Source organism: Aptenodytes forsteri, unplaced genomic scaffold (genome assembly GCF_000699145.1).
Source record: "Aptenodytes forsteri isolate BGI_AS27 unplaced genomic scaffold, ASM69914v1 Scaffold23, whole genome shotgun sequence".
Taxonomy (NCBI): domain Eukaryota; kingdom Metazoa; phylum Chordata; class Aves; order Sphenisciformes; family Spheniscidae; genus Aptenodytes; species Aptenodytes forsteri.
Window position 1 is genome coordinate 5,769,965 of NW_008796043.1, and position 68,948 is coordinate 5,838,912.

At 40.6% G+C, this 68,948-nt stretch overlaps 2 protein-coding genes across 3 annotated transcripts; both read right to left on the reverse strand.

Annotated features, from left to right (window-relative positions):
- Nucleotides 1-23,021: 23,021 nt before the first annotated feature.
- On the reverse strand, nucleotides 23,022-31,463 carry HRH4 (histamine receptor H4). Its single transcript, XM_009285669.2, is given in 6 exon segments — nucleotides 23,022-23,511; nucleotides 23,513-23,640; nucleotides 26,705-26,871; nucleotides 29,741-29,758; nucleotides 29,761-30,010; nucleotides 31,446-31,463. Coding segments are annotated over 6 exon segments (1,071 nt in total).
- A 7,388-nt stretch (nucleotides 31,464-38,851) lies between these two features.
- Nucleotides 38,852-59,235, reverse strand: IMPACT (impact RWD domain protein). 2 transcript variants are annotated; one of them, XM_009285636.2, is made up of 11 exons: nucleotides 59,183-59,235; nucleotides 58,352-58,480; nucleotides 57,524-57,576; nucleotides 56,132-56,194; nucleotides 52,423-52,508; nucleotides 50,699-50,827; nucleotides 50,311-50,405; nucleotides 45,696-45,769; nucleotides 44,056-44,146; nucleotides 40,902-41,036; nucleotides 38,852-39,047 (listed from the first exon to the last, which is right to left on the reverse strand). In XM_009285636.2, exons 1-11 carry the CDS (start codon nucleotides 59,216-59,218, stop codon nucleotides 38,976-38,978), a joined length of 963 nt encoding a protein of 320 aa, XP_009283911.1. In that variant the 5' UTR covers nucleotides 59,219-59,235; the 3' UTR covers nucleotides 38,852-38,975. The 2 variants fall into 2 exon arrangements, with proteins under 2 accessions (XP_009283911.1, XP_009283910.1); XM_009285635.2 differs by having other exon boundaries at nucleotides 50,311-50,408.
- Nucleotides 59,236-68,948: the final 9,713 nt, after the last annotated feature.

Genomic DNA, 68,948 nt, shown 5'->3' on the forward strand with positions numbered 1-68,948 from the left:
GGACTCTCAGATCTAGAAACCAACCCTCATCCGTGAGGGGCTTGTGTTCGGCACAATTATTGGGGATGAGGGAAAAAGAAGCAAAATTACATCTCCAACGTCTCTCTGCTTCTCCTGCCCTACCGCCTGCTGGGGCCTAACCTGTTCCTACAGAAAGCAGGAGTATTCAGAGGTTTGTTTAATGTTGTACCGGCTGCAGTCATCCTCTCTGGACAGCCCCAGTCGTGTTTGTCGACTGTCCTCTGCACTGGGAGCACCCAAAGGCGCTTCCCATCTCCCTAACTGGGCAGCCCAGTTGAACCCCGGCGCGACTGGCCACACGCTGCCTCTTGCAGGCCTTGCTTGCCCCAGAAGCGAGCACAGGCATGCTGGCAGGGGGTGACATGCTCTTCCCGGGCCCCCCTCCTGGCACCCTGCAGCTCAGCCCCCACTCTCAATGGTCCGTGAGCTGCAGCCCGGGCGCCCTGGCCGGAGTCCCACTGCCCTCAGAGCTCTGTGTGCAGTGGGAAAGGGTTAAATGAGCGGCCACAGGACATGTCAGCAGCACCCTAAAGCTGCTCCTGCGGGATCCTGCCAGCTGTCTTGCTTGGACTGGCTGAAAAGAGGCTTCGTTTGAGCCAGAGATTTGTATTGCCTTATTTCTTCACTCTTTGTGTCTATGGCATTTTTGGAGGCTGTGTGCCAGGCAGCTGAGAATCCTCTGAACCGGTCCTCAGCCCAAACCTGTCACTCCAGGGAAACTCTTTCTGTCCTGTAACTCAGCTAATTTCGTCATGGTTTCCTTCCCGTGTCCATAAGGAACAGACTCTATCGCAAACAACGTGCAGCGCCAGCAGGGCACAGCTTCAGAGCTTGGAAAATGTGGCACCCATAGCATCCATACCCCACACCCATAGCATCCATAGGACCCTTTGCGTGAGACTGGACTGCTCAGAGCCACTTCATGCGGCAGACCCCGCAGAGGGTGTGAAAAATCTGGGCTCTGCCACCCAGTTGCCACCGCATCGCCCCCGTCGGTGGCTGCCGGGGGGTTTCCGCGGAACAACAGTGACATCCAGTGGCCGCAGCCACCCGGCCGAGCCGTGTAATTCCTGCTGTAGGCACTACTCGGGAGCGTACAGATGCTTTGCCTTCGTTATGTAAAAAAAAAAAAAAAAAAAAAAAAAAAAAGATGTGCAAAGTACTGCCAGGCTGGTGAGGCAGCAGCCTTACGGGAAATGCAGGTCTCGCTTTTCAGCAGCAAACCTGCGCGCTACTAAAGGCACCTGAAAAGGAAGAGTCGCGGTTCAGCTGGGGAGACTTGGGATCAGAAACTGCGTAAAGAATGCAGATTAAAATAGTTCGGTGAGCGGGGAGAGGGTATTTCTGGAAGGGGGAGGTCACCCCCATGCCAATCCACTACGCCCAAAACCAAAAGAGTGATGGGGTGTAGCCCCACATTAGTGAAATTTGCTTGGCATTATTTTTCCTTCTCATTGTTTCAAGCCTTACGCCTGAGGCTGTAAATTTTCCAGCCACAGTCAAGGGACTTTAAAAAAAAAAAAACAAACAAGTGCTGTGATTCTCCTGATATCTGCCCATTGCTGGAACCTGGCTCCAAAATAGTGAGTGCCGGGAAACAGGCAAAATCAAAGGGACAGTGATGCTGCAACCTCTCTGACTTTTTTCCCCAACAGTCCAGCTTTAGTGTAAACAATGACAAGAGCTACCCTTACAAAACTGACCCGAGGCTAAGTCTACATTGGAAACCTCTATCTGTGGAACCACATTGGTTTAAGCAGTGACATTTTTATTCCTGTTTTTTATTCCTGGTAAATCCCTAGAGCAGGATTAGCTGTACTAGCAAAAGCTCCTGTGAAGGAGTGATGGGGGGCAAGTTAACAGGCAGCAGTCTCCGCTCACTAGCGGTGCCTGGGGCAGCCCTAGCCCAGTCTCAGTGTCCTTTCCTCCTCACCCTCCTCCCTCTGAACCACAGCCCATTGCCTGTGAGCTGTGCCTGTGCTGGAGGGCTCTGTGGCTGCGCCAGCTCAGCTCTCCTGCTACAAAGCAGCCCTTCATCATCACCCTTGCCTGTAAGATCCCTTATACAGCAACATCCCAGTATTTCCAAGAATATTAATTTACTGGCAATAGTACTGATTACAAGCACTTCAAGGCAATTTACCACAACGCCTACACCAATCTTTCCGCTCGTAAGATCTCTAATAGTAAAAATATTCATCAGGTAGAAAAATGCCATCATAAAGGAGGAAGAAGGGCTCCATGCATCTGAGTCATTGTTTGTGCATTAAAGATCAAGGACCACAGTAACTACATGAGAAACCACTTCCCAATGTCATCATTCTTGGCTGCACTGTAGATATCATAGCTCTAACATTTAAATAAGTTACATGGATGCTGAGAGAGGAATCCATGACCCATGAATGTTGAGAAGTGGCTTCTTGGCTCCTGAGAGGAAAGAAAAACAGATAATTAATTAAGGTAACTAGTAGCTTTATTTCTAGCTTTCCCAGCAGTCCCGGGGATGTTCAGGACTGTCAGTGAATTGGAAGAAAATCAATAACTAATTGAGAAGTAAACATTCGCTGTTAGAGGTGATCCCCTGCAACCTCAAGCCACAGAAGGGGAACCCTGGTCTTGTAAGTTCTCCATCCCTGGGGCTGGTTGAAGACTTTGCCAGGACATTAATGTGGCCACCTCCTCCTACCACATGGTAGACCTGAGAAAAGATAGGTCCCCTTGGGGCGTCCTGCTAGAGCAGAAGGTTGCAATCTCACTCCAAATCATTGCCTGCTTCTCCCATTTGTGTGCCACTCACAACAGTGCCTGGGATGTCCCCTTTGTCCCAGTCTTGCTCCAGCCCTGCTCACACCTCCTCAGAATTGCTTTCTTTCTAGAAATCCTGGAGGTGGGTTCCTCACTAGCAGTGAACATTTTGGAGATGCCATGGGCACCTGAGCAGAGCTGGAGCTATCCTGGATGAGATGGCACCAGCAGGTGACTGATGGCACAGGAGAGCCTGCACAGGTGCCAATTCTAGAGGCACGTCTGCGGGTGCACACCCAGGATGTGAAAAACTCCCCTTTCCCAGGATACACCCCACTGATCTCATGACAATAAAATGGCTTTTTACCACTGCCGCTTTCGTAGTTACCGTTGCTGGCTGCCCTGGCAGGCAGGCAGAGGAATATGCTCCCTGTCCTCATCAGGGAGCTACTCCCATCACAGGGCACCTGTGACTGCTCCATGTGTGGAGGCTGAGGAGGAGGAGGATGGACTCTGCTTTCCCACTCCTCCCTCAGCAGCTGCGGCGAAAGATGGACTGACCCAGCCTGTAAGAATAACCTTCTTACCCAAGTCGCTTGTTTAACAGTGTTGGCTACTGCTGCTGTCTTCCCTCCCCAAGCCTAACAGGGAAAAACCCATGAGAAACCAGCTGCTGCTAGGTGCACAGCAGCTCCAGCGAGGGGCCCAGGTCAGCGACAGTGGTGGTAACGTGCCAGGACTCCTGGAGACAGGGTACGGCTGTCAGCGCAATAGGCAGGCGCCAAAATTACGCCAGCACCTCATTAACCCAGAGAAGCAGCTCTGCGCAGCGGAGGAGGCAGGGATGGCAGAGGAGGGGGAGGCCAGGCTGCTGCTCGGGTGTCAAAGCACAGGCGATAATTGACAGCTCCATGCTGGCAGGCAGCAACAAAGGAGAAATCTGTAGACTTGTCCTCCCAACGTGAGGAAAGAGCCGCGTGGTTCTCTAACAACCTCGCTTCGGCATCGCCTTCCTTTTCATGTGCGTAATAGCTACCAGCAGCAGCATCTCCTGTCAGTCGCTGACAAAGGATCCCACCTGGCACTGTGCAGATGCTGCCTCATGAACAACAGGCCACCAGGAGAGAGGTGTTGAGTGTTGGAAGATTTATAAGAATCAAACTCTTTTTTGTAAAAGAGAAAAAATGTGGGTGGCAAGAACAAAAAGGATGGGAATAGAAAAAAGACAGGGAGGAAAACCTGCTGTGAGGAAGTACAATAAGGGAAATAAACTACAGGAAAGAAGACGGTAGCCCAGCCAGGCTGGTGTGGTGAATTGTAATGCTTTGCTGGTTTTGGTCCCCCCTCCTGATTTGGTCCTGCACTGATGCTGCTTATTATCCCTGGGGACCAGAAGTGGGGCTGTGATGGGATGCCACTGAAATGCCAGGAAAGTCCATCGCTTGTTGCTCTTTGCTGTCATGTTCCTACTGACTTCTGGTATATTTAGCCCTGCAGTCCTTCGCAAACTCGTGATATCCCACTAGGGTTTGAGTGGGGAACTTGAAATATTTTTTTTATGTGTGCAATAACATGCGATTCTTACATAAGTGCATATTCAACTTGGTCTGGCACCAAGATGATGTTACAGCAGCTCTGTCCTCTCCCTAAGTCTCTGCAGCCAGCAAAAATCTGCAAATCTGCTGACTTCTACCCTGTTTTGTCTTTCGCTTTTAAACTATGTCAGGATCTTCAGTCATAGATACTGCCTTCTAGACAGAGGTCTGAATTTCCACAGATAGCTCCTACAACTCTTTTTAACTCATAAAACTTCCAAGTAGTTGTCATATCCCTTCCTCCAGGAGGGCCCAGTAAGTGACAGGAAAGACCCAGCATGCAGTGGCATTTTACCTGGATACTTCTCCATCCTTTCTTCTCATCAGCTTAAGTTTCAAAGGTGCTGAGGGCTTTTCCTCCCCTCTGAGTGTCAGTAAGTGTTGTCAGGTACCCACTGCATCTATGCCCACAGACACAGCTCTACAACGTGTCTTCATTTTTCACCTTTTTGTTTTGCAGAGGCACAGCCCCTCTTGCTCACCTGGCAGACTGAGTCATCTGACATTACATTTGCACTTTCCCAGAGGCCAGCAGACTTCAGCTACTAAGCCATCAACATCTAGCCTCCCCCTATGAGCATAATATGCTAATTTATACCCACAATCAAGCATCTGTGACACCATTTGTGTTGCAGATACTGTGGAGGGAATTGATGGTTATTCAGATCTTGTGTTAACTGAGGAAAAGCTGATTTATTTCCCCACTGAGTGGAGCAGTTACTAAAACCAGTGTGGACGAACTCTCCTTTTTCAATGTGCCTTGGCTGCATGCTAATATTTTGGAGTCTAGGTGACTCATTCATTGGAGAAACTTTGCTCTCTGAATTATTCACTTACTCAGCCTACTAAGCCGGATAATAGGAGATGGCAGAACCTTTCCTCATCTCTCAGAGGGTATATTAATATCTTTTAAACATTCATACTCTGCCCAAATATATATATTTCAAGACTTACTTGTGCCTGCGGTTTTTTTTCTTTAGTCGGTTTGATACTCTTCTGTTCTAACTTTGCTTGTATCATGAAAGTTTGGCTGGGGATAGAGCCGTGCTTCCATACAAAGAAAGAAGACTGGCTTCCTTTTTTACACAGACATCTTATGTGTGAGGACGCTCAGCATTTATTCCCCATGATGGGGAAAATCCTAACACCACCGCCCTCTTTCCTGCCCTATAGACGTTGTCTGTATCCAAAGATACAGACACTTCAAATATATTTTAAAACACAAACATCTCCGTCTATATGATTGAATCCTTCATCATCATTTACTTTGATCACAGCAGCTTTTCCGTGAGGTAAAATCCAAGATACACATTACTTCCTGTGTCGATTCAAAACAGATCTCATCTTTGTAGCTGTCTGCCCTTTTCTGTATGCTGATCCCCATTTCGAGTTCACCTCCTGCCTTACAGCCCTTTGCTGTGCCAGGGTCAAACTTCCCGAAGTGCAGACCCCCTCTGCCTGCCCTCCTCTTCCCAAGGGCCCCACTCCTCTGTCTGCTTTGCTTCCCTTTTTGAGCCACAAGCAGCAAAATGAACCTACTGCTCCCTCCTCTCTCCTTTTCACACCTTCTTCTACGCTGATCCCTTTCCTGGAGCACTCTCTCCCCACCACAACGCTGGTCACTCGCTGGGTCCCCAGGCTGTTCCCTGCTTCTCCAACAAAGATGAATCACCAAAACACCACATCAAGGAGATTCAAGCCCCAAAGGAGAGAGAGAGGTACCAGAAGACCCTGTGCACTGGCAGGCACTTCAGCATTGCTATTGCTCTTACGTATGTATCAACACATAGTTATATATTACCATATATTCTGTTAATGAGGAACAATACTGAACCCAGCCACAGACAGAGAGACAAGATAGGTCTGACCCACCATCCTAGATCCCTCTTCAAGATCCAGCTCTTGCAGGATCTCTGAAGGTTAAGAAGGAGTTGCAGATGGCTGAGATGCTCTTCAAGTACTGATTTTATTTTATTTTATTGCATAAGTATCAAGGCTGTTAACATGTCTTCAGGAAAGGACCAGATCATTCTGTGATTATAAAGCACCTAGCACAGCCAAATCTTGGTCCAGCTTGTCTGTCAGCCTCCAGTTATGCAAATCATGATAATATCTGATTGCATGCCTCTCCCTTTGTCCCTCCCTTGGAGCATCAGGTCAGAAAGTCAATCAGGGACCGAGTCACCTTTTGCATTGTCTATTGCAACAGACTCTTGTCCCAAGTTCCTCTACAAAACTAATGAAACATAATAATATACAGAAAGTCTTTACTCGTACTGCTTTTTTTCCATTTACTTTTACTATAGAAACTTAGCAAGATTACATATAATGATAATGATAATGAGACTAAGTGTAATTTTGAACATATATGAGGACAGTTTCTGATCACAGTAAGGTGAAACATACTTTTTTTTTTCCCTGCTGAGGCCTATTTGCTCTGAGTCATTATTTACCTCTGGCTCTTCACAACCCTGCTGCGCTAATACTGTTTCAACAGAGATTTTTAACATTTAATGAAGGCACTATGTTAGCTTTTAACCAACCAATTGTTATATTCTGCATTGCTGAACTTAATTTTTCCCCTTCACTTTTTTCAGCCTAAGCATTAAATTTCATTTCAACCAAGTCAGTCTCTGAATAGCCCAAATGTAAATATCTGCAAACTTTCTTATGTTTTCTCCACTGCAGGATAGTAAAGCAGCACATGAAATGAGTGTTTCTGAAGTTTAGTGCTGAATGACACATTGAGAAATAAATACCACAGACAGTAATGGGTGAGAGAAAGAAATGACATGGTGAGTGCTGTTTTAAGAAGAATTAACACTTTCAAGGAGAAGAGGAGACACACAGGGAGTGTGCCTGGCCTGTGAATATGAGCATAGGAGAGACTCAAAGGAATTCCTTCTTGCACAGCCAGTGTAAACCATAGCAATACACTTTGTGCCTGGTTGCTCCTTGTAAGGTAGAGAAGCAGTGAAAATCCAGTGCACACACACACACACATATATATATAGACACTGGTAGAGCCAAAAAAGAGATCTTCCTTGGAGGTATTCAGAATCCCATGGGTCCATGCTGCTGCACTATCTAGCTCAGAGCAATTGCCATCCCTTTACAGCAGATGAATAAAGGAGAGACAGTGTTAAATTTTCTGGTATCTAGTTTAACACATCTTCCATTCTGGGACCTTAATTATATCCAGGTGGTGTCCAGGTGCAGTTGTCTGGACTATCTCCATTGGGCACATTTGCTTATAGAATAGTCTGGTTGGTGTTTTCTTTGTTTTAGAAAAATGTGTTCTCCTGGCCATTCATTATGGGCTTCCACTCTTCCCAAATTTTCCCTATGTCCCCAAACTGAAAAACAGCTAATCAAAGCCATAAATAAAAGGAGCCCGCTTTGACAACTGAGAACACTTCTAACATAGTTTATACAATATGCCTGGCCTCACTTATTTTTCCTGTGTTCTCCGGCCATTCATTATGGGCTTCCACTCTTCCCAAATTTTCCCTATGTTCCCAAACTGAATAACAGCTAATCAAAGCCATAAATAAAAGGAGCCCGCTTTGACAACTGAGAACACTTCTAACATAGTTTATACAATATGCCTGGCCTCACTTATTTTTCCAAAATCCACAGCAAGGGTATATTTTAAAGCATGTGATATTATTCCTGAGATTAATATGGTTAGGTTTTTTCTTTTTGTTCTTGAGACCACTGAATTTCACCATGAAATTTAAAAAATAACCTGAACTTTATAAGGCAGTTATATAAGAAGGAAGCCATAATAAGAAAGAAAGATGGCACCGATATACAAGATCAGCATGAGGACAAAAAAAAAAATCACTGTTGGGGGACAAAGGCATTTTCCAATGATCAGCCACTAAATTCCACCACCGCATTTGGCCATGCCCAGCAATCTCACTGAGGTTGTTCGAGAGGTAAGTGCTGTCAGAAATGTTATTATGGCAAACTATGACAGCCTAGAAATAGGTTAGCAACCAATTGCTTCTAATGGTAGTATGGTCTGACAATACCATTAGCTGGGATGGCCAACAAGTGTCTTCATCCTCAGCAACCTTCATTCAACAAACATGAGATGATCACAGTCTAGACTTGGTTTGGTTCATATTAAAGGCACTATACAAGACAGCTGATTATAGAAAATATTTTTTACAAAGTCATTGCAAACTCTTTCAGCTTAAGTTAAATGGGAAACGCAGCAAAAATATTTTTTAAGTGAGATCATTGATTTCAAAGAACAAAAGTCCAGGTAAGTCAGCCAAACTGAATATTGAATACAAAGAAAATGTACAGCTTCCCTAAGGCAAAGGTGTCCAGCATGCTCAAATAGGAAGGATGAGGAAATATCCTGCTTTAAGTTAGGAAAGCTCCGTCAGATGATTTTTCAAGTCTGTTAGTAAATCTCTTCGGTAAAGTAATCAAGTTGTGGACAATGCCATAGGACTGGGGAACAGCAAGGGTATGACCTGCAGTTAAGAAGGAGAAAAAATTGACCCGTATTTACAGGTCTATTAGAGCCACTTGAATAGCTTGCTAGGCTTTAAAATAGCATTCTGTGGGGAGTCTAATTAATGATGCAGAGGTAAAAGCAATATGGGATAAAATGCAACATGGGTTTACTAAAGGTAGACCTTGCCAGACTCACTCAATTCCTTTTTTTGAAAAGGTAACTATGAGGGCGGCAGGGGAGGTATTTCCAGTAAAACTAGGGAAGCATTCATGTCTTTGTACGAGGCCCAGGTGATACCATATGGAAAACTGCATACAATCCTGGTCACCCACGTTTCAGGGAGATACTTTCCAGCTGGAAGAGGCGCAGAGAGGTCAGCGGGAAGGTTAGGAAAATGGATGTGAGACGTCTGGCTGTTCAACCGAACGAGGGGTGGCTGACTGGGGATGCGGCTGCGAGAAGCAGCCTGGGGAAAAGGAGACCTATCTAAAACAAAAGACAACACTGGCGCAGAACCTATGCATACAAAGTGGTCAAGAGTAAATTTAGGCTGGAATGAAAATGAGCTGCAAAAGCTTTGCAGCTCAGGCAAAGGTTTCCAAGAAGAGTTGTGAGACCGAAAGCTAATTACATCTCAGGATGAGCAGTGGGTATTTGAGAAGGGGTGGCCCAACTAAGTGACCTGAGAGTAGGGAACTGTCAGACACTCGGGGGTTGTCTTTATTTCCTTAGGTCCCACCTGGTGCTTTTCAAAGATCATTGCTATGGTTTTACATAAAACACATGCTCTGAACTAACTTTCAAATCAAATTATTCAAATTAGATCATTTTAAGAAATACAGCATAAAACTAGCATTACTAATAATTTTGCGAAATAGCAATTAAATGCGAGGTTACTTGAGAACCAATATAAGTGGGTCATTTTAATACTTCACATAATTTGTATTCAAAAATTCCTGTATTTTAATTTCAATGAATATTATCTTGAAAATAATTTATCACGTGAATAAGTTAATAAAATTAGGAATGGAAATGAAGCCCAGCAGCAATACACAGTTATTGGTATAGGTATAGGCTGGATGTTACTAGCCATTAACATGAACTTCCCATGTGAGTAAGAGAAGATGCAAAGAGCCCAATTCTCTTCCCAGTTAAATCAGTTGGACAAGAGTCAAACACTCCCCCACACTTTGATTTGGTTTCCCCATCTGTAGCACTGTAACAGGGCATAGCACTTTCAGTCAAAACTGAAAATTTTAAGGCTGACCAGGTTGTGAAAGAAATTGTGATGGCTCACAGTGCTCTGTAGGTGCACAAAGTCTGGGAGACGTTGGCATAGTAAATGTAGGCAAAGCCCTGGAAAGAAACAGAGAAAAAAGTTGTTTTCGTGTTATGTCCGCTACCACTTTTGATACTTGCCACCTTTAATGTCCAGTTTTCACTAGACACCAACTACGTTATGACATAACTAGTCATCAAAAGAGGACCTGTCAGCAGTGGCAGGCAGGAGGTGAGGTGGCAGGAGGCGTTGCTGGCTGCTCACAGGGTGCCCCTGGACCCGTGACCGCTGTTTCCCCCTGATGGGGCAGCGTGTGGTGGGGAGGTCAGTACCACACTGTGGTGGATCCCATGCATTGCGATTCCCTTTTTGCTGCTTCAGAAGCATTCCCCACCGTTTAAATTTGTCTGTCTTTAGAAGACTCTTAAATAGGAAAACAATTGTGAATTGCAGCAGTGTACTTTCCGTGCTTTCACTTACTATTCATTTCTTCAGAGAATCAAAAGAACTGATACAGAGAAAGAAATGACAAAAAAAAAAAGGTAAAACTTGTTTATACATTTAAAGTGTTTTCTCTTGAACTAGATGACCTTCACAGGTCCCCTCCAACCAAAATTATTCTGCAATTATATGAAGTGGTACAATTATATGAAGGCCCCTTCAGCCTCTTCTCCCAGCTGACCACTCTCACAGAAGCTGGAAACAACAGGGAGGAGGAGAGCTCCATTCAGGGCCAGGTACAGTCTACCTACAAGGGTGACACTGTAAGACCAAGCCGTAAGAAAACTGCTTATAGCATTCCTAAACTCATGAATGTTTGGGGAAAAAAATTAAACCTTGTGTAACAGTCATTTCAGTGGCATAGATCACTTTGAGAAGGACATAATGTATAACCGAGTCAGCTTTGAAACATGCTGGATTTGAAGCGATCTCTGCTGCACGAGGAAGCCTTAAAATGTTTAAAATATCTGAGGGATGGCCTGCAAAGCTGCAGCTAAGCTGCGTTAAAGGTTTAAAGACAATTTATTATTTTCTACTGATCTAAATCCTTAAATCATCTTAAACTCTTAGCTCATCTAAAACCTTAAAATAAAAGAACTTAAACTCCCTGTGTCACTGTATCAAGCATTAATCTGATCAATATTTATTAAACTTAAGTATGTAAATAAAAGTATAAACTTTATATTATTAAAAAGTTGTGAGATTTTAAAAATGTCATGACTGAATGTGGCTCTCGGCTGACTTCACAAAGTCAGACTGCATTCGTGTGAGGGTTCAAACTTCAGAGATAGTTTACTTTCTGCATTGCAGGCATCCCTTAAGTTTGGGGACCCCTCTGTCGTTTATGAGGTTGGGGACCACTATAAAAAGGAATAATAAAATGATACCATAGCATTTTTTTATGACTAAGGAACGCATCCCACGGTATTTGAAGCTTGTACGAATAGCTGCACTCTATCATTTTGTTTTCCTTCAGTGGGGTTTTAGTCACACATTGCACAAAAGTCACCAACGTTGTGAAACATAAATAGGCTTGCAGCTAGTATTCTGCTTTCTTTTTCAAATCTTCCTCATTTTCCAGAGAAACTTTGCTTTCCCTACTCAGTGTTAAGTAGCCTTGTACTTCCTCCTGTCACATCTTTTGTTGTAAATAAAGGGTAGCTTTGCTTCTTCTTTCTGTTCCCTTAACAAAACCACACAGATGGAGAGAGAATTTTGCTTTCCCCAGCACTGAAGAGATGTCCAGAGCAGTTAAGGATGAGAGAAGGAAAAGAAGGAAAGAAAAGAGGTTTTAACAGACTAGCAGCCCCTGCTACTGGAGCCACCCTGAACATTGCAATGGAGGGGGAATTCACAGCTCAGCAGAGAAAAGGGACTGCAGCGCCTTCATACACCCCAACAGTGCAAGGGTGATGGGGCAGCCTAAGGACGCAGCCAAAGTGTGTGCTCAGCCAAAGGTCTTCCATGCCAGCCCTCATGTCTTTGCTTCACCCTTCAAGCGAACACCTCAACCACGCTCACTCTTGACCAGCAAATAAACAGATTATAGGCTAGAAACCTCCTGAGAAAGCATTTGTAGCATTAATTTGATGTATTAAAGAGGAATCAGTACCTTTTGGCTATAAATTGGAGCAGGAATCAGACAAAAGTTTGCAGGCAAAAAAAAAGAAGGTTTTTTTGGTAAAGCCTAAAATTTAGTGCAAAACCAAAAGAATCAGAGGACATTGCCCAGCTTTGAACTCACAAGCCCACGGAAAATTGTAAGTTAGGCAAACCTGCTCTCGATGCTTGTTGTTACACGCAAAGATAATTTAGAATTGGAGGCCCTGCAGGCTGGGCCATCCAGGTCCCCGTGCACAGGGTACCCAGCTCCTGAAAGGTACCTCCTCAGCATGGTGTCACGTTGCCCACCTCACATCTCTGCCCTCCTCTCTCTGGGGCATGGCACGGCTTTCAAAGTCACCTCATAGCTGTGGAGCCCTTTTTGCCTATTAGAAAAGCTAAATTGGACGCTAAGTGCCCTGACTGTCAGCAAAGCACAGCTGACGGCAAGAGCCACCAGGGCAGTCTGAAACGCAGCACTTCTCTTTGCAGGCTGCTGCCCCACCGCAGGCTCACCAGCAGCCCTTCAGGTGGCTGGGCTGTGGTGGCAGCTTTCCTTTCAATTAATAAATCTAAACTGGGAAGAGCCATGGAGAAGCAGGAATTATGCAGGGCAGTCAAAGGGGACAAGGCAAAGGCTAATGGCCTGAAGCGAGAAAGAAAGGCAATCCAAGATGAAAAGATCCTAACAGCAAGGTCCACCAAAAAGCACCCACGGGAGCTCTTACACTGGTGATTTGTGCTTTGGGAGGATCAGGGGGAGGAAGGAGAGGAGGCAATGGCCTATATGAACACTTTGTGGCTTCAAGTGCAAGAAATAAACAGACCTGCTCCAGGAATACTAATCACTACGGAGAGACTTTGAGTTGCTCCACTGTGGGTGAGATAGTCCCCTCTCCTCGACCTGACCATAGAGCTGTGATATTACCAGCAGTGTGAAAGTCCAACACACACTTTTCCCTCTCTGGATATTTCTTTACACAGCTGACATGTCAAAAATTAGATAAACCATTTTTTTAACCCCAGCAATCTAATAAACTTCATGTAGTAACACCCATGTTACTATCATCCTTTTTAAAAGGCACTTAGCTAAAAACCTAGCAAATTTGGGGAGGAAAAAAAAAAAGAAAGACCCTATTTAACCTGTCAGATCTTTTCCAGCCCAGAACTGGACATAGCATAGCACTGAATCACACCTGTTGCTCTGCTAGTTCTCTTTCTCAAGAAAAATACATCCAAAGAAGTCTGCTAGATCTCCCTGTGGTAATTGATTCAGCTGATCTTCAGACAGTCCTTTCTAGTATCTAAGAAGAAGCTATGTGAGAAGAGACATTCAGATACGACTCAAGGTCTTTACCAAAAACAGAGGTTTTTTGCCTGTTGGCTGTTTTAATAGGCAACTAACTACTCCCCCTCACATCCCCCATTTGGTCCAGGCTTCTCCTTTCTACCTTTCAAGATCTGTGTGGTCCAAACAGAAGTATGGCAATTCAACACGTTACATTTGGATATGCCAGCAGTCTGTGTATGCTAGTCTATGTGTCTTTTATTCATCCACAAAAGGGATTATGTATTTTTATCCATTGGAGCACTGGTACATAAAATGTGTCTTATTGCTTGATATTCCAGGTCAAACAGTTAAAAAAAGTAAACGATGTTTTTGCCAAATCAGGAGTAGCAAAACTCCCCTGGAGCTGACCAACGGTACTGGCTCCAGCACCCCAGTGCAACAGGAACAAAACACACAATCACTCCTCAAATGGAGCTTCAGTTTTAGTGTCATTCTCCTCCCACCTCCCATCATCACTGGAAGCCTGAAGTCCCATCAGTATGAGTGTCAGTAAAACCACTGATTTCAGCCTGTGAGCCCAATCAAATTAGACATGAGTTTTTCCCTAATAAGCCCTGCTCTGGTCAGCAAGGGACTAGAAGAAACCTCCGTAGCTCCAGCTGAAAACTCATTGCCCTCTCCAAGTTGGTCAAGGGTTTATTCTATATTTTAAATGACAAAGCAGGCCCTCAGCTCAGCATCATGTTTTTGCAGGTCTAATACCTTGGTGATTTGCTCTCCACACTGGCTCCCCAACGGAGTTCAGGTCTCTCTTTTAAGGCTCAAAAGCTGGAATGAGTTTAATCCTAACCTCCTGCTTTTCCTCCCTGTGCAGATGTGCCCTCCTGGAGCAAGGAGCAACAAATCTAGTGATTTCACAAGAAATAACTTGCACAGAGACCAGGACCTAAGCTCTGGACATGGGAAGAATCTCTGAAGGAAATTAAAGCACCTTTTCGCCTCAGTTTTGGTTTAAACTCTCCTTTCTTCAGTCTCTTATATGCACAGATTCAAGTAGCAAGGAAGACATAAACCTGCATGCTAGATGGGAGGAATATTTAGAGAGATAATATTGCCATTCTTCATCAAGAAAAAAATAACAAGCATTTACACACAGCTCCTCAAAGGACCCAGTTCTTCCAACATGGTAGAGAGCAAGGGTACAACAGTAGGTGTAAGGTTTTAAAAGGAGGTGAGTCAGAGGCCAATACACCTAGCCCGGTGGTCTGCTGCAAAGGGGCAAGTGCCCAGGCAGAACAAGGCAAAGGAAACCTGATGTATAATAATGAAAAAATTAACCAGCGCATTGTGACATTAACCAGTGTGAACAACCCACTGACAGAGAACAGAAAAGAAACAGTGTGCCTGTCAGTATAATACCAGAAAGGCCAGGCAATGAGTTAACCTGAAATAGCAATAGTAGAACAGGTTGAAAACTGATTGATCTGCGTACACCAGAAATTATTACTGAAATATAATACAAATAATGCAAACAGTTAACTTCAGAGGCTATACCCATTAACTTCCATGGCATTATTCCAGAAATTAATTTGGCTCATGTCCTGTAATGCAGGCATTTGCATTGACATACTGTCTTTGTGTATACTTGAGGACTGACTCTACTTTCAGTCAGTTGTCAAAAGCGGCAGAATCAGTTGAATGTAAATGTCTCAGCAGGGAACTCAACTAATTTTAACAGTTACAGACAGTTTCCCCCATACAAAGGGCTCGAGACAGAGCTGAAGTTGCTAAGACCCTTAGCACACCAGGGAAAGCAGTAGCACTGAAATCTGTCCCACTGGGGAAGTCCTCCATCCCCAAAAGCCCAGCTGAGCAGATCCCCTTGAAGTTATCCGCCATACGGATCAGTCAAGGTCCTACTCCATTCTAGTTTGGCACAACTTTGCTAAAGTCACTGGAGGTTTACCAAGACAGCCAAGCGAAAGCTCTGATCTGTAGAAAATGAGAAACATATCCAAGTATTCATATCCAAAGCTGCAGCGTCATCGTTACTTTAAGCTGATGCAAAAGTAAGTTGCTGACAAAGGGAGAGGTCTCGCCGCTTCTGTTACATCAGCAGCTAGTGCTTCTGTGCTTGTGTGATAAGCTAGATAAGGTACTCACCCTAAACTAACCAAGCAAACAGAAAAACGGTTACTTGTCAGCTGGGTCAGCCCCTAGACTGAATTTCCTGTGCAGCTGCACAAGCCCTTACCCAGGATGGCAGCGGGACGGGACCGCGGGGCCAGGAGCAGCAGCAACAGCAGGAAGGGTAGGAGAGACGGACGGCTGTTTTAGCAGCAGTCCACAATTAGAATAGCCTTAACGCAATCATGAGAACAAAGCCTTTTATATCAGAGGCGAGGACACATTTTTTCAATGAGCCAATACTGAGAACCTGCTCTCAGCTCGGTATGACTCTCTCTCCTTTCCCATGGGAGATATAAGGCTCTGTTTTAAATGCAGAGCACAGGATGATTTCTATGCAGGGCAACTTAGGAAGAAGTCCTGCACTGACTTATGATTATCTGTATGACTAAAGTCTCCCTTTCTTTGCCAAGGTAATAAGCCCTACCCCTAATCTTTTCTGCAGCAGAGTAAATATTAGATGTAATGTAACAGATCCGGTGGTATTTCTAGCAGAAAGGTGCTGGTGTCATATCATGCAGGATTGTACATACAAATGGCACCTTTTGAAGAACCCACAGATTTGCAAGGTTTAAAAATACCATGTAGCACTAGTGACATCTGCAGGAGCACGTCGGTTGGAACAGCGAGAGGAAAAATGCCAAAAATCAGGCTTCTGTGAGAATCTCTCATGAGGCAAACCAGCAAATACGTTCACAGCGCCTGCCTTCGCAAGCCTACCAGGGGATGAACGGGCCCTCTCAACTGCTGTCTCAAGGGTTTAAGTCAGACCCCTCCTCTAAATCACGCTCATTTCTCATTTCTCATTTCTTTGGCAATACAGGTGGTGGGGGAAAGCTGGCCTCCTGTTTTACAAGGCACCTACACAGCAGGGTGACTGTCCTCCTTCCTAGGAGTGAGAAATAAAAGCGTGATCTTCAGGGGGAGGTTATGTTGCTTCCTTGGTCAGACCTAGGTAGGGTAACCAAGAGACACCAGTGTGAAGGGGACAAACACAAATCATTGCACCTCGTCCTGCAGAAAATGAGGGAAAGGGAGCAGCTGATTTAAAATGTTTCCACAGCTCGAGAGAGAGCACATCAGTGAAGAGTCACTATTGGTTGTATTGAGTCTTGTTGCAACCGACAGGTCTAATGAATACTCTTCTCTAAAGATATAGTGGTAAGGGAGAGCTCCTACCAAAAAAGAAGCATACTGAAGACAAAAACTTTGGGCAGAGTTGTTTAGCAAGGAGAGAAAATGAGTGAGCAAGTATGCACATGAGCGAAGATCAGAGCACTGTGCGAACACTTAAAGGCAAGAAAGTTTGATCCAACCTGAAGTACAGTAGCCAGATCCTGAAAAAAGAGCTAGAGGGGAAAAGTCTTAGGAGGACAATACCTAGATTTGGTGACGTAAGGAAGGAGACAGTCTGCTTTTTTAATTTCCTCTCTGTTCAAGAAAACAATCCCTTCTGCACAGTAAAAAATTGAACTTCATCTTCTCTCCTTATATGATGCTATTCCAGTTTTGCCATACACAAATCCAGCCACTCCATAACACTTTACACTATTTACACTAGGAAAGCTACTTCTAACTCACTTCATTAACACCACTGTTGAAACATTGTTTTTAAACTAGAGGCACACAAGTAGAAAACCAGAACAAAGAGGAACTGAATTTTTCTGGTCTGGATGCGCATGTTGTGTTTCTTTGCTTAAAATTTATTCATTTCTGATCTTGGTTGGGGTTTTTTATTTTAAATTTTGTCTTAAATAAAAATTTTGCATTTTACATCATGTTTAATCCAAGTTCTCAAACCCCTTACAAAATAGTGTGCCAGAACCTCCACACCATCGAAGGGAATCAGCTATGATTATTTATACTTGTTAGGAACAGAGGTCGTTAAGTTTTGGCAGCCGTGAGATAAGGCAGCACTGTTATTTTAGTGATGATATGCAAGAATCCTGTGTTCTACCCCAAAATTACAGCAGCCTAACAGCAGGTAGGCTATGAATGATAAAGTCTGTATAAGGTAAGGGGAGGTATTTATGGTTGTGTTAGACTGCTAACACATTAACAACAACAGGTTTTACTCAGGGAATATTCAATTTCTGTGTAGATCTCTTAAAAAAACATTTTTACAGTACAGGAAATGAGAAAGAAAATGGTAATGTGAGTGAGAACAGCAATCAGATCTATGATACTCTTAGTGAAAAAGCTGTACCAATATGCCTGGGGAACTGTTGAGCAAGGCACACAGAAATATGTGCCGTAGCAAACCTATAGGCACTGCAACAATATGGAGGAACATGAACTACCTGATGCAAAATGGGAAACCAGGCACTACAGGAATACAAGAAATGTGGTGAGGTGGCAAGGAAAAAAACAGTGTTGAAGGATGCAATAGTAAGGGAAGATTGATATAACAATAAAGTAGTAGGACAGCACTGCACAACACGCCATGGTAACCTGATAAAAATAAATAAAAGGAAAAGGTGGGATCTGGAATTGTTTTGGAGGAAGCAGGGCAAGAGACCCTTGTCAGGCAGAGCTGGGAACCTCCTCGGGAGCCCCTGATCAGACTGGATTTGCTTGGAAATCACTTATGTGATTTCTTTCTGAGTGACAAGCGATATCACAGATAGTCTTCCTCTGTGGAAGACTTCAGTTCCCCAGGTATGGCTGGGGGAGATCATGAGGTGACAAGCTGGGTCCAAGGCCAATCTCAGAAGTCCAGTCAAAACCTCCAAAAAACTGCAAAAGGCAGAGCTGAGAGCAGCCTACAGGCACTCACGTAGCTCAGACCAAGACCCCCCCCGCAAGTCTCATGGTGCTCCAGGGCCCGAGGTTGATGGTGGTGGTGGGGATGCAGGTGAGGTTGGTCATGGCAGTTAAGGCCTATTGGGTGCCCACAGGGCCCTCACACAAATAGCAATAAGACTCAATTTTCCTTGACTAAGATTTGCTCAGCAAGAGATCCTTCCCTTCAACAGTTTGTTTGGTTAGAGCACAAAGAAGATTTTTTTATGAAGGATTATGCTGTTGTTCAGTAATGAAACTAAAAAGCCATGTCTCCAGAATCTGGACAGATTCCTCCTAAAAAGCGAGACACTGTCTTTTATTCAACTCTAGTTTTTGCACTGATACACATCTGAATTTTGTTTATAAAAGCTTTTTCTTCACACATTTTCACAGCAATTTTCAAGTAAATTCCATACTTCAAAGTGAAGTTTTGCTCTGGTATTTTGAAACAGGATTTTTTTTTTTAATGTGTAAGAAAGGAAGGAAGTTGTTTGGTCACTCTCACTTACCAAAAATGCATATGTGAAAAGGCCCATAAGGTTCTGTCAATCCAAGGGAGAAGTGAAATTTGCATTTGGCAGCGGTATCACTTTTCCCTCTAACCAGCACCCTTACTGATGCCTTTCATCAGCGCGGACCCCATGCCATGGCTTGCAGGACCTGCACTGACCATGAGTTCAGAGCAGGTGTAGGGAGAATTTCATGTCATCAGCACTTAGGTCAGTAACACAGCTTACTTGTGCAACTTTCATGGGGACCCACAGTCCACAAGAACCTTCTTGGACTAAACCCTCCCTCTGACAGTTCCCAATATTTCTGCTGCCTGGCTGAAGGATAAGGAGTACAATGTACAGAGATCCTGTGTCTTTCTCTGCTGGAAATAACTTCTACATCAGAAGAATAAAGAGACTAATCTAGCCCCTCACCTAAACCACTCCATTTTTCTTGCCCATCAGCTTCTTTCTTACTCCTCTATCCTACAAACAATAGCTCACAAAAAGTGAGGAAGACGAGAGCAACTAGATTCCCAACTTATTTGCCAGTACAGTTGCAAAGGATGCCAGAAATAAGCCAGCTGTATTAGTGAAATGTCTGCCCGTGTCCCTAAAACCAAGTTTGCATCAAGAAGCACTGTCCAGTTAGAGTAATTATTCTGGCAACTTCTAACATGTCAAGTAAGCCCAAATGAAGGCAGCGTTAGGTACTCCACTGCCCCTCAGAGGAGCTAGGCTTGTGCTCAGTATCTTCTATCAGCTAACTACAACTTGCTTTTCCTAGGCCTTGCACAGTGCATTGCTGCAGACTTCACGAGGCCTCAGGCTGCTTAAAAATAAGTCCCTGTTGATACCAGCATTCCGCTGTTGTTCTGGCCTGTACCAACCAGTTGTGGCAGAGGCCAGGCTGGTATGAGAAGCAAGCAAAAGATGGGAGCAAGGAAGAGGAAGAACAAAAAAAATATAACATGTCATAGATATGACTATGTGTCCTTATCTACACACGGCAACAGCTTCATTTCATAGATAGCCTTTTGATAAGCCAACCAGAATGAGATCTTTAGCTCTCTATTGCTAACACTATCAAAAGCATGTCTTATAAAGCATTAAGGAGCCATTTGCTCTTAAGGCTGACACAAAAGGATTTATTTGCACCTGTTCAACATTACTGAATTTACAAGTTACATTTTAAAAGAATGACAAAAGCTTTGCAGGCTAAAAAAACTGGTACACACTGCACTTAAAGAAAACAGATGGGTGTAGTGGGCACTTGTGTTTTGTGTTCTGACCTGCTTTGGATATATCTGTTGACTTTTAGCAGTAATCACAAGCCCAATTCATTGGCCAAGATCCTATAATGCCTGGTGCTGTTTAGACATCAACTAAAAAGATTACATCTAGTCTAAAGAACAAATAAGAAGTGTATTCAGAGAATGCTGGAAAGGAGGTAGAAAAGCCAATATGCTTTTGTAAACCTCTCAGTTACACCATAAACTTCCTAAGTTTACATTTTAGCCTATGTTAATCCAAAAATAAATGTCACAGAAAAAAAAAATAATCAAAGGAAATTACAATGGGCCAGAGTCTGTAGAAGGAAAGAACTTTTCACCTTAACAGCTGAGTGTGACAGTGGAACAAGACCAGGCTAGGCTAGGTAATCACCTGGTTTGCCTGGAGACGATGTCAACAGAAGTACATCTTCTTGCTGTATTTGTCATAATGCAGCTTTTTATTAGTTATTAGACAGTCAAATAAGGGCTGTGTCCCTGGCCATAATTCTCCTGACACTGAATTCATGTTCATGTTTCCACCTGCAGGTGTAAGAACGACCTTCCTTCCTCAGCGCTTCACACCCGAATCTTAGGCAAGTGTATTCCCAAAAGGTTGGCTACACATCAGTGTTTCCTAGCATTTAAAAAACTTTAAAAATATAAAAATTGAGATTCTTCCCTTTAAGTTTAAAAAAAAAAAAAAAAGAAAGAAAAATTATGTATTTCTTTCACGCATTCTTTGCATTATGTTATTTTTGGTTCATATGTTGTATCCCATGTTTAACAACTTCAGCAAAGCTCTATTTAAAAACCAGGTCTTTGAAGTAGTTTCTATCAAGTCCCCTTTAAGTAAAAAAAAAAAAAAAAGAAAGAAAAATTATGTATTTCTTTCACGCATTCTTTGCATTATGTTATTTTTGGTTCATATGTTGTATCCCATGTTTAACAACTTCAGCAAAGCTCTATTTAAAAACCAGGTCTTTGAAGTAGTTTCTATCAAGTCTTACAGTTCTCAGCTCATGTTTGAGAGACACTTCCTACACTAGTGAATACATGGGTAATTTGTGTAAGCAGATGAGTTTAGATTATCATGCAGTATAGCAAGACAAATAACTGTGATTAAGTGGTAGTTCAGCTGAAAAGGAGAACATTCAGAAGAGCGTTAAGTAAAATATTCTAATATACTATATGAATATACACTAAATAAAACTGGAAGATAAAAGGGACATCCACTACCTCTCACATATCTTTAGTATTTATTCTTCCATTTATTTGCTGGCCTTATACTTCCTGACAGTATGATGAAAAGAAACTATTTGTATTTTAAGGAGTTACACTGTTTATTTAGTAAGGAATCTAGTACCTGGTAATTCCAGAATTGTGCAACTAAATAACCCTTAACAGCTTGGAAACTGCCTATTGAAAGAAGATTACCTCCATGCTGTCTCAGCTAAGTCACCACACATACTACAGGGAGTCATCAAGGTCAGTCATTTTCGGGGCTCATGCAGCAAACCAAACACAGCCTTACACTGCATGTAAGAGATTTACCCATTTATCATAACCTCCAACAAATGGCTTGTAACAGACAAAGTACAGAAGAGGACAAATGAGATACAATATTCACGTTTAGCCTGTTTCTCAATTATTCGAATTGCTTGCCCGTTGGCACACTGAACCGAATGGGGATTTGCTCAGGTGTGGAGCTGAGCTGGTCCCTGTGCATTATGTCATATTTGGAAGTGAGCAGGGCTCGTAAGACAAGCATTTTTCACAGTATGGGTTAGAGCTTCACTGGGAGTCACAAAACGATCCAGAGGGGACTACGCAGTGTTAGAGCTGCTCGGACTGCTGCACGCATCCTCCCCTGGGCCAGCAGCAGCAGATTTTCTCCCTCAAGGACTAAGAACAAGTACTACTCTTTTCCACGATCTCTCAAAACTATAGCTGTAGAAGGCTTGTTTCTTGAAGAATAGCTGGAGATGCACAGAAATGCTTTATGTGCCCAAACTCTCTACTGCTGCATCTGAGCAAGCACGCAGATTAATGCCCTTCTGCAGAGAACACCTTCACTCCAGTTTTTAAAAGTAGTCCCTGTATTCCCCTGATGTCCAAACATCCTTAGTGAAAGGAAATAATCTTGCTATGTGCCCGACAACAAAAGTCATAACTTAACTGGATGTTTTATGATAAGGAAACAAATGCTTCTGAATGCAGTACAAACTGTTCAAAAGAAATAGAATAGAGAAGATATTAACTTTAGAATACTATTGACCTCATGGCAAATACCCACCTTCATTGTCTTTTTAATTAATATCACCTGTGAACATAAGCTGTACTTCAGTTGAAGATAGTATCTTCAACAACCAGAATGAAGATAATGTGGATAGACTACTAGGGAAAGTCAGACAGAGGCAACATCCTTTAACCAGCCAATAGAAATAGCTGGGGAAAGTACACAAACTTTGGGCATGCGTGTTTGTCTGAAGGAGGACATATTTCACGGAAGGCTTATGTAGGCTTTCTAACTAGACTAATTTCCTGGAAGAGACTAACTCTGATTTCAAACTGTGGCTACTTATATCCCTCATCCAGCTCCTCTTGAGCCTTTTTTTTCTTTTTCCTTCTAAAAAGAGCCTGATCTCAATGTTGCAAACTTTTTGGGACATAATATTTTCATGAAAGCCATTTGAAACCTCATAAGACAGAGAGGGTAAAGAAATGGATTCAGAGGGGAATTGAGCCACAAAAGCCAAAAGGTTATTTCATACAAGGAGTTATGGATGCAGTTTCCTTGACAGGCCCCACGAATAATCATTAGTAAAGCGTATGGGGCCCAGCAAATGGCAAAGACACATACAATTATGGCAAGCTATTTTCTTGTCCCGCTGCAGTTTTGACCCAGTCCTTGAACGGAAAGAGACAGAAGAGTCCTTTTTGAGGGCCAGGGGACTGGTTTGTGTTGGAGATGGACAGTTAGCCATCACTGCTGGTCTCCATGACCTCGCTAATGATGAAACACTGTCTTCTGCTTCCGATGGAGGAGAAGATGCTCCTGGCCTTGGCAAGAGGCAAAATCTCCAGGACAGGCTGCTGCTCCTTGGAGGCTCGCAGTCCTGCGTGCTGCCATGCCGCTGGCGCCTCTGGACGTTGTGGAAGATGTGCACATTGAAGTAGGTCACCGCGAGCAGCGGCACAAAGAACTCCAGGGTGGACACAGAGAGGAGGAAGTACCAATTGTTGAAGAACTTGGCGTAGTGCTGATCTGCTGCTACCACACTGTGTCTGGTCCCAGAAGAGGATTGCTGGGCAGTAGAGGAGGAAAGCAAAGACCCAGATGGCCACCATCTTGATGTCAGGGTTGGATGTTATTTCCTGCTGGGGTCTGTAGGATACCTGTGAAGAAAAAGGGCATGTCACGTATTCAGATAACATTTTGGAACAACTATCTCAAAAAAACATAAGCAAGCAAGTCAAATATAATATTTGTTCTGTAATTCCCCAGACACCTAGAACATCTTCACTTGTGTAAGGTCCTGAAAAACTCTGTTAGTCTTGCTCATCAAATACTGTAGCTCTATGATTGATTTTAATACTTGGGATTGCAGAGGAGCAGAAACTATGATGGCTAAACTACCGTTTGGCTTCCAGGTGTGAAAGGACATGGCTTGTTTTCATCACCACCACAGTAAGGTAGCAATAAGGAATCAGTTTATGATTCATGAAATGCCCAGGCTCAGAGGAGAGTGAAAGCAGCTGTGGGACTTCCTTGCTGCACAGGCAAAAGTAGAAGCCTTCTATATTAGACAGGTTGCCATGTGAGACTGCAAACATTAGACAACATCATTTTTAATACTATTTCCTCTTGCCATAGCAGAAAAATCTATCCCACACTTATGCTTCAACATCCCTTACTTTATTGAAACATTCTAACACTCACTTTACCTTGTAAACAGCTCATTGTATTACTGCAAATCTTGATGGTTTTGTGTCTACCCAGACTGCATTAATTTATTTTACTCTCTAGCCATAAATATCTATCTTTGAAAAAAAACCCTAAGAATTAAAATCCATGTCATCTAAAGTTAGGAAATACAAGAGTTAAAACCGTCCTTGTAATAGCCCGGTCAGTATGTACAATACATACTTCCAGCTCTTGGTCCCCCGCATCTTTCAGAGCACAAGACGATCAGTTAATGAGAAGCTGGACAATTTTATTTCCTCCATACTGTTCAACATTTGTCATCCCAGGCTTTACTCAGACCCAGAATTACCACCTTCCTCATCAGCTTCCTATGCTGTTCATTAGCATAGCAACCTGCACGCTATACAAATATAAATGAATGGTATCTTCACAAACGCATACGACACGAGGGGCATTGTCCCTATTTTACCAGTGAGTAACAGAGCAGTGATGCAGTGTTACACACATTATTTTAGATTCTGTTTTAAATACCTGTAGCCTGAAGATTCAGACTCCTTTACCTCTTAAAGCAACATACCGGCTCAGAGCACAGCTCCAGTTCTGCAGTAATGAATTTGCAGCCCTTTGCAAGACCACAAGCATCTCAATTTAGTAGGCAGAAAACAGGAAGCTCAGCACAGCTTCACAAAAAGTTAAGTCTGAAATGACTGGCCCCTGGCCACAAGCTAGGTTCGCAGCAGAGGCAGAGGTGGATCCCAAGTCCATGAGGAAGCATGATAACTTTTTCTTTTGGATATCAGCCCTATGTTACACATTCCTGGGCTCACTCCATCCTAATTACGTAGAGGATAAAAACAGAATGTGATCACGTAAACGAAGACCATCAACAGTGCGTAAGAACATGGAGCTCAGTTGGGTTGCGGAGGCCTTTTTAATTTACATTTCTCACATTGTGAGCTCTGCAACTTTATCAATATTTTTCAATATTATGTCGTGGTTTAACCTCAGCCGGCAACTAAGCACCACGCAGCCGCTCGCTCACTCCCCCCCGGCGGGATGCAACTTCATCAATATTTTTCAATATTATTATTTCTTAAATACAGGGGTTTTCATACTTCATTGTTCAGCTTTAAAAAGCAAGCAGCAACGACCAACCCTAAAACCACAATACTGGGGAAGAAGAGAAAGAGATTAGGCATTGTATCAGCACTTCCCAAATGAGAACCTCCCAATCTAACACAGCCCACGTCACTCGAGCTAGCAGACTCATCAAAAGCAAACGATGTTGATCATTTCCCATCTGGACCAAACACCAGGTAGAGCTTAGATATGGTGAATGATAATATTTACCACTGGATTCCCCAGACATCTTCTGAAGCAGAAGAATGATAATACTCAAGAAACACCTCTTACCTCTCCACATATTTTGATTCATTCTTCTTTTTGCTTCAAGGGATTAGTTTCCCCACCCAACTGCTTATGGCAGCACATGTCAGTCACCCCCTGCAGTAATGCAGATCCTCATCTGATCTTCCGTCAGTCCATCCCACATCTCTCTCCATACCCTCTTCTCCTTTTAAAATTTATCCCAAGCCTAAGCACGTCCTTGACTCAACCTAGTTTCGTTACCACTCTTCTAATGACCAAAGCCCGAGTTCTCCACACTCCTGCTGCCCTTTTCTTCCTTGACCTTCTGTCCTGGTTTCAACAGGGATAGAGTTAATTTCCTTCTTAGTAGCTGGTACAGTGCTGTGTTTTGGATTTAGGGTGAGAACAATGTTGATAACACACCGATGTTTTAGTTGTTGCTAAGTAGTGCTTACACTAGTCAAGGACTTTTCAGCTTCCCATGCTCTACCGACTGAGAAGGCTGCGGGTGCACAGGGGGCTAGGAGGGGGGCACAGCCAGGACAGCTGACCCAAACTGGCTAAAGGGATATTCCATACCATATGACGTCATGCTCAGCATATAAAGCTGGGGGAAGAAGAAGGAAGGGGGGGATGTTCGGAGTGATGGCGTTTGTCTTCCCAAGTAACCGTTATGCGTGATGGAGCCCGGCTTTCCTGGAGATGGCTGAACACCTGCCTGCTGATGGGAAGCAGTGAATGAATTCCTTGTTTTGCTTTGCTTGCATGCGCAGCTTTTGCTTTACCTATTAAACTGTCTTTATCTCAACCCATGACTTTTCTCACTTTTACCCTCCTGATTCTCTCCCCCATCCCACTGGGGGGGAGTGAGCGAGCAGCTGTGTGGTGCTTAGTTGCCGGCTGAGGTTAAACCACGACACCTTCCCACCTCCTCTGTAGTGTAATTAAATAGTTTCTAATCCAGGCAGCAGGAGGAAAACATTTAAATCGTAGGCAAGGCGTTGTCCTATCTCCAAGTCCCAGTGCAACACTGACGCATCAAAGTTTCTGCAGAAAAAAATGGTACAATAATGAAGGACTATTTAGCTTCTAGTGTTATTGTGAACACTCTGAACTTTATAGAAAACTCAAGATATATAAAGAAATAATTAGAAAGGTTCTTCTTACAGCTTTTGTAACTGACAGGAAAGAGTTGTAGCTGATAAGGACGATGCTAAACACTGAAGCTGTGCACAAGAGATAGTCCGTAACTAGCCAGAGCTTGCACAGGCCTCTTCCCAAGTGCCATGTCCCTGTCAGGGCATAAGGGATGTACAGAGGCATACAGAACGCACCTATGGAAATAAACCAAATGCGCATGTCAGTCAGCACTGCAGACAGTGCTCATGAAAGCAAAGAAACATTTCTGCGGTATCAGATAAAAGCGCAATACTGACTGGAATTGCCATGTGGAAGGCTTTGTATTCTCATGCAACCAACGAACACTTGACCACAAACTAGGCACCAGTAACATTCTTATAATTAATACTTTACTGAAAGGTGTATCATGTTTATTGTGTATCATTATTACTTCTCCTGTTTATATCATCTGCTAAAGGAAGGAGCAGCTGACTTTTTTTACCTGCTGAAGTAAACACTATTTTGTATTAAGCTACTGAAATTAAAACAAACAAATGAAAAATCTTTTTTCCCCCCTAATGTAATTTACTAACTGTTTTCTAGAACAAACAATCTAATTGCCATGTTTCTATCCTCTTAGAAGCATGATATGGTGTCCAAAAGTGCTCCAGACGTAACTTTTATAGAAATACAACATGAATGTCAGACTAATCTTTAAAACTATCTAATCCGAAGGCTGACAAAAACTGCACACTTAATTAAGTATAACCAGTCTAACATTTCTTCTCATCGCAATTCTTGATCATAACCACTTTTCAGTGGTGAGCTGATAGGGTATTATCTATGGGAACACACCAAGTGGTGGGAACATACGTGAGTAACCTGCACCCATGGCTATCTAAATTTAGGCTGTTAAATCCAACTGTTGTGAAAGTGCCAATATGATCTCATTTTAATGGATTTCTAGGTGATTACACTACACACACAATCACAATGCAGCCCTGCAAGGCTGAAGAGCTAACGGTGTAATTTGCTGTGACACAGAAATGCAGTGAACAGCAACAACGCTCCAATGAAATGGGATCACTGCATCTACGGAGCAACTAACACTTGCTCTTTTGAGCAAAAGGTCATATTATACATTTTATCATTCACGGGGGGGGGGTGGGGGTGGGAAGGGAGGGTATTATTCAACTTTAGACTTACTTCATGATAGTGTGTACTCCTGCAACAGGTACCAAAGAGTATCTTGAGAGTTTCCATTTCCCTAAAAATCTTACAATTCCTGTTATTCTCCCTCTCTACTAAGAATCAAGAGATCTCTATTCAAATCCAGCTATGGGCTGTAAGTCCAAAGCACAGAAATAAAGCAAAAGTTGTTGAAGATCAAAATCAAATAAATTAAATATATTAAAAGAATAAGCAAAGGGCTCTGCAAGCATGGAAGTGTGTGCTTTTAGCAATTAGGATCAAGTACAAATTAAGGCTAATCTAGGTATAGCCTCAATCTAAATTATGTAGCTACAGAACTACAAACCAGTTTGACTCTGAAGTATGCAAAGCTTTTAACCAAATTTAGAATGAAAAACTAGACATTCAGGTAAACATAATATCATGAAACACAAATTTATGGAAGTTAGGTAATGCCAAGTAACCTCTAATTCGTTCTTTGGTAGAGGACATTATTTACTTCATACTTCTCAGCTAGATGCCGGTATTTGTTCAATATGGTGCTAGATTGTGAGCAAGATGACAGAACACCATTCTGTCCACTGGTTTTCTGTTCACTGCTGTGGTTTTTTCCCCATGCACCATAGCCAGACAGCAGACAGCAAGAGCTCTGTGGCACAAGGCGCTCTAATTCGTTCTTTGATAGAGGACATTATTTACTTCATACTTCTCAGCTAGATGCCGGTATTTGTTCAATATGGTGCTAGATTGTGAGCAAGATGACAGAACACCATTCTGTCCACTGGTTTTCTGTTCACTGCTGTGGTTTTTTCCCCATGCACCATAGCCAGACAGCAGACAGCAAGAGCTCTGTGGCACAAGGCAGTTACAAGCTGGAAGAAGACATCATCCATACGGGGGAAGGGATCAAAACATTATACAAGGAGATCTGGACATCACGAGGACTGGACTATTAGAAGCCGTGCCCTGTAACAGAATTTCTGACACTGGCAATAAATTTTAAGAACAAAGCCAGTTTCTTCAGTTCTTTCAGTATCCTTTTTAAATGCATAGGTAAAAGAAGCAGAATAAAAACAGTTTCAAAGATTTTGTTGTGATGTGATGAGTCAGAATATAGATTTCATGAAATAGCCACACCTGTTTAAAACCACCCTTCTGCCTACTCAATAATTTAACCAAGACTTTTACCAGAGACATTCAACACTTCACAGAATATTGCAATACATCAATCTCCAATTGCACATCACACTAGCATTTTAATTGTATTTTTTCTCAGTACAAGTTTGAAAATAAAATGTGTCCCTATGTATAAATATATATGAATAACATCAAACTTCTCAGAAACTGTTTGATTTGTTATTTTTATTTACCTATACAAACACATATTCCTAAGGTATGACTCTAGATAGAGCATGTACAGCAAGATGTTGAAAAATACTATTCATTAGTATTTAGTTGCAAACTTCAGGCGGTTATCTGTATTGTGCGAGAGTAGATTGAAATAGAAGGTATCAAGCACATATGCAAGATCTGCCAGATAATATATGCTGTATTCAATTTGACTATCTAGACTTCAGTCAAGACTCTCCACAAACAACTCCTATTCTTTGTTATTCCACATCGACTCACACACAGTAGTATTGTTTCCTGAAGCAATAACATTAAACATTACCTGTTTACCTGGCAAAGGGTCCATTTCTTATGATAATGTATTTCTGAAAAATAGTAGGCTGCTAAGACACTTAATGCAGCTTCCACCATTCCTTACCCTTCCCCTAGACACACAGCTGGGAAATAGTTCTCTTAGAAGAAACCACACAGAAAAGAAGCCCCCTTGCTTCTCCTAAGATTCCTAGGAAACAAATAGTACGTGCCTCCACAGTTACGGCTTACCTACTGCAAAGTCAGAAAAGCAAGATTGAGAAAGTAATAGTTACTCCAGTACCTGAGGTTTCTGTCCGTGACGAAAGCAAGGATCACCAGGACGTTTCCAAAGATGGTGACCAGAGCTAGCAACACCATGAGGAAAGCCAGCAGCACCAACACGCCCAGTGAAAACTCGGAGCTTGGTGACTGTGTGGACAAAGTCTCATTACACGTTCCAGCCGTATGTGGAGTTTCGGCAGTGCTGTTGTGCACGTTGCGTATCCAGGTCAGTTCAGTCTGGGAAGAAATTCACACCTGGCAGAGTTATCCAAAAGGTTGAGATTCATAAGGAGTATAAACAGGATGGGCCAAAAATCCAATAAACGTGCAAAAAAATTGACTCAGGAGGGCAAAAATTAAAAGGCTCTGATGCTAGATAAATTTAGTTTTCCTAAGATTTTGTAATTTTAATAAATACCAATGCATCTGAAAGCATGCATATCTCTAGAAGTTACCAGTAAGAAATACGCAGTTTTTTCCAAGCTCGTATTTTAAAATGCAAGTTCTTTTTTATGCAACCTGATCCTTATCTGTGGAGGTCAAGAGGGCTGATCTGAGAATATCTCTTGCTTTCTTCCCTTCCTCATTGCCTCCCTTGCAGAAGCATTTTGCTTATTAGCATTATGGACATCAACTTTTTCTGGAAATTGTTCCTTAATCTTGGGTTCCTATCCTTACGAGAATGTAAACTACTTTCTGATTTCATCCTTGTCTATCTAGCGTCATTGTATTTCAGCAAGTCTGTGGTCCCTCTCTATTGTATTATATATTTTTGTTGACCAAAGGCATGGTCAACTTTGTTGTTGCCGTTGTTGTTCCTCTTTCTGTAGACCCTAGGGCTGAAAACTGATATGCTGTAAGTAAGCATATATACGATTACTTACCAGGAGCAGTTAACCAGTGATGGTCTAACCCTCAGAGATCAGCTGCGAAACTTCCACTGAAATCAGTTTCCAAACTCTTAGCAGCCTCAGTGACACAGCATCAGCTGCTGCCGTCCCAGAACCAAAGAACGAAATACCGACTCCCTGAACGTGAATGAGAGCTTGGCAATTAACTTTAATAGGACGAGGCTTTTCTTTCCACACTGGTGGGAGAAATCGTGTGTCTTCCACAAGCGCTTATATTTTGTGTGAGTAATGAAGCCACTTGCAGAGAGCCGTGAGTATTCCACAGCTGTAAAAATTCAATCATTTTTATTATGGGTTCTAAAAACACTTTGGTGTCTAATTTTAGATACTTAAATTTGAAAAATGTTGGCTGTCATGGCTGTGCTTCTGTTGTGGGAACAAATAAATTAGCATTTGCCAAGTGCTTTTACTAAATGTTTGAATGGCAGCAGTACAAAAAAGCAAAACTTTATTAGCCATACAAATATCTTCACAGCACGCGCATCCATTACTGCTTTAAGCTTTATTTTGTTTGCAGGTAATGCTGGAAATGTAGAAAACACACTTTGGCAACAACTACTAATACCACTAGCCTTTCTTCTGCTAGCAATACTGAAGCTGATCTACGTGACATTTTTGAGGTCCAAGCTATTACATAGTTGAAAAGAAAATAAAGCAGTGAACAAATGTGAGGTCACATTAAGGGTTTGGCCAAGTCTGTATCCTGTCTGTCTCAGCTGCCTGCAGCCTAAGGAAGAGTGTAAGAACATGGCAAAATATACTGCCGGTGTGCTCCACATGCCTCCAGTGATTTGTGGCTCAAGGTGCCAATATGGTACCAGAAGTGACATTCGATCATTTTATTTTCACTTCATCTTCTAAACAGTTACCTTCTTAGCCCAAGAATTTCTGCTTCTGCATTTTATTGATAATAAAAGACATCACAGGGCTTCTATAGACCTCTAAGGAGGGTAACAGTCCTTCTGTGATTGCTTCCCTGCATTCAAATCCAGAGAACAGCAGGAAAATTGCCATGCATACTGCCAAATCATGGATCCTATATAAACTGTTACCATGTCCCAATTATACTTTTTCTTTCCTCATACCTAATGCAGCTAGTCCTTTTTGACTGGTCTCACCTTACCATGGGATCAACAGCTCATTCCTGCGCATTCAAAGTGACAATCCCTTGGTAAGAATCACTGAACCTAGGGCAGCTCATATGCGCACGATATACCTGCTGCAAACCTTCATCAGTGGGTGCTCAGAAACTGCACTGAGTCACATATCCTAGAGGAAAGTACATAAAAGGTTTTCTTCTTTTAGACATGGGGCTGCTCGCCCTCAGTCAGGAAGGGGTCCTGGAAAGGGCTTCCCCATTCCAGTAACACTCCCCCCTTTTCAACCGCAGAAGAGGGGAGAAGACCCAAGCTCTTAAGTATTCTTTTCTACTGGAAACTTTCAGATATATTTTTGATTCCTAACTTGTCCCTGAATGGCCAGAAATGCCAGCTTGAGCTGGCAGGCTTTCTACAGGCTGGCGTCTACGATGAATCAATGCACAGCCACCAGTCTCAGAAGAAAAGAATTTGTTACAATCTCCTGAAAGCCCCACAAGGACCAAAAGGTTGCAAAAATCTTCAAAAGCAGAAAAATCATAGATCCAAACTGTGCTCCAAGAGAATATAGTTTTGTAAAAAAAACACAACTAGACAAGCCACAAGGCTGAAAGACAGCACTTGTAGCAATTCCAGTTAAAACTGGATCTTTTAATAGCAAACCCCTTACTCGAGTTTTATGCATTTTTTCTTCCGTGAGAATCTATGCTAAAATAATTAAAGCTACAGTGGCAGGTAAAATACTGATGTAATTTGCAACTACTCTGCCTTAGAATGGTGCAATTACAGCTCTTTGCAAAAGTGAGTATAAAGTTTTGGGCCTTTTTCTTCTCTCTCAAGCTGCTTTCCAAAGTGTAAATAGAAAGGTTCTCACTGTATCTTAACCCAGAATCTTCCGTGCTGAGGAACTGAATTACAAGGTTATTATGAGTATTAAATAAGTAAGCTGCCCACATAATGGCTTCCAAGATACAACAACCACATCCTCACTTTTGTAGCATGCAACAGGTTATCATAGTTTATATATAACACATATATAATAGCTGTGCTATACCTTGTTAAGGTAAGATATGGAGAAGAATCTAAATAATTAAGCTAAGAAATACGGTATCAATTTGAATTCCCCGCTTTTCTTTGACTTCCCCCCCCCGCAAGAATTAAGACAACAGCTTAAGTGTAATAAAGTTTAGCAGTCCTGGAGTCCCCTGGGAACCTGGAAATTCTGATCTCCACTTCTGGTCCAAGTGGAGACCACTTGTAACTTTTCAGTCTGTTACTTGATCTCTTTCCTTCAGTTTCCTCAACCCTAAGAGGAAGGTAATGCTTAGCGAGCTTCTCAAAATCTGAGGGAAATTCTGCATTAATTAATAAAGTATGTCAGTGGAAGAGAATGAAAGATACACTCTCCGAAGTACCTTCAGTCTATTAGTTAAGATAACTCATTTGGGAAGCAAGGAAGACAGATTTCACAGCCTCCAAAATCAAGCTGAAGACAGGATTCATCCTAGCTGAGCGGTCTACCCATATACTCTTCAGTCTTAGGAAGAAACTCAGGAGCTTCACTGTTTTTCATGAGAAACAGCTGACCTTTCCAAATGGCTTAAATCCTAGGGTGCTTTCTAGAAGTATATAGCTACCTAATTCCTTTCCATCTCCCTCCCTCAACATTCCTTCTTGCAGCTAACTTAGATCTGACTTGGTTTCTCAAAATCTTAGATATCTAACTCTTCCACACCATGCTTGGAAAGTCTGTGTGCAGCAGGGCACCTAAAATTATGGATGCTACACTCATGTGCCTTGTGAATGTACCTCCAGCATCACAGACCTATTTTGCACAAGTCATGATGCCATGTAACTAATCTGCTCACATCCAGAAAATAATCTACACCAGCCAGCAAGTTTTTTTAAAACATCAGCAGTATAAGTGAAGTTTAATAGAAGATCCACTACATAAGCTTTCAGCAGAATTTTTCTGTGTGGCCGTAACTATGATTAAACCAGTCTGAACACGTCTAGCTAGAAAAATATCTGAAGTAGATAATAAACTGCTGATTTTCTACTGGCATCAGGGCAGCATATGAACTGTTCAATGATAACCCTGTAAAAAGATACGGAATTTTTATTCAAATAGACATGCTAGACAATAAACGCATAGCACAGATTAATACACCCAAAGGATCCACAAGTAAATGTTTCAGCTTTCTCTTCCCTTCCTTCTTCCCCAGGCGTTCAACAAGAACACATACTAAACAGTAAAAGAACCACGCTGAATTAGCTGCTTATTAAAGTGTTCAGACTGCAATATCAAGAAATTACAAACAGTCCATTGCTATGCTGCAATTAGAGAGACAATTATCTTCACTTTTAAAAGTTAAGGGCAGTAGATTTTAAAAACAAGTGACCTTTCCATATTTCAGCATGGAAGATTTCCAGATATATGGTAGGACATTTAGATGAAATGTTCTGCCTCATCACCACTTCTTGAAGAGAAGCTTGTAAGAATGACATTAGGTTTTTTCCATTGCTCAACTGTCTTGAACTCATTAAGGCTCTTCTATCTGAAGTCTCTGTTTTACAGAGAAACCACCTGGCAGCTCTTCAGAGGGTACTTTGCTAACAAAATACCCCGATCAGAGACCAGATATAAACTCCAGCTCTTGGTCCAGTCACTTAAGTTTGAGCAACAAAGAAAAATAAATCATTCAGATACTACCTTGTAGGAGATTGGGGTCCTGTAATGGCTAATCTGATTTCAGCCATACTCCTGATTCATTTCCAGAAGAGCAAAGCGGAAACAGTAAAAGAAAGAGATAAGACAGAACAGAGCGGCAAAAAAAGATTAAATAGTAGTCACAATCCACCTTTTCTGCTAGTGTTTGATTCTTCATGAACATACTTTTATGACAGGCTACAGTACTTCAGGTATGGATTAATGCTATAATCCTTTTCTTCTTATTTTTTTCCAGATAATTAAATTTATAATCCTTCCGCAAGTAGCGGATATGTATACAGCCTATATTGTCTTAAACAAATTTGCAATATTTGACAACAAAAACTTATAGTTAAAACTGTTGCTTCAGTTTAGCATTATACATTCCATTAGGACAGTATTTTTAAAGTTAAAGTTGTTGCAAGCCATTTTTGTAATCTCTTTCCCTTGCTGGATCCCGCTTGCTAGTTCACATACACATAATTTATTTAATGCAATCTGATTTCTCATCAGGTTGCATCACCAAGCTCTGGACTGAAGAACACTGGTGCTCCATTCTGATTTAGTTGCTTTTCAATACATTCCTCTAGATCCTTATTTATAAACCTTTAACTTGCAGGAAAATATTAAACCATCACAGTTTACATTGATAAACAAGATTATTACACTGTTTAGCAGCAGGAGTTTAGAATATCAGTAGTTATAATGATGCACTTAGCAGGAGTATGGAGATTGTGTCCCCGACTTACTCAAAAGCAAAGGCTGATCCCACCCGTGTTACCTGGTAGGGGAGGAATCCGTGCCAAATCTAAAGCAGTTCTCCTGTCAGCACGCTTCAGACAACGGAGTGCAAAAATTCATTCCTCTCCCACCGTCAGGGGTGCTTTTACTGATTCTGCTTAACTTCGTTTCACCACAGAAACCTGCAAAAATGGTGACACATACCTAACTGAAAAGGCAAACCTTTCTCTGTTCTGCATAGACACATACTGAAGGCTACAACTTGTCTCTTGTCTGTAAACCTTACCCCAAAATAAAAAAAGACTACTGATGTCAGCAACATAAAAACTTCAGGTTGTTAGTTATCAAAATGACAGGGTTATTATGATTACAAGTAGTTGTCTATTTTGTTCTCTTCACATTTTTTAATTAATAAAGGAATACTATAGTTCAGAGACAAAAGATGTCAGTACTTCCAGTCTGTTCAAGAGCAGTACACTGGCTTCAGAGTAACATACTTCACAAGCAGGTACTTCAGCACTCTCAAACTTCGTCAGAGATACCAGTCTATCCAAGGTTAGACTACAGGAACCTGCAACTTCCACAAATATTATGAAGTATAATTTCAGTTTTTCTTTCTTTCTTTTTTTAAGATATCTGCATATTGCCTGCAGCAGGGGGGTTGGACTAGATGACCTTTAGAGGTCCCTTCTAACCCAAACTGTTCTATGATTCTGCGGTATTTTTTTTGAGCAACGGCTTATGGCCTCGGAGCACGAGTGACTTAGGAAGCAAGCCAGCTGCTTGTAAGAGTAGGCTGACTTGTTTTCTTTCTCAGATTCTGGGGGACCTCTGTTCCCCACTAAGTAAGAGAAACAAAATGTTTTATAGCCCAGTTTCTAAAGAAGTTAGGTTCTTGATTTCTTTGTTAGCAACCCAAATGCATTATAGGCAATGATGAAAACGTGAGGATCAAAATATATTCCGTGTGTCTGCTGCTGCTCTGCTCTACACGGGGAATAGGCTATTTGTGTCCCTTGGTTACCAGTCCCAGTGTGAAAACACGCTTGACACATCCCAAGGACTTCAACTGCTGCATCAATGCTAAATTTTTGATCCTGACACATAACAATCACTGCTGCTCTAACATTCTCTGAATGACAAAGCAGAAACAATTGTATTCAATTAAGTGATGGGATACAGCCTCCTTAAAGCACAGGTTCTTTAGGCCATGAGGTACGCCAAGGCATCGCTCTCAAAGGAAAGGACAAATTCCTGCGTTGCAAAACTCTTCTGGAAAGCCACATGAAAACTTACAATGCTTAGAATAAAGGAAGTTTAAACTTAGGAAATGCTTACAAACAAAAATAGGAAGAGAATGCAACTTCTCTAACCAAAAGTGTCCACAGTACAGCTAGCCAGCACTTCACGTTCTCTCTGAGAGAAATAGCACGAAAATACACATTTCCACTTTGATGGTCTGTTTCCAGCCATTTTAAGGAATAGGGATGCATTTTGCTCACTGATTGGATGACCTATATGGTCTATTTCATTTATGCAGCAAGTGGTTATCAAAAACTTGTTTCTTCCGTTTTGGAGTTTTAGTTTTTGCTAACACACAACACTGAAACATGAGATTCTTAGGGACAAGGATCTGTACTTTCTGAAAAAAAAGTAATTAAAAAAAAAAAATCAGACACCTAGCTTTCACGTACCTCAGACTGAACACCCAAAAGTTCAGACCTTCAGAATCACTTGTTGATTCTGAGTGTTCAAGCTTAAAGGATGCTCTTTGGTAAAAGAACATGCATCACCATGAGTGGGACTGAATCTTGGGCAGCTATAGCAGAACATCTCACAATTCACCTGCTTCCCATGTTAAGTAATTGCTACAATTTCAAACTTTCATAAAAGCAACAGAAACTTTGGAATACTTACGTTAATAAGGTACTGGAAGTGACTGGCAAAATAAAAGAGTCTACCAATAAGACAGACAAACTATGAACAAAAAATACTTGCATGACCCAAAAAGTGCAAGACTACTATATACTGTAATATGTAGATCTCCTTCCCTGGGACAAATGTCATTTTATTACTACAAGTACAGATGCTAAGGCTAAACCCAAAAGAGCTTTACTATGCAGACAAGGTAACGCATAAGATTTATTGAAACAATCAATGCAGGATCTATCTGCCACAGAATTAGTGGTAACTTTTTTTTTTTTAATCACGTATTTTAGTGGTACTTTTCAAGTTACTGAAATTCTTAAGGAATATCTCTGTTGCTATATCAAACTCTGGAGTAGTTACTTTGATTAGATGAAGTTTGCCTTGGGAAAGGTTTTCTGGGGTACCCCTACTGGAGAACTATCATGAACAGTTCAGTGTAAGAACATAGAGGCAAAAAGACGTATACCAAACTGGTGGTCCAATAAGCTAGTCTTACAAATACATCTTTAAACTATGCAAGTGCCACTAGAGAAATGTCATTGAAAATAGTCACAACCCTGACATTACTATATGAGGAAACTATGTAAGGTGTACTTGACCTAAGAAAGCACCTGTGACTCAGCTAGTAATTAATGGATCACAAAGTTCAGAAATTAACTTGAGGGGAAAAAAAAAAAAAACCAACAGATCACTAAAGTCCATCCTCCCCAAGTGAAAGATATCAAGGGAATGTTAAAAAAATTATTTAAATCTCATCTAAATAGCAATATGACAATTAATTGACAAAAAGTCCTGTTAATTCTTTTGTAATGCATTAGAGAAAAGTCTGGAAGGTATTAATAAAAGAGTAGAAAATTCAAGTGTTTGTGACCATACCATTAACACTTGCTTTTTCCCCCACTCTACACCAACGGAAGTCGCTTCTGAATGTTTACTGATGTTCACTACTAGCACTAACAGTCTGATTTCAAAATCCCCATATTCTTTGTTGAAATCACTGGTTCCTTTAATTATACAACACTAAACCCTCAGCTTTTCAACAGGCTCCTAGAGCCCCGACACTCACAGCACAATCCTCACAGAAATTTTGAAGTAATTTCTTTACATTTCTTAGTTCATCACCCATGTTCAGTCTTTCTTATGTCACCAGGCAGGCCCTATCTAGGATGACCAAGAACTGCACGGGCAGGACCAGGCTCCCCAAGGCCATACAGCACCAGGCCACAGACTTTCCTTTTCGGTGGTATGTGCTGGTTTTGGCTGGGATAGAGTTAATTTTCTTCATAGTAGCTAGGATGGGGCTATGTTTTGGATTTGTGCTGAAAACAGTGTCGATGACACAGGGATGTTTTCGTTACTGCTGAGCAGTGCCTACACAGAGTCAGAAGTTGGGAGGGGACACAGCTGGGACAGCTGACCCAAACTGACCGAAGGGATATTCCACATCATATGACGTCATGCTCAGCATATAAAGCTGGGGGAAGAAGAAGGAAGGGGGGGACGTTTGGAGTGATGGCATTTCTCTTCCCAAGTAACCGTTACGCATGATGGAGCCCTGCTTTCCTGGAGATGGTTCCAGATGTTACAATGCCCTCAAAGCAAAGAGCTGAAATGTGTAAGAATACAGAAAACTTGTGTTTAAGCTCTACTTCACAACAGCCGAAGAAATCACAGAACAAGATGAAAATATATCTATAGCTTTACTGAATTCTCTTCTGAATACAAAATGTCTGCTGTATTGTATAAGGCAATAGTGTCCATGTTTTCTTTGTATAAATATGTGCAAAATAATCTTTTATAGTTTAAAAAATAAATTAGTGTTCTATTCTCTTCTTGTTGTCCTTCCTTATCTTTTTGCTCTTTCCTGCTTGTTTAGATGATTCTTCCTGAAATGAAAAACAAGCATTTCAAAATTTAATCAACATTCTTATATACTGTGAGCATTCTCTCAAGGTCACCCATGAGAATTATTTTCAATATGAACAGCGTTCATAGTTCACTGGGATTTAGGAAAGTTTTGAGTTGTATAATATTTAACCATTGTATAATAAACCACTCAAGTTCAATAATTTGTCTGCTCATCTTGCTATTTAGAAACTTCTGCCTTCAGCAATCATAAAATTTTAGCCATAGCTATGCCAACAGAAGTATATAATGTAAAAATAATCTAAGCCATTTCCACTCGAGGAAGAGGTTACCAGTATAGGAATACATCTACACTATACTGCAAAACTACTTCTAGAGTGTATGTGGCCTTATCAAGGGATACACTGTACGCCAGTACCTTAAAACTGCTTCTCTAAGTGAAACAAACCTACACTGGGAAAAACAAAATTTTGTCAGTCTTGCTGGATCAACATTGTAACATACAGCTTACTCTGACTGCCAATTCTGACAAAACAAGATTTTTCTTCAGTAGGCATTCATCGCAAGCACTCCCCAAAATGGTGAAGGAATCTGCCACTATATCTGACAGAACCTGGGACATTTTAATCTTCTCCTTTCTATCTCTTGCACGTGGGAGGGAAACGGACCCTAACAGGATGTTTGAATTCTGCTATTCTGAAGAGAGTTAGCTATAAGAATACTTCTTCCAAGAGCCACATCTATGGTACTAGAATAGTAATTACCCTAAGTTCCATCTGTTATTTTTCTGATGGACACTGGTAAATACATTTGTTAATACACAATAAAGAAATACAGTCTGATTTAAGTTGTTAAAAATAGAAAAAAAAAGAAGTCATGTTTGGTACTAAACCTTCTCTTGAGGGATAATGCTTAAGAGTCTTGTTAGTTTCTTTTTATCTTATAAGCAACGCTTTCAAGTAAGAGAACATTGATAAACTGCCAAGAAGGTAAATCAGTAAGTATATACAAGCACCTCTAAAATGCAAAAAGCAAATAACTGAAAAGTGCAGGGGCAGGAATGGGGAAGAATGCTCAGCTTTCAGCCACAGCAATCTTAGATACTTTCATATAAAAAGGAAAACTGACAGTTGCATACTTTTTCAAGTATCCATTAGTAATTATTTCCTACTGTCTTAAACTTTCTATTGTTACCAATTACATACTATAATGTACATAGACATATCTAATACGCTGTTCTGAGGATGAAGAAAAGAAATGTTTAAAAAATCAAGAATATTAGTAAAACGCCATTTAAAGACATTTGGAACTTTGTCTCCCGAGTTATTTAAGTTCCCTTGAAACATTTTCCCTTAATCTTTTCTGTAACAGTTAATGTTACTTTGTTTGAATTCTTCTAGTCTTGTTTTTTAAATGGTGTCTATCATCTATAATTCTGAAAAGTTCTTTGGGTCTAATAAAGTTTTCAATTTTTAAAATGCCTACTAGTTACAGTGATTCCCAAGCTCAGTCTGCCTACACACTAGAACTGGTGGCACAGGTAAGCATGAGAAGGAGCAGCTTCCAGTTTTCTGAACACACAGAAAGAGGCATTTCCCCTTCCCATCCTCCCCCAACCCTTAAATTTGTGTTCTGGATCAATGCCCTCAATGGCTGCCACCCTTCTATTGCACACCTCACACTTACAAACCAAGTCACTAACTTCTCTGAAAGTTCTTCAGGAGCCTTTGCACTGAGCCTACGCATACTATCAGTGCATCAAAGCAACCAGGGAATGACACAGGTAATATTACTTTTCTTCTGGCTTCATCCAACAGTGACAATTTACACAAGTTCACATACAAACACCTTCATTCTAAGTGGCAGGAACTTACCACTGAATGTACATAGTTGTATTCCACAAGTACATTTCTTGCACAATTGTTTATATGTTTAAAACGATCTGGTCCTAAGAGAATACCTCCATACCAGCGGGATACCACGACTAACACATTGTGGACGTTCAAAATCTGCTTAAAAAAAGAAAAAAGAAAGAAAGAAAAGTTGTTATTTTTTACTTGAACTAGTTTTACTGTTGACACCTATTTTAAACATAGAAAAAGTCTACTGTCTTGCATTTTTAAGAAGAACTTACAGTCAGGTCTGTGTCACACATATGTTGTTATCAGAGGGTAACAAATAATTAAAAGCCAGCAGTTGTTGCAAGTTTCCCTCTCCAAGCTCCTACCCAAAGGTAAATTCAAAGTAAAATGAGTCAATATATCCCTCAGAAAGGGCACAAAGCTATTTCATGTGCACTACAGTTGCTCATTCATGTGTCAAAGGCTTCAGGCATTACTTAAAGGGAAAATTACTGAGTTACATTTATTATTCTTTGATATGATGAATTCTTATTTTCAGAGAACCTCTGTCACTAAGCAGACTGTCTATCCACATTTTTGGCAGTGGTGCTGGATGAGGCTAGTAACAGCCAGGAGACAGGCATACATATGGATACCTAAAATGCCATAAGCTAGCACTGTTGCCATGTGCAGACCTTAGCAACAGCACCTGGATAATACATAAAAACCTCTGCATTTTCCAGGTTTGAGTCTTAGTACCTCACAACCAAGCAGTTGCTTTCTGAATTCAAAAAGGCATATATAAAGTTCACACAACATGAAATAATTGTATTAGCAATTAGGATTGAAAGGAACTAAACAACCTTTATATAGCTTTTTTAAGACTGTAAGTAACAAAATCAAGTAGAGAGTTAAACAGAAGTGATGATTTCTCTTACTGCAATTAAAGGCGAGAAACGTGGAAGGCCTTCGACAGCTTTACTTCTCACAAAATCTAAATGTGACTTGACTAGACTTGAAAACTGGCATTTATCCCGCCTTACAGCAATTCTGTGCTCAAGATCTCCCCACCATCAGCAAACACTAGTAACACAGGGAATGCCAATTGACTAAGTATCAGAGAGAAACACACATCTTGTCAAAATAAAAGATAGACATTACTGCACGGAATGTAGTAACACACGGATTGTAGTGACAATCACCAGTTAGCATTTTTGCTCAAATTAGTCTTGCATGATGAGTGACCACGATCCTGAATTTGTCGCTCTAAGGCATCTGAAATCTCTTTGGAAGGTCTTCACTTATGAACAGCTTTCTCTCAAGTCCTGCGCAGTACTACGCTAATGCATACAGATGGCTCAGAGCCAGACAGAGCACACACAGCTTTAATTGCACAAGGCTGAGCAAAAACACTGCGGTTTGCAAGGCATCAGGGTGGTTTGGTGGAGGTGAAAAAAATCCCTTAAGAGCTAGCTATCAATAAAGCATGTTAACAACCATTCATCGTCTCCTTTAAGGAGAAAAAAAAATATATTTGACTAATTTGAACAATACTATTAGAAGATTCTATCATCATTTGTGAAAACAGAAATATTCTTAGAATTTTAAAATGAAAAGGATAACATAAAAAACGAAAAAAAGAAAGAAGGATTGGGGCAGGATTTGTGACAGGCATTTTCTACTCTACATTTACACATCAGCCATAAAGTCTATGTATAGACTTTAAAGCAACTGTTCACAGTAAACGATGCCAAACGTAGTTGGGAAGTTTTTTTTAACTGTAACTTTAATTTCGAAAGAATTAATCTAAAATACAGTTTCTTGTAACTGGAAAGTGCTATCTTGACTGAAGCGCTAGGTTTATCTGAAACAAGGTACTCTTCCAGAACAAAAATATTCCTAATAACTAGGACTACAGATGGAGAGATGATCCATATGATTTAAGACACATTCACATTTGAAAGGGGAAACTTCATGTCACTTTCTAAACTGGATTTTTATGAAAAGTTAAGTGCCTAGACACAGTAAATCTGACAACTTTCAAAAGTATACATTAACATGCTGAGAAAAAGCTGATAAGCTCAGAACGAATTGAGGTACAGTAACTGCAGAGTTGTTTCTTTACATTTTTTTTATTACAATGATATTTTCACACTTACCACATATAGTTGCATACATTACATAAAGTAAGTTTTCGCTCCCAAGTCAGGTTTGAGTTACTTAGGAAGTTTCAAAAAGTTCTAAATGAAAAATGTCAAAATATTTCCATCAATTATATTTTTTTCAGAAAAAAAAGAAAGCTTTGAAATAAAAAAAAGAAAGCTTTAAAACAGTCTCCAGGAATAAGAGTATAACACATTAAGCAACAGAATATACAAGCAAGCAAGCAAAGGACAGGAAAGAAAACCCTTGTTGTGAAGGGGACATCAATCTAAAAATCAAAATTAAAACCAGTAATTAGTGTGCTGATATAGCTAAGTGACTTGAGACACTGCATAAGATGTGTCCAGCTGTTCCTTGTAGTTATGGTATTTTATTTATGGTTTTACTAGGGTTTGCATCATGCCAGTCAATCAAAATTTATCAATCTCGATTCACATTAAGTAGCAACTTGGCCGAGGGAATATTATTTCAACACTTGAAAACTAAATTATATGTGAGTATGAGGGCTAAGGACCCAGAACTGGAAACAGCACAAAGAAACAAATTAAATGGTAAAAAAACTTAACTCCTTCACTCCCACTACCTTTTGCATTTGAAGCTCTACTCTGCAAGTTCATATATAAGTGTCTTTTTTTATTACGAATATTTGAGGAAACGGAATGAAAGGTTGTGCATAGGTCAGCTGTTACATTCTGTCAATCAGCTTCTTCCAGTCTTCCATTTTCTATACACTTTGCACCACATAGTAAGCAGAGGAATCAAAACTTATTTCTCTTTCAAACTGTTCAAACTATTACTACCACCTATGAAACACTACTTGTTTCTATGATCCAAGACTTGGAAATCCCAATTTACTACAGGCATGCAACAGTCTGGTTTTTTTCTTTCACCTTTAAGAAAACAATCATCTATTTGGCTAAGAGCAGAGCAAGAATTAAAATAATCTTCTACAAGTTTATTTACATTGTAGTGATTTTTAAAATCTCTTCAAGACTTCCAGAAGTCAAAGATTAATTTCTATAACCTGCATAAGATGAAGAAGACGTCCACCTGCTGCTGTCTCCCCATCATCTTCACAATCCTGTAAGAATGTCTGCTTATCTTCACAGTATATTCTTAAAAAGAAAAAAAAGTAAAAAAAGTAAAAAATGAACATAAAAGAGATTCAAAAAATGTAAATCAACTAGCATTTTGACATGATTAATGAAGTCTCAGGGATCTTTCATCTTTCATACACGTCTATCAATTCTACTTCTCTACTAAGGACATTTACATGAAAACAGGATGAGGCTTAGGGTAAACCACAAATATTTATCTGTACAGTGGAACAAGTTTTGAGAAGCTTTTACATAGACTTTAGCTACTTCAGGTTAAACTCCAGTCTCATTACCAGTATAAAGTCCCTAATAAGAAAAACCCCTAGGTTTTTAGCCTAAGAATTACACCTAGCTCAAATCAACTTCAGGTACAGGTTCAAATTATGGTACGCACCCACAAGTCGGAAGAACTTGGACAAAAATATTATGAATAATTAGGTCTATATTTCAGCAGTAGTGTGAAACTATTACTGAAATCTACCTTCAGATTCTCCATGTCATGTCCTTCCTCAGAGGGCACCCCGGGAAACTTTGGGGTGTATTGTTTCATATAAAGGACAGCTGCCCAGGTCTAATTTTCTGGAAGTAATGTTCAGAGGTCTAATGTTTGTTACCAATTGATTTCATAATTTCCGAACTTTGTTAATACACACGTGACACAATGACAAAGAGGCTTGTGGCACTAGATAACAAATACGAAGCAATAAGTATGTTTCTGTTGCTTTTTTGAAGTGTATTTAGATAGTATGAGTGAAAGAAGCCAGATCATCATCAGCAACAACAGAAATCCCCTCTTTACAGAAACGTTTTACTTAGGTAGACTTTTTGGTAAAGTAAGCTTTCACTTGCTCTCATTTCACGTTTCATTAGGATCACGCCAGGACGTGCATGAATGGATCAGTGTCTATACATGCTTTTTCAGACGACTGGTTCCTCCAGTAATGAAAGGGGCTCCTTTTACTGTCACTTACATTGCTCAGAAAACCTACGTCACTATCTGGACTGAGACCAACTCATTTCACGTAAGCTGTGTTCACAAAAGTTGCCAGAAACAGACCATTGCGAAACTCATTTTTATCTGTTTCTCATTTTCCCTGAAGTTTCTCGTATTTCAGCTGTAATTTCATACGCCAGATGTCTGCATCAGGCTTTCTGTTTCAGCTCTTATTTCAACTAAAAATTTTCAGCTATTTCTAAATATAAGGTTGGGGGGAAAAAAGTTACTTGCCCAAGTAAAAACACATCTAGTTCAGGATGATGTAGCATTTCCATGCTCATACATACTACACAAAGTATAACAACACATGTTCACATCGACTTCCAGTCTTTTTTTATTTCCAATGCTGCTTTACTACCTTAACACATTTCCTACTATATGTTCTACTTTCTTGACCTCAAATTCAAAATACAGCCTAAAACCTTTACCATACAAATAAGAAACCCACTCCCATAAAGATTTAATAGCAAGGAATTTCTTTGACGGATTTTACTTTTCTCATGTCCTGCACTCATTTGTCAAAGAACACTGGGGAGGAAAACAAAAAAAAAGTCAGTACTCATCTCTCACCTGTATGCATATATGTTGTGGGTAGCACTTGCAATTTTCTTGTTCTCATACAATTTTTCAAGAACTCTCTTTACCTTTAAAAAAACAGAAGTAAGCTTTCTTTTATAATGGGGATTTCATACACACCATCTCAGTATCACTGCTAAACAAACATCTCCTTCTTAATACTATAATGAAACAGTTTTACACTTTGACATAAAATGAATTAAATATTCAGTGTGATAACTCAAGAAGCAGCTTCTCAGTACCCTCATGCTAGTTTCAAATCATTTTTCTGGGATACTGAAAACAGCTGTTCCTTGAATTTGTACACTGTGTACATTCATGTTATTGCTGAAGATGTAGAAGTGTCAAATCACTTTACTAAACAAGAGAGACAGTAAGATCTAGAAAACATTTTTAATTGGTATTACATATCAATTACACCTGCTTACTTTTTTGAACTGTAACATTAAGCTGGAATATAACACAACTTGACATACGTTTTCCCGTTACACGCTGCTTTTACCTATTTCACAAAAACGTGTGATGTTTAGTAAGCTCTACTACATTTCAAGTTTTTCCTTTTTCCTCAAGCATACTTTTTTCCCCAGTTTCCATTTCACAGAAAGAATAATAATAAAAAAAAACAAAAAACATTCTATTATGGGACTGAAAGTGTCAGTATTTCCCAGAAAACATATTCCCATCATTTCCATCTCTCTGCTCTTAAGTACCACCAAATTCAAAACATTTATCAAATATCAGTTCATCTTCCGTTTCTAATTAAACAAGCTAGCAATTGGTCAACGCTTTCCAATTTGGTCTAGCAAAAAGGAGAGCTTTGATCAAGACATTGTTTTAGTACATAATACAAAATTAATATTACTTTGAGCAAAACCTTACTGAAGCTGAGAAAGCTTGAGAAAACATGCTTGGCAAGTGAATTGCCTTCCACTCCAAAGAAAAATGTCTCTGAGGAGTAATCAATATACATATTTAATATCTGTCTTAGCTATACTGTGCTATTTCCAATTCTTCTGGAAGAAATTCAGCTTACAAAAATCACCTCAAATATAAGATACCTCAATGAAAAAACTCCTATTATTAATGGAGAACATTGCTTCAGACACCTGTTTTCTCCCTTTTTCCCCCTAAAGTGGAATACTGAAGAAAGACAACTTGTATTACTTAATACACTTCCATAAATACATTTCAGTACATGGACTTAGGGTACAAAGCATATGAAATTATCACCACCTTTGACATTAGTTATTTGTCAGCTACCAGGCTCCTAAAAACATACCTTAAAGATTCATTATGTTTCTGTATTAGCAATGAACCTCCAAGACAGACATCTTACAGCTAAGCAATAGTTTATCCTTTTTCCTGTTGTAGCTCCTGAGCCTTTTTTTTTTCCTCCTGTTCCCCCTTCTATTATTCCTGCTTTAGGGAATTAAGGGATGTAATTCTCTACATGTCAACGAGGCACCTGCTCATAAAAGACACAGGATGCTTAAACAACAGATCAGTTCTTAGCCCCACCTTACTAAATCAGTGTCAAGTCCAAGAACCACATACATTCTAAATGTCAGAATAAGCCAAATTAAGACAAGGAAAAGCAATGGTACTAAATATAGCCTGCTACCTGAAATATGCCTATCACTTTCTTTGCCCCATAAGGTCTATGCTAACATATTCTGTTACGTAAGTAACTACAGTATTACTCTGGCTATCATTATTGAAAACTACATTAGAAGTCAAGTTCCACTATTAAAAATACTCAATAAAGGAGCAATCTGTGTACTGTCTTAAAATATCGATGAATATCATTGCAGCATATAGATTATGCAGATAAAGTATTATGGGCACACACTAATCACTTCAGCTGGTAAAGAAGCCAGCTTTCATTACAGGTGCAGTGTTTACCCCATTCCCCACCTCTTGGCTTTCTTTCAGAAAAAAAGAGTTCCATACCACAGTAAAGCTTCCCTGCAGTCTGAAGACCAATCACCTCACAAGCAAGGCTCTGTGAAACAAGATGGATTTGACACTTGGGGAATTGCTCTATCTTTACACTAACCACATACCAATAAGTCTTGACTGGAAATTCCTGGGTTTATTGAGTATATGTTGTCTTTAAAAAAAAAAATCATAAAAGAAGAAATTAAAAATGTCTTTGCATGCGAAAGGGAAACAACCTGCTTTAAGTGAGTAGTATTTCTTGACACAGATCCGCCCTTTTGGAAACCCGTGTCTGTAGGTACAGACTTCCTCATAAGTAGGAACAATCATGATCAAAGACTGAGAGGTTTTTAAAATGAGAAAAGGACATTAAGCCAATGATTCCAATTTCTTTCCTTTCTAAAGCAACACAGTTCATAGGGACTCACAGTTCATAGGGACTTCGCACAGCTAAGAAAGCCCCTGAAGTGCAGTGCTACTTTAATGAAAATGGTAATGTACTGAGTAGTTTAAAACACGGGGTTATTCCACATTAACCTAATGAATAAAATTACTTTCACTTTGCAAGCAGTAAAAGAACTGCTCAAAAAAGCTGAAAGTGTGTTCAAAAAAGCTGAAAGTGTGTTCAAAAAAGCTCAAGTTGTATCCAGATAAGAGAAAAATAAGATAGATGACAAGATAGATGTGAAAAGCACAGCACATTTTTGAAGGTGTAAAAATAAAATTAATAATAATTTTTTCCTCAAACACATTAAGACGCTGAAGCTTACCAGAGAGCTGTACTTCCAGCACATAAATATATATAATATATATAAAAGAATCACTTGAAGAAGACCAAGCTGTAGCACAAAAACCTAAATGGTAGCACAAAAACCTAAATGAATGTGCAGTATTTATGAACTTAAAAGGTCAGGCAAGGATGATATAGTGGAGCCTAACCACAGAATAAGGTTGAGCAAGCTAATAAAACAAATAGAAACAAATCAGCAAAACCAGATCATATTTATTTAAAAGTTTAAAGGGAATTGGAGTATGAAGCTGTTGAACTATAGCTAAGATATCTAACCTACCAGTTAAAACTATTTCTGCAGCATAAGGTGACTGATGTGATACCAGCATCTCAAAAGTACTCCAGGAAGGATGTAGGGAACTAAAGACCAATAGGTCTTATGTCCATACTAGGCAAACTAATGGAGATGAAGTTAAAAAAAAACAAAAAACAAAAAAGTCACAGACAGCTTAAAATGTTACAGCTTTTATTAAGAGAAATATGCCTCAAAACTCTGTCAATCTGTCAACATTCTTTCAGAGTCACTGAGCATGTAGCTGATCCAGCTTACCTGGAATTTCAAAAAGCATTTGACAAGATCCCTTACCAAAAAATTCTTAAAATAAAAGCTAGAATTGGATAAAAGGAAAGAGGAAAATCCTCTCAAGGTTCAACTCTCAGTTAATGACAAGAAAAGATGAGTACGTCAGTAGTTTCCACACTAAACAGGGATCATCAAAGGAGACTGATGTTAACAGACACAAAGTGACATACAAAGTGACTCCAAACTAGTTATCAGCATTTGCAAAGAGACCTTGGGGTTGTAACAGACATTTCTATGAAAACACCACTCTGCTCAGTAGAGGTCAAAAAAGTAAACTAAAAGGTATTACTAGGAAAAGAACATGGAAAACAGAAAAACTCTTTACACCACTCTATAAATCCTTGGAGTGATTGCATCTTCAGTGTTGTGTATAGTTCTAGTCTGCATCATAAAAAGGTTGGAGCATATGTAGGCTGTGCAGAACAGCCTACATCTACAAAGCACCAAAATGGACTGGGGGTCTTCAGCCTGGAAAACAGAAAACTAAGGTCTACAAAATATGATAGATGTCTATAAAAATCCAAACTGCATAGAGAAATCGGAGAGGTGCACCAAAATTATGAGTGGCTGATTCACAGCAAACACAGAAAGGCATACAATGTTGTTGATTCTCAAAGTTAATTCTGGTGCAAGAAGCAACTGGACAAATTCCACAGAGGATAAAAAAAAATAAATCAGTAATATTAAACACAAGGATACTTTCTTTACCTTGTGTTAAACTGCTGAAAGAGGGGAAGCATGATAGGAAACAAAACATAGCTGCCCTTTCCTAGCGCTCTGTCTAGGTCTACACTCACCACTGATTCCAGTAAGAGACAGGAACTAGTGCAGAATTTTTTTCTAGTTGTAGGCAAATACAACTCTAGAAGCATGCTTACCCCTCTCACTTAGGTCTAGAAAAAATTTACTCATGCATTATCCAAGTGTATTTCTCAACAGAAGTCCTTTCCGAAGGAGGGAAAACATTTATAAACCCATTTTAGTTAATTTTCCAAGTAACATATGGCAGGCTCGGTAGCTTCCAAATATCATCTGATAAATCTGCCAATATCCAACAAATTTTGATATTCCTATTCTCTTACATCTAATGCACTTAATGGTAAAGAATAGCAGGAAGCACTGCAGAGCTGATATTTAGAGCTACTTAGCTGACAGTGAAAGCGAGAAACTGACGACTACTCAGACAGCATTATCACACAAAGATGCAGACAGATACATTTGGCTAACCCCAAGGATTTCAGCAATATTTTGTCAAGCTCAAACTGCAGACAAAAAGAGTAGAACTGATCTCTACTAACTTGTCTGGGTGTCACCACAGGAGCCAGATGTGCCTGGAAAGTACTCCTTCGATCCGTGATTGGGTTTCCATGATGTATGGATGGCAGTTCTTCATCTACTGATCACAAACAAGGAAGCGGTTGTTTTCTTTTAAGGGTAGTGAAACAATGTATATGGCTACATAAGTAAAGAATGTCTCAACTTTAAAAAAGGGATTTGTTAAAGTTAAGTACACAAGATGACATACAGAACCACCAAAATATGTTGCATTTTTTTTACGATTCTTATTAATCTTTATTATAATTTTAATGTTATTTATTTTACTCAAAAGCCAAGTAGAAAAACAGAATCTTAAGGCCTCTCTCTTCTAAATTATTTCATCAGAATTAACAAGGGAGTATTTTTTACCTTCTTGACTTTCAGATGTAATGTAATTTAACATTTTAACTGGATCTTCCTGAATGGGCTGATAGTCTAGAATAAAATCATCTCCATCATCTTCATCAACTTCTTCACTGGTTTTCTTAATATCTGGTTCTATTAAGATACAAGTAGTAGAATTTATTACACATTTTTTTGTAAGACAAGTTAAATGATTACAACAAAACCCAGAAATTCTTAGTCCAGCATTAACTAAAATCTTGCTTAGAATTAGGAATACAATACTCATGCTATGGGATCCTTGCATAATATCTTCTGTTTCAGTACTACCTAACTACTATTTCTAAGAAGAAAAGAACAATAATGTTTACCATTTCCATTAAACATTTACAATGCTACCATATCTGAATTGAAAGACCAAAATAATCTGATGTTTCACAAGAACTCCAGTCATTTATTGGTCATTTTGGGAAAAACATAAACCTGTTGTTAATGCTACTTCATGAGGTTATAAAATCATCATACTTGAAACATCTCTCTGGACATGTTTCAAGCACTCCGGGATTCCAAAAATCCTATTTTCCCTCATGCATAGGACATACAAAAAATAATAGTCAATAGCAAAAGAGTAAATATCACACACAGCTAGTGCTCTGGCAACTGGATTTAGAAGGACTCTACCATACAGACAAGTTAATATATCACAATCTAATTTCCTATTTAGAGGGCTTATGATGTGGTGATGATGCAGCTTTTATAACATAGGTATTTTCAATAAAAAAGCAGAGGGGTGATATAGCATGTTCAAAAGGCCTAGAAAAATCATTAGATGTATTAAGTAGAAGCCACAGGGTTGATGTCGAAACACCCAATAAACTTCCAATATTGTCAGTAAAATTTCCACTTCTCAGTATCCACTCCTTTAGTCGTGTCAATGAAAAATGACTTTTTAAATGTCTGTGATGTAGCAACAAAATGCACAGTTTATTGAAAGACTAAAACTAGACCTTATCATGAAGAAGCACTGAAAATACACTTTTTTTTCCTCTTCAGTCTTTTATTCCTCACAGGACTAAGCTAACATCCATGACAGAAAAATATTTCTATTTCCTTTTGCCACAAGTGCATGCATGCATGTCACTCATGCATTTCATAGCAGTTTAGCATTTTAATGCACAAAAAACCCCACAAAAACCCCTACTTTTTGAAAGAACAACTGTGAATTTACACAAACACTATCACTATAAGAGTACCAGCAGAAGAATCACTGCAACTCTAGTGATGATGTACTTCTTATCCCAATATAGTAAAATGCAATTAAGACAGACTACTTGGTCATTTGTCTGTATATTCCACTGAAGTTTATCTTCTCTTGAGGCTAATTCCAATCCTCCAAGAGTGCCCTCAGCACCAGAAATTAATTACTGATATGAATGATTCCTTTGCAGAACAGAGGACAATGCATAATGTATCTGTGTGCAGCACTCTGCTTTCATGAAAGTAATTTAATTCCTGAGAGAATTGAGGACCTTGTTCTAGTTCACTGAGGCCACCCCCTTCCTTTTTTGCTCTACTGCTTTTTAGAAAGGGAAGCTATCACTGTAAAACAGTAAGCCATGACACTGGAGACTGTTGTTTTCTGTTATTTAGATCCAATACAAAACTGGGCATAAAGCTTTAACTTGTAATGAAATCTTTCTTTGCAGTTGAACAAGAAGGAAACTGAAAAACCCGTGTATTTTCTGAAGTACCTGGATCTGATGACTGTGCCTTTTCTATCAGAACTTCTCGTATCTTCTCCACCCATAAATAAAGTATACTTTCACCAAGGTTCTGTCTGGAAGTGAAAACTCAGAGTGAACAAAGAATCATTTTTGTGGATTTCGCTTGGAAAGTACACCAAATAACATACAGATTTCAGACATGCAGAAATAGAACATTATAATCTAGTGAGATAAGGAGCTTAGACAGGCTTGTGGAAAGTTCTGTCTTAGTAGTTCACTGGGTGAAACACATGATATCTGCATCATTACATACTCTCTTTGTGGCTTGCTTTTTTTTTTTTTAAACATTAAAAGCACCAATGCTGGAGGAAAACAGGCAACTGACGGAAACTTTCTGGCCACTAAAGAAAGGGAAAGCAACTGTGAGCAGAGTAAGTTGGACAGTCCTCAGTATTTTCAAAAGAATACCAAGACAGGATGTCTAGCCTTAGAGCTTGCCCTGGATCAGTTTTCTCTACAAAAAGTACCGCACTGCCAGTGGTGAGCTCCTTCAGCCGCTCTGTGGCTATAGGGGACTCTTCTTTCCCTTTGTTCGGGAGGGGGGCTCTTCCTTGGAACAGTGCCACTTCTCTTCCCCCTCAAGCAGTCAGTGCACACACACCAGAGGCTGATCTTGGTGGACTGTGATAGTAGGTCAGTGGCAGTAGACACAGTGGAGCATGGGACTGATATGCTAGAGTTAGGGTAACAAGCAGTCCTATAGGACACGGAGGTAAGGATTTAGGTCTAGGAGTCCTTAGTCAGGGGGCACAGGTGTGTATTAAGCTACTGGGGGAGGATGAGATGAACATGTTTTTTATGTGCATATTCAGAGTTAAGAAACACTGCCTTAATGTGCAGGAGGACCCAAACAACCCAAAATATATTTAAAATGGTGTCCCGAAAAGTTGCCTTTGTAATTATATTTTAATATGTTTATGAACTGTGCATGTTTGTCTCAAAAACAGAACTAAAGGTTTAGAGCTGTAGATAACTCATGGTTTCTCATTAATTTTATTCTTACTGCCACCATCCGGGGCACCACATAAGTACATGTCAGTGATGGAATTACATTTTTAAACTCTTACTTTGCTTAATGTATACAGCACTACTCCTGAATGCAATCAGAAATTCAAACAAATATACATACTTTAAGAAAAACATTCAAGCAAAAATAAGGAATTTATAACCTTGTAGCTCTGTCTTCAAAATCTGGACAAACTCCAGAACAATTCAATGTCCTGATTTCATGCTGCTTCTTATCATACAGAAGCACTACTTGTTGTGGTTTAACCCGGCAGGCAGCTAAACCCCACCCAGCCGTTCGCTCACTCCCCCCGCCCCCCAGTGGGATGGGGGAGAGAATCAGGGAGAAAAAAAAAAGTAAAATTCATGGGTTGAGATAAAGACAAAAGAAGAAAAGGAAGGGAAAAATAGTAGTAATAATGATAAAAGAATATATAAGTGATGCACAATGCAATTGCTTGCCGACCGATGCCCCGCCAGTTCCCGAGCAGCCCGGGCCAACTCCCCCCAGTTTATATGCTGAGCATGATGACACATGGTATGGAATACCCCTTTGGCCAGTTTGGGTCAGCTGTCCTGGCTGTGCCCCCTCCCAGCTTCTCGCTGGCAGGGCATGAGAAGCTGAAAAGCCCTTGACTAGTGTAAGCACTACTTAGCAACAACTAAAACATCAGTGTGTTATCAACATTATTCTCATAGTAAATCCAAAACACAGCACTGTACCAGCTACTAGGAAGGAAATTAACTCTATCCCAGCTGAAACCAGGACACTACTTTAATACATGAAGAACTATATTTGTTTTAATGATGGAATCAGAGAGATTAGACAATGAATAAGATTTCTCTGTTTTGCACAAGTAAATAGCAATTTCTTCAGCTATAACCCAATTTCAGTTTCTGCTTATTCACAAATTACACTTAGTCTCAAAGGTTACCTTTCTATGTTTCTATTTTTCTTGTTACTTGTGTCTAAGTCATGAAACAGAATTGAATAAAAGTCTTACCAGAAAAATATCTGGAGAAAAAGAAAAAGAAATTCAAATATTTGCTACATTTTTAACTTCTAAGAACTTTGGGTCTCCCAAAACAGATTTGTGATCTCTAATTATCTGCTTTTTCCACCTCCTTGAGAAGACAGTGATGGACAGTATAGTTCATATTGGTTTAGATTGCAGAACTAAGTAATTTAGATCACTAGGGACTTGAAACCTGGTAAAAACACATTGTAAACAATGCGGAGTACCTCTGTTTACTTGACAACTATTTAGACATTGGATAGATAAAAGGCTTTCACAAACACTGTGCACATCAGTGACTACCCTGGAAGGTTTCTGAACAGACTAAAATGACATATATGGCCTAAAGTACAAACACATTCACTTCCTGCTGAAGAAACAAAAATGAGAGGAGACCAGGGAGGACTCTGAACAGCAACTGATATAGACAGAATGGAGCTGCAAGGGACTGATCTAACCACCACAATTTAACAGTCTACAAGACTGCAGGGGGGGAAGAAAAAAAGAAAAAAAAAAAAAAAAGAAAAAAGTGCTTCACAACCCTGCTACTTCTCCTCACAGTCCTCATACGGCAACTTGCGCCAGATGCTCAGGACATTTGAAGAACCACTTACAGCAGCTCTACCTCCGGTTCCAGCAAACCCTATGAATCTGGACAGAGTTAAGGACAATCTCTGTCCTTTTTGCTCCACTGAACAACTGAGGTTAATATGATCCCATAGAACTTTTCACTTGAAATCCTTGTGCATTTTTAACACTTCAAATTCAATTTTACTTGCTTAAATTATCTGTTGCTTAAGTAGATAAGAAATCCAGTTAATCAAAGTAACTGAGTAATTAGATAAAAAACCCTCATGCAAGCTAAGTGCTCTCTTCTGTATTTTATGGCATTAAAAAACATTTCTTATGCAAGATGTTCAGATTTCAGTATTTTGGGCGTGACTGTGCTTCCTTATGACATATTTTCATTTCATTTAGTTTATATTATCTTTGGGATCTGAAAAAATTAAATAAACCATATAAAATTACTACATTTACTACCCCAATTTCACAGCAATTCAAAAACACGTAATTTGAGTATTTCTAAATGTTCCGTTTATTCTCATGCATTATGTGTTGTTGTTAGCTGCACACTGTGATAATAAACAGTCTGCCACGTTACAGATTCTAGTTAATAGATTCTGCACGTGTTTAATCTGTTTTAAAACCTACTTATCCCTTAGCTATCTTTTAAGAAAAACTGTTTTGCCACTTACGCTCTAAGACACGAACAAATGTTTCCACATCCTGCAGTTTAACATTCAAATGCAGAATAGATGCAGAAATCTCATACTTCATAGCACCAATTCATAAGCAATCTCATAGATTCTAAAGGGAGTCAAAATGAAGACTTCTATCCTTATAGAACACCAGGTCTAAACAATATAAAAGAAATTTGTCAGAGTTTAACACAATTTGTTCTTGCAAAATGCTTAGTAAATACACGGCATCTTTAATTGTTAGATTTATAAAAGATGCCTGCTGTTTTATGGCTATTGTAGCAATCACTTCACAACTACTAGTTCATGCAGGTACTTCAAAAGCATACATTGAGCAGGGCATGAAACTGAAAATACATTGTCCCCCTTTACTATATTCCACAGTCTCTAACTTACACATATATTTCTTCCAAGCTATTTGCTAGTTCCATATAATCTTGTCCTTGAAGCCAAGGGGCACTAGAATGAAAAGAAATACAATGAAAATTGTGCCCATACACTGATTCCAACACCTCAGCAAACATTCATTTTAAAATCAATGTGACAAACACCTTGAAAATAAAACATTGTCAGTCATTCCCACTTAACAAGATTCCAGCTGTAAACATCTTGGTAAAAACATGATCACCCAGTTCTCCTTCAAGACTCCGAACTTGGGCTGCCTTTTCTTACCTCAGGTAAGAAAGCTGGACCTGTTTTTCATGGTAGGCCATTGTCATTCCAGAGTCACCTTACGTATTAGTAAGCCCATCAGTACTTAAAGGGGGCTTGTAAGAAAGATGGCGGCAAACTTTTTAGCAGGGCCTGTTGCGACAGGACAAGGGGGAATGGCTTTAAACTAAAGGGGGGTAGATTGAGACTAGGTATAAGGAAGAAATTTTTTACGCTGAGGGTGGTGAACCACTGGCACAGGTTGCCCAGAGAGGTGGTGGATGCCCCATCCCTGGAAACATTCAACGTCAGGTTGGACGGGGCTCTGAGCAACTTGATCTAGTTGAAGATGTCCCTGCCCATGGCAGGGAGGTGGGACTAGATGACCTTTAAAGGTCCCTTCCAACCCAAACTATTCTATGATTCTATGATTATTAGTTTACTTTTCCAACTCAGTCAGCACCATAGTACCTATTATACTTAGAATGACCCTTCAGCTCTGTACCTGTATTCTCCTGGTCTCATATTAAACTATACACTTTGCCTCAAGTTTACCAGTGCTATTTTGTATTGCCTTGTAAATACTGCTGACCAAAACTCAGTAGATATGTTGTGTGTCATGCCCTGCAAGTCCCTCTATCATCCAAATCAGGGACCTGGCTTACACATCTCCATTCCCATCTTGTTTACATGTCAGGAGACGAGGGGAGAGCAGGGAAGGAAAATAGGAAGATGGCACATGCCACGGCTCCATCCCAAGAAGAGCCAGGGCTCAGATGAAAAGCATGCCTTACAATCTGAAACAAGGATCCAGACAAGAGAGGGACACCCAAGGAAGCGATGAGACATCACTGTCCAACACAACAGGCAGCAGCCACCATACCTCCACAGTCTAATTGCTGCCTTGCCACAAAATAATGCTGCAAGAATTAGAGTTGAGGGAAGACAGCAAACTGTCATAGGGAGTTCCAGCAGGCTAACTCAGGAGAAAGAATAGAATATTCTTGCTGGAAACATCCCCCATCCCCCAGTATAGTTTAATTCAAGGAGTTAACTAAACTTCAACTTACACTGTAAACAATTAACAGTGGTAATTCAAAAAAGAAATACAAATGTTTGAAAGAAAATTTCACTTACTTTAGTTGATAAATAGGTGGCTCTGCAGTTGGATATCCTGGCGGCAAAATCACCTGAAAGATATTTCAGGATAAGTATTCACTGGACTACTCCTCTCAGCTAGCTGACCTTTACTGATGGCCTCTGATGTCGAGCACTAGGACTACAATCAGTGTTACAAATGAAGAAAATAGTTGGCTATGTTGTTACAGAATGACAAGAAAACCTGAATATCTGTATTTAGTATTCCAATAATGGTAATGCATACAAATATTACATTTCATGGTGCATTTTTTGTAGATGAAGTGTTATGCAAAATAAAGTGCAGAAGAAATTTGAAAGGAGCTGCGTACATGGTTACTGGACTTATTTAAGTGGCACTGCACTTCCATAAGTAGACACTACAGTGTTTCTTCCACTAAGTAAACTTACTGTTTTCAGTTCTGTAAACATAAAGCAGCAAGTTATTCAGTTAAGTTGATCTGAATTTCATTTTGTATCCACACGTTCCAGAAAGTAAATCTCGAAGCAATTGCAGCAGATTCACTGAGGCATCCTACACAAAGTCATTGTAAAAAGTATTTTAAAAATTAGTCTTTGAAGAATAACATTGAAATTAGTTTTTGCAGGTATGGAATTAGGATATGTAACTACTGAAGATGTCACAAGCACATTGATGTGTTACAGGAACAATCACTCTAAAGTCTATCACAGATTCCAATCCAAAAGCTCCTTAATCCATCAGAGTAGATAATGCATTGTATTTAAAAGGGCTTCATGCAGGCACAAGATTTTGCCTGCATCAGTCCAACTGCAAATTCTGTGCCAAACTCCTTAACGCCACTATACCTGCAGACAGAGGGTCCATTTTGGTTGATCCAGACAATCATTAATCTTAATGCAATAGATTTTTTCATCTTCATCAACAACACACCAATCTTCACCATATATGGATGAAAGGGCTTCAATTTCATCAATCTAGAAAAACCATTATGCAAAAATAAGTAAACGCCCCCAAAGCCCACAACCTTACATGCCAATCACAGTTTTAAGTCTTGCTCTTCTACAGCTTATTTACAAACATGACAAGACTCAGTACGCTGGAAGGCCATAAATATTGGGGATCCAGTCCTGATTCACAGCATAAGCAAACTTCGCTCAGTTCTTCCGTACACACACCAGCTTTTGCATTTCTGTGGATAATCCTGTATATCTCAGCAGTGACAAGGTGAGTAAAGTGACACGGGGCAGCTACAACACATCCCTGCAGTTCCCAAACAGTGCCCCTCCTAGCTGGGTCATCCCCCAGCAGGAGAAAAACCCCAAGGCCCTGGCACTAGTTCTTGCTAAGACTGAATAAATTTATCCAGCAAGCTCCCGTAAAAACCGGACAGCCACCTTCCACCTACAAACTGGACACCTGAAATGGCTCTTCAGTGCAAATATGCAGCCACCCGTTGGTGCCTGAACAAAGACAATCGCGCTGCCACTTGGGCCGCACCGCGGCCCGTGGGCACGGAGCCCCTCGCAAGGCCGGGGTTCACCAGAAGCCACCAGAAGCCACCGCTTTCGAGGCGGCGCTCATGCTGCCTGACCGAGGACGCCGCGGGGCGGGACCGTGACACCCCGAGCGCACACGCGCTGCTCCTCGCAGCCCCCCTCACCCCCACCGCCGCTCACTTGTTGCTGGGCCGTTTCCCCGTCACTCGCTGCCATCGCTACCTGAGGGGGGGGGCAGGGAGGAGGGAAAGGGCAGGCGGCTGCGCGGCGCAGGGCCGTGCGCGCATGCGCCGACGGGGGAGTTTGCGCAGTAGTGGCGGTGAAGCTGCCTGCCCGTCCCTCCGTCAGCACGCCCTGCCCGCCGACGGGCGGCGCATGCGCAGTGCTTCTCAGCGGGGCGCTGGTGCTAAGCCGCTGCTAGCGCACGGGTCGGTAACCGTGAGGGTGGCGGCGGGGCTCGTCCCGTCCGTCTTTGGCCGGTGTGCCCCTGCGGTTGCTGTTACGCCCTGCAGCCTGGAGCCCGGATCCCAGCTGGCGAGAGGGTCGAAAGGGCGGAGACGGGGAACCCGGGGGACTCACAGACTCCTAAGGGGAGAGCCGGGTTCTACTCGCCAGCCCTCAGGGCAGGGCCGGGACCCCTCCTGCCGGGCGGGCCCGGCCCGGTAACGCCCGGCCCAAGCCGAGTTGGCGAAGCGTCCACGTATCGGCTACTTCTTCTATGTGCGGCGCTCCCATAGGCCTCCCTGCCCTGCCCCTTGGCTCCGCTTCTCTCAGGACCGGCTGTGCTTACCCTGCTCGCCTCAGCACCCGGTACCTTCCTGTCCTGTGGCCCGTGTTTCGCATGTACAAACTGCACCTCAGAGCAGGGCTATCCCACGGCCCAAACGGGCCTTCAGACACCAAAGCGTAGCTACATCCGAGCTTCGCTCGCAATTAACTATTTGAGCAGTCCCTCTTTCTGCCCTTTTCATCCCTGGTGCGCTGGAATGCTGTTCCCCCGAACCATTCTTGCGTGTTTCTGAAAGAATGAGTCATCTTGAGGGATCTCTTTGTTTCCAGGTTGGGTTTAACTGCTGCCCCGAGTAAAGGAAACTTAACATATTCATACAGTAAGTACCCCAAATAACTAGGTCAAGATGTAGCATTAATAAATTGTTACAAAACCTACTTCTGTCACGTGTTGCCACAGAATCAAGATTACACTTGTCGGGTGGTATTTTCGCCTCATCCATGACATCCTATTTTAAAAATAAAGTGGATAAGCAGTTATATTTCAGTGATAATTTTACAGATACAGTCATTTTTACCTTGCATTTATGTCACTCAAAATGAGCGACTGGCATTCTTGTAACTACATAATTTCCTCTAAAAGTATTGAAGAAAAATCCTTGTGTTCCATGCAGTTTTCATTACAGTTATAGAAATGCAGTTCATTTATTTAACATTGACAAGTTTTATGCACCTCTCTCAGAGACAGCATTGATTAGTAAAGATCTCTTTTTGCTTGAGTGCAAAGTATGGGTGTCACCATTTTTGCAGTTTGCAGTTCGTATGTTTTCTTCCAATGTGTTTTTATACTGACTTAGTTGTGAAGAATTCAAGGCAAGCTTTGTTTTCCCCTTTCCCAAAAGCTGGGAGAATCTGCACCTGCTGTGGAGAACAGGCTTAGAGTTCAGAATGATTTTGACAAACAGGGGACACATTCTAAAAACAAAAAACAGCAACAAAAAAACCCAGGATGCAACTGAGTAGAGACAAACCCAGCACTGTATTATTAACTGCATACATTCAGGGCGGAGAACTACCAGTTACACGGCAGTTCCACAGAAATTATTTTGGAGTTACAGTGAATCCCAAGCTAAGCAGTCGCCAACGGTGCCGTGCTTTTGCTTAAAGGAGAACCATCATGCGGAGATGTCCAAACACATGAGGTGATGTAAGACACGTGAGGTAATCCTGCTTTGTACGGAACCACGAAAGCCCCAGCTGGAATTCTGTGTCCAATTTTAGACACTTCAAGAAGGATGTGCACTAATTAAAGTCTGGATTAAAGCAATGAAATCAATCACAAATCTAGAAAGCCTGACATCTGAAAAGACTGGAGAGAAGGAGTTTGTTAGTTTAAGGAGAAGTCTGAGAGAGGTAGGCATCCTTAATATGCTACAGATTGCTGCAGAGAAGAGACTACATTTTTCTCCTTCTCAGATGTAGAGAAGATGTGAAATACAAAGATTTAATTTTGACGTTTGAGAGATGCAAATCAGATGCTACAGAGAATTCATCAACAATAAAGTAAGTCATCCTGAGTGAAAAGGGGTGTGTGTGTGATCATCATCCTTATTTATACGCTGGCTGTTGCAAAGATGGGCACAATATTATGTGCTGATGAAGCAACATGTTAACATTACATTGCAGGAAAGGAGATTCAGATAATTATGAGGAAAAGCTAAGTACTGAGGAGTTTATTGAGCTATCATCACTGGAAGCTCTAAGAGAGGTTAGGCCTGGACAAAGTTAATCTTGTCTTGGGGCAGGATAATGGGATAGATTGCTGTGAAAGCAGTAATTCCTAGGATGCTTATGTGAACATATTCTTGGGCTTGTAGTTCTATTGAAAATTAGACTGCTGCTATTAACTATGACCCTAACTTGAGGGCAAAAAGATGACAGAGATAGTAAAGGCGGCAAGATTTGGTTCCACATTTAGACCTAGATTCAATAAAACACTTAGTTTTCATACTCCTATTTTGGTTCCTAAGTTTTAATTAATTGGAATTTGCAAGTATTTAAGAACATGCATTTTTTTATATGCATATCAAAACTTAATGAACGATACTGTTGATGCTATCTGAGCCCAAAATCTTAAATCTCATGTTCAGATTACAGGGATGGAAGTTTGAAAAAACCTTTTTTCTTAGTTTAGCCAATCTATAGTAACTGAAAAAATAAAATAGAGCTCTATCCTGATGTTGTTTGAATACCAATATAGCTAAATATATAACTTTCCAGTTGGGAGATTATAAATACTAAAGATCGTTCCATATTTGATAAATGGAAAGGTAATTTTTTCCAAGATCAGTGAGGCTTCTTTGTCTTCAGTGTCATGGACAGAGTTGGTTTAATTATTTTTGAAAAAAACAATAAAAAAAATATACCCAGTCTCAGAACATGACAAAAATTCACATTTTATCAGGCAAAGTCACATACTCCACTTAATTTTAAAAGAGAGAGAAAGGGTTTTTTTAAACAATTGCCTTCTGACCAAAACATAACAGAAAGCTTTAGGCTACAGGGACCTAGAAAAGATGGTGCTGCATCTGTTCGTCCTAATACTAAATTGCCCTATAAATTTAAAGAGAGGACTATGACACTGCAAGACATTTTTTAACTTCCTGATAGCGATGTCTGTATAGTGCTTGTGCTTTATAAGTTGCTAGTTTTGACTTAGCTGAACAAATGAGTTTACATGACTATAAACATTATTTGTTATTAAACAACTTAAAGTTGTTATTGACGTTTTTTATGACTGTTTGTCCTGGTTTCAGCTGGGATAGAGTTAATTTCCTTCCTAGTAGGTGGTACAGTGCTGTGTTTTGGATTTACGGGACATTCCACACCATGTGACGTCATGCTCAGTACATAAACTGGGGGAAAGCTGGCCGGGGGGGCCGCTGCTCGGGGACTGGCTGGGCATCGGCCAGCGGGTGGTGAGAAATTGCATCGTGCATCACTTGCTTTGTATATTCTTTTATTATTGTTGTTATTATTATTACTATTTTATTTTACTCCAATTATTAAACTGTTCTTATGTCAACCCACGAGTTTTCTTATTTTTACTCTTCCAATTCTCTCCCCCATCCCACCGAGGGGTAGTGAGCAAGCGGCTGTGTGGGGCTTAGTTGCTGGCTGAGGTTATGCCACGACACTGTTGTTGTCTATAATCCATATAAAAGCGTTGCTATGAAGAAGTTTAGCAACCTACCATTGGGCCAGGAAGAAACTGTACCGGATAAAAAGGCAGAAAGAATAAATCACAAAAACCGTATGGACTGTAGACATCTCTGACAGATTTCTAAGGACTCTGTCATTTCCTGTCATTGTCAGTTATATTTGTGATAAGCCTTATTATATTGAAATGGAGACAAATGTGGTTAATGAATCTCCAACATGTTTATGTATACTAAATTAATAACAGAGTAGCTGAATTGATATGGTACACAGGAGTATTTAACAGCTAATTACTTTCTTTGTCTGTCTGAAATAAACATTCTGTTAAAGCAGGATATGAAATACATAGCCACAGCTTTCAAACTAGGGACAACAGCATAGTAGAGTTTACTGAAATATTTGGGGTCTTCTTTTAGTACATAACTGAACCTCACTGTCCTTTATGGTGAGGCATCTCCCAAACTGACACTCTTCACAGCAATGCATGAACTTTGATATTTAAAACAGTTACTAAATCTAACCTTTGGTCCATCAGTTCTGTCTTTGTGAACTATAGATAGCAAATGAAAACATTTAAAGCTCAAATCAAATCAGTTAAGCAAAAGAAGTACCTGAAGTTCAGGAAGTGGCCCAAATTACTACAGGGAATTCAAATTCTTTGTTCTGTCTTGTCAGGGCAAGATAATACACTGGGTAATTACTGATGCCTTTCTGGAATCAGAATCTAATCCTAGAGCGCAAAAAGCTTAAACCAGATACAAATAATATTCACATAGTTAAGGAAGCAATATTTACACAGAAAGCGTAAATAAGAAGAATGTTATTTAAATGTATTGCATGCAAAAGCTGTCAACAATTTTGAAACAAAAAATTATAAAAAATTCAGAAATGCTTTTTCAGTTAATGAAATCCTGCTTACATTCTACTACCAAATCTATCCAGAGGGGGGAGGTAAATAGCCACGTTTTTATGTTACTATAAAGAAAAGGGAACTAGCTGAAAACTAGTCATTCTCCCTGTGTATATAACTTCAGTTCACGTGAGCTTTATTTGTTGCAAAGTCTTTTATGTTCACTAGTCGGTTTTTAACTTCATGATCCAAACCTTATAAAGTTTAGATTTGCATAATACACCAAGGTGTTACATAAAAGCTGTTAGGAAGACAGGGGAAGACAGCATAGAGTTTGACAGCACAGAGTAAATGCGGATTAGGAAAAAAATGCCACAACTGATATGAGTGAAGAATTCTGATTTGTGAGTAAGAATCACAGGTAAAGCATACATCATGAAATCTTAACTTCACTAGAGCTGATGGGATTTTGACTATTAACTTTGATGGGGCCACAGTATGTAAACATAGAAGGATAAATCAGGATTGAATCACAAATAAGTGAAAAATACAGAACTAAGAAATATATAAGAACTAAAACATTGGAGTAAAATATCAATAACCCTGCTTGATTTTGCATACAACAGTTCAAGCAGCATGGTGTATTTGCAACTTCTCGCTGATGGGATTTTGACTATTAACTTTGATGGGGCCACAGTATGTAAACATAGAAGGATAAATCAGGATTGAATCACAAATAAGTGAAAAATACAGAACTAAGAAATATATAAGAACTAAAACATTGGAGTAAAATATCAATAACCCTGCTTGATTTTGCATACAACAGTTCAAGCAGCATGGTGTATTTGCAACTTCTCTATTATAAAAAAAGAGGAAGATTAGGAACAAGTAAGGACAATGTCATGTCATGTACTACCAATTAATGCCCTCAGTTCTGTATTCTGTTTTTGAGCAGGATTTTCTTCTACTGAGGCTCTGCCAGTACTGTAGCTTATGTTCCAGTTCCACTCTACATCCAATATAAATCTCAATCTGGGCCATCCAATAAGGAGCATGTATATATTTAAGCACAAAGTAATTCAGCTGATTTCAGTTTCACAATGATGTGTTTTGCTAGACTGTGGTCTAAACTGACATAAATTAGCTATAAGGTTCATAGTTATAAGCTCTTCACATGCAGCTAATTTATCATTTTGGAACAAAAACCAAACCAAACCGATTCAGTAACAAGATCAAAAAAGTGCATTAAACAAGCCTAAATCTTGGTCTAAGACTACATGTCTGTTAAGACTAAGGAGAAGTATGTGTACAGGTGACTTACACCTTCGTTAAGAACGTTTCTTCTCTTTTAGCCACAACCCAGTTGTGTGCTGGCTATAGCCGTGTACAGTTGTCTTTTGTAGAGCTAGAGAAATCCGAAAGCTTTTCTGTGAAGTAATAACGGCTAGCAGGTTTTAGGAGCCTCCTGGAAGAAGAGCTTGCTTCAGCGCTGCTTTGAGCAGCAAAAAGCATTCCTAATCTCAGCAGTTAATCTGGTTTATACCATCTACAAATTAACCACATTACATGGTTATTTCCTGCAAAGTATGAAATAAATATCAGCAACAGACTCACATCTGTGAAAATTTCTATTGCAGGCAGTTCAGAACGACATGAAAATTTGCTTTCATCACTCACTGGAAGTTGCTCTTGGTAATCCAGGGAGAAGATCCACAGGAATCACGTCCGAGAGTGTCAGCACATTAGTTAATTCTCCTGTGCCTGTCTTCTGCCAGCCTAGTAAGTAAAATCAGTATGGAAATATGGCAAGGCCCTGTGCTTGCTGTACTGCTTTCCAGACAGAGTTGAGGAATAACTTTCTCAAGCAGTGCACCAGGGCTGCATGCAAGCTATTAGGGAACAATTTTTTAATTTTTGTCCAATGACTGTTGGTCAATTAACGAACATTCAGTCATTAAACATTTTACTGCGTGAAAATATACATGCAACCTGCCATGTATCATTTATTACTTCACTAAGCATTTCCATGTGTACACTGCCTTGCTAAGTGGTATATCCCAAATTTGACCAGTAATGCTCTAGTCTGAAGAGGAAGAAAACAAAAAGTGTCAGAGTTGTTATGTCATAAATAAAATTGTGATGTTTCATAGGGGGTAGCAATATAAATGCCCAGTAATTCTTGTCCCTTTCCAAGTTTGAAATGTTTTCCAAAAGTTCTTCTTTAGTTCAGCCCTGGATAAACCACTAGCAACCTAGCTTGACTGCGCAGAGGCAGAAAGGGGTGTAGGGAGGCGCTGCTTGTCTTCTCTCAGCTGCTAATGGTACCTTGCAAAATGAGAAATTATCAGCATCTTGGCTTGTATAGGTGCTAATGATGACACCAACCACAATAGTGCAGTTATTTTTTTTCAAGTAATGGCAGTGAAGAGTGCTATTATTTCAAAATTTCCAGCTGAAATACTTCTAGCCATAGGGTTTGGTTGCCTGCAGCAATGAATTCAGCTAGTTGATTATGCACTAACACCCAGCAGAAGCTCCCTCCCTAAGTAAGTTTCTCTTCAGGAAGCGTTATGGCCTTACAGCTTTGAATTCTGCAGTCAGGTTGCCCCATCGCCCCATCCCAGAATACAAGATGATGTAAAATATACTATGCTGTTAAAATCAGTGACGTAACAGCTCAGTGAGTTTTGCACAAGGCTGTTTGCCAGTTCATTCAGCCCTAACACGGGAAGCATTTCATGCTTTCTGCGTCACTAATTTCAGCAAGCTATCTGAAAAAGGAAAGACATGAAAAAGATTAAAGACACGCTCAGAACAGAAAGAACCCTTGATATCAGCAATGCTGTTTTTCTTATTTCCACACTTCAGTGTCCAAAACACACTGTGTTATTACTCTGGGATGTACAAGGAGGCAAAACATCGGTGAAAAATAGACACTCCTTGAAGACGCTGGAAGCAGGGGGAGTGTAGCGATCCTGACCAGGAGACCACTGTACATCCACGAGTCAGTGATCCACAGTACAGTTAACCCGAGCAGGCGCAGGTCTGTGCTGCGCTGCCTTCAGGCCTGTGATGTGGTGCACAAATCCCTTGGCTGCAGGATAAACTCCACCAGCTCCTTGTCACGGAGGAGCCTGCGGGCAGCTCCCGCTTGGTGCAGGCGGTTCCACCACCTGCGTGACCTTGCCTTTATCTAGAAGTGCAGCAAGAAGGTCTCATGTGAACATCCTTTATTAATAGCTGTTTCTTGTAAGAAAATTAAAATAGCTCGAATGACCAAGGAGGAGCTTCCCTCCACAGGTGGGATCTGCACAGCCTGCCATGGGAGAAGTCCGTCCAGGGTCAGCCCAATGCCGCAGGAACGTGGGGTTCACAGCATTTGAAGGGACCTAAGATTTACTCACTATCTGTATTACTCATCTCTGTCTTTTTAAAACAGTAATTTTATTAAGCCATTTGTTGTCAGGCCTTTCTTACTGAGATTCAGAGAAAACCCCTGCACCGTCCCTCTCAATTTATTGCCCCTACTCCCGGGTGCAGAACAGAGAACTGCAATATAACTAACCGGCTGAAGGGTAAAGCTCTGTGCTATAAACTCTGTGCTGCATTGCAATGGGTTATAGAGTAGGGGGATGCTGATACTTTCATTTTACTACAAAAATTATAATAAATATGAGGAAATAATATAAATATTTATATATAGTATTTGTGTATGTAAAATACAATACAAAATGGGAAAAGGGAGGGATGCTTGATTTTATTGTGAGGTTGCTTGGAGCAGTTATGGCATTGTGAAAGATGCCTCAAAGCCAGAAGCAAGAGAAAGAAATAAAGGGAAAGAAGCTTAGACAGACTGACAGCAGTGGCCAAGAACATAAGATAAGATAGGAATGTGGGCATGAAACAGCTAGTGCTCTGAAGTAAGGACAGCAACTTGAAGACCTGCTCCTAAGGAAAGAAAGTCAATGTGGTCCTTCACTGAAACCTCTCAGATGTCATATACTTACTGCTGAAGCATCCCTGGAAGCAGGTCTCTTAACTTAAGATAAACTAATTTAAAGTAACAAAAAGCAGAAGTCCAAACATAGGTAATTTATGTTATCTCTGCAGGTGTGGAACTGTTCCTTCTCTTCTTTTGGTACTTCATTCTTAAAACATTAAAAATACACGTAGCTATAGACTACAGAAAAACGAAGCATGCCTCATTACTTACGTCTCAAGAGTTTCACAAGAATTGCTCAGGTTTAAACTTGCCCACTTTTGGAACAGAAGTTTCATCCTAATCTTTTGAGAGAGTTTCTCATGGCACCTGTGGCTCCAGCCCTGCCTTTTCAGCGCTCCTTCTGCATATGACACAGACTCAGTCATGCCTCAACACCACAAAGCTTCCCTACTGCCTTCGTAAATTCCTGCAGGATTTCAAAGGCACTGTGGGAGCTTTCAAAATGCAAAACCCTTCTCGGGTGCTAAAGGCAGAAAAACAAGGTGCCAGCTATTGGCTTCAGGTGAAAGGCGTAGTGGAGAATAAATAAGGGCTGGACGGACAGATGGGAAGGGGTGGTGGACCAAAGGGCCTTGAACCAAGGGAGTACCTCCCTTTTTGACCCCAGTAGTACCAAAACTCTGGCTCTCTTAGGTTGCTTTTGGGCGTGCTGTTCTTAGCAGCAGCACGTGTATTCACAAGTTCCTCTTACTCGCGCTGCGTTTGTGGATGAGACTGAAGCGATTTCCAAGGACACCCTTCTTCCCCTCTGGCGATACATCATTCTTGTACCCTCACAGTCCTCTTTTGAAGCCGCTTTGTCCAAGCCCTCTACATTTCTGTGAACGCCTGTCAGTGTCTTCACGTTCCGGTCGCCTGTTGTGTCCCTCTTTCGTAGCTCCCCTCAGCAGAGGGCATGGGCTGGGGTGTCCTGAGGGCAGAGGGGAGCCAAAGCCGCCCACCCAGCAGCTCGGGTTGCGGCGGCAAGCAAACCCAAGCGAGAACAGGGCAGTATCTGTCGGGCAGCGCCGGGGTCGCAGGGGCGTCACTGTCCCTTCCTCGGAAGGGCGGCCGCCGCCGGCTGCGTCCGGTGCGTGCTCGTTTTTCTCAGAAAACGGGCGGGGACAGGGCCCTCGGCGGGGCCTTGCTTCGTCCCTCCCGGCTCT

Coding starts and splice junctions, on each gene's coding strand:
- IMPACT (XM_009285635.2), bottom strand. CDS start 59,218: ATGGCAGCGAGTGACGGGGAAACGGCCCAGCAACAA. Junction 52,509..56,131: donor AGCTTGGAAGAAATATATGT/GTAAGTTAGAGA, acceptor TTTCACTTCCAG/ACAGAACCTTGGTGAAAGTA. Junction 50,828..52,422: donor GGCACAGTCATCAGATCCAG/GTACTTCAGAAA, acceptor GTATCTTAATAG/AACCAGATATTAAGAAAACC.